This window comes from Schistocerca nitens, chromosome 8 (assembly GCF_023898315.1).
Source record: "Schistocerca nitens isolate TAMUIC-IGC-003100 chromosome 8, iqSchNite1.1, whole genome shotgun sequence".
NCBI classification, from domain to species: domain Eukaryota; kingdom Metazoa; phylum Arthropoda; class Insecta; order Orthoptera; family Acrididae; genus Schistocerca; species Schistocerca nitens.
In genome coordinates, this window is record NC_064621.1 from 509,511,078 (window position 1) to 509,583,166 (window position 72,089).

Below are 72,089 nucleotides of genomic sequence, written 5' to 3' on the forward strand. Positions count from 1 at the left end.
CTGCCACAGACAACATGACTGTACATCTCGACTGCCTAATCCAGAGTGACGAACAGGAAATTAAATAAAAATTGGAAAAACATCCTATGACAGACAACATGTCTGTTCCTCTCGATTGCCTAATCCAGAGTGACGAACAGCCCGAAACACTTCGCGCGCCATACCACAAAAGGCGTGACCCGAACGCTTCCGAAGTGCTTCGCCTGAAATTTCGTCAGTCTTTTGTTTTTGATTTAAATTGTTTTTAATAATTCTAAAATGACTGACTGATAGTCAGCAGTTGAGAGATATTTATATTAAAAAGTGGAGTCATTCCAATGAGTAGTTTAACTAATAATAATAATAACTATACTTTAACGTTTTGGCGCCCTTGCTTCGAACACAGCAGCCAATCACAGAGCAGTAACATTATGCAGGCGGTCTTTCTCACGGGAATGGTACCGAATCTAACATCTGTCACAGGTACCTCACACCATATTTCGTCATCTATATACCTCTTGCATCTCCACTGCTCTATGAACAGCTTCTTGGAGCCTATTATGATGGCTGACTAAGCCAGAAATATTACACTCTGCATTGGCTCTAATTTATCGAATTTTCTCCTCGTGCTCATTACGCGAGACGTGTGTGGGAGGAAGTAATATGTCGTCCGACTCTTTCCGAAAGTGCTCTTTCGAAATTTCAATAGTAAATCTCTCCGTGATGCACAACGCCTCTCTTGTAACGTCTGCCAATGGAGTTTGTTGAGCATCTCCGTAACGCTCTCGCACCGTCTAACCGATCCCGTGACGAAACGTGCCGTTCTTTCTTCGATCTTCTCTATCTCTTCTACCAGTCCCACCTGGTAGTGATCCCCAACAGATGAACAGTACTCAACAATCGGTCGAACAATCGCCTTATAAGCCACTTCCGTTTTGCATTTCCTTAAGATTCTTTCTATTTATCTGAGTCTGGCATCTGCTTTTCCCACTATTTGTTTTATGTGGTCATTTCACCTAAAGTCGCTCCGGATAGTCACTCTTAGATATTTTACTTTAGATACTGTTTCCAACAGTTTGTCATCAATAGTGTAGCTGTACAATAGTGGATTAATTTTCCTACGTATGCGCAATATGTTACATTTATTTACGTTTAGGGTCAACTGCCAGAGCCTGCACCATTCATCAACCCTCTGGAGGTCGTTCTCCAGATCGTTACTAGCTTCTGGCGTTGCTAATTTGTTACTGACGACAGCATAATCTGCGAACAGCCTTGAAGAGCATCCAACAATTCTACTATATCATTTATGGATATTGCACGCAATAACGGTCGTATCACACTTCCTTGGCGTACTCCGGAAATTGCATTTACATCTGTCGATTATGTTTAGTTAAGAGCGACGTGTTGAGTTCTATCCGCAAGGAAGTCTTGAATCCAGTCGGAAATCTGCTCCGAAACTCGAAAAGCTCGCATTTTTTTCACCAAGCGGCAGTGCGAGACGGTGTCAAATGCCTTCCTGAGGTCAAGGAACACATCAACCTGAGCACCATTCTCTACGGTGCTGTGGATCTCATGGAGGAACAGAGCGAGCTCAGTTTCACGGGATCTCTGTTTGCTGAACCCATGTTGATTTTTACAGGAGATTTTCATTCTGCCGGCGGGAGTGGCCGAGCAGTTCTAGGCGCTACAGTCTGGAACCGCGCGACCGCTACGGTCGCAGGTTCGAATCCTGCCTCGGACATGGATGTGTGTGCTGTCCTTCGGTTAGTTAGGTTTAAGTAGTTCTAAGTTCTAGGGGACTGATGACCTCAGATGTTAAGTCCCATAGTGCTCAGAGCCATTTGAACCATTTTCATTCTACAAAAAGTCATATTTCTTGAGCATAAAACATGTTCCGTAATTATGCAACAGACTGACGTCAACGATATAGGTCTGTAACTGTGTAAATCTGTCCTAAGGCCCTTCTTAAAAACTGGAAGGAACTGCGCTTTCCTCCAATCGTTAGTTACCCTTCGTTGCTCAAGAAATCAACGATAAATTGCTGCAAGTAGGGGAGCAAATTCTTTCCCATAATCTTTGTAGAATCTAATAGGTATCTCATCTGGTCCTTACGGCTTTCCAATATTAAGCGATTGTAGTTGTATTTCTACTCCGCGATCGGTAATCTCAATATCTCCTGTTCCTGTTTTTTTCACTTCCTGCCGATCTAACCCTATATTCCGCACGCCAACGTACGGTGTTTGACGGAAGGCACTACAATCGTTTTTCCCCTCCTCTGGTCCAATGTCGAATGATGCTTTGGATGAACGACAGCGGTTAAACTTCCGTATAAGCTCTAATGCCTCTGGTTTTTTCCTCGTGCTCACTTTGCGAGGCACACACTATCTGATCAAAAATATCGAGACAGCTATTAGTGGACATTTATATGGGGTGTGTCCACCCTTAGCCGTTATGACGCCTTCAGCTCTGCTGGGGACTCTTTCAGTGAGATGTGTTGTATCCCTTAGTCCTCAAGAGCCGGAAGCAGAGAAGCTAGTATTGTTGGGCACTGTAGTCTGGAGCGAAGACGATGTCTTAACTCACACCAAAAGCGTTCCACTACGTTCAAGACTGACCATCTGAGGAACGTTATTGCCCACAGATCATTCTCTCGTAAGTGCTTCATCGTCCCCATCTCCTCCTGTACCATACGCAGTACACAATACAGTGAAATATATTCATATCCTTCCGCATTTGGCGTTTCCTTAAGCGCAATAAGGGACCACACGCTTTCCACGAAAAACACGCTCATACCATAACACCATTTCTTCTTCTACTTAAGCCTTTGTCCCGCATCGGTGCAGGGTCGCTTATTACCTGATTACGGGTGGCTTGATGCACTTCCTGTCGCCACTGCGTCATCTCCCGGGACGGAATACGTGTACCCCAACTTTCCGCATGCAATATTATTCCTGTGAAAGTGAGCGAAAGTTTCCTAAATGTTTGCAAATAGTGTAACTGAGGGGGGACTTCAGTACGATCCAGGTATCCACCTAGTGGATGTGGGAAACCGTCTAGAAATCACATCTACCTTCGTCGTTAACCCGCTGGGCGAATTAGATCCGGCGTTGTCGTGTCTCCTTGTTCTGCAAACGGTGCTTTAACATCTCTCTCCATCCCTCTCTCTCTCTCTGTCTCTCTCTCTCTCTCTCTCTCTCTCTCTCTCTCTCTCTCTCTCTCTCTCTCCCCGTCCGAACTGGCCTTGGAAGGCCCAACGGTACCGACCGGTCGCCGTGTCATCCTCAGCCTACAGGCGTCCCTGGATGCGCATGTGGAGGGGCATGTGGTCAGCACACCGTTCTCCCGGCCGTATGTCAGTTTACGAGACCGGAGCCGCTACTTCTCAATCACGTAGCTCCTCAGTTTGCCTCACAACGGCTGAGTGCACCCCGCTTGTGAACAGGGCTCGGCAGACCGGATGGTCACCCATCCAAGTACTATCCTAGCCCGACAGCGCTTAACTTCGGAATCTGACGGGAACCGGTGTTACCACTGCGGCAAACCCGTGGTGCGCGCCTGAAATGCCATACCGTAACACCACCCCCTCCTTATTTGCCTTTTAGCGCTACCCATGATGGCTACTAATGTTCTCCAGGCAAACCCTTTCATCGGATTGCCATAGGGTACAACGTGATTCTTCACTCCAAATCACTGATATCCAGTCATCCGCTGTCCAGTGGCGTCGCTCTTTGCCCCACCTTAAGCGTCGCTTAGCATTAACTACAGAAATATGTGGCTTAGGAGGAACTGCTCGGCCACTGTAATCCATTGTTTTTAACTCTCTGACTCTCTACTGCTGGTAGCGCTCTGGCACTCAAGAGTGATTCCTTTCGCTGGTTTCGTGCGATTTCTTAGAACCACTCTCCGCAATGCTCGATCATGCCTGTTCGTCACTACATGAGGGTTGCTCGGTTTTGGTTTGTTGCTTCACGTTTCCACTTAAAAAATCACATCACCAGCAGTCGACTTCGGGTGCTTTAGAAGAGCTGATACGTCCTTGATGAAACTGTTACTCAAGTGACATCCTATGCCTACTCCCCTAGCCGTGCAGAGTGGCTGCGCGGTCACAGGCGCAACGTCACGAATCGCGCGGCTCCTTCCGCCGGAGGTTCGAGTCCTCCCTCGGGCATGGGTGTGTGTGTCGTTCTTAGCATAAGTTAGTTTACGTAGTGTGTAAGCCTATGGGCCGATGACCTCAGCAGTTTGGTCCCTTAGGAATTTACACACATTTGAACATTTGAACTACCCATCTCACGAAGACACTGGGCTCTCTTGACCGACGCATTCAGCTGTTAACTGCTTCTCCGCTCTCAACACAATACTGTTCGCTTCATTTTATACTGGGAGGGTGGGGGGTGAGCGTGTCTGCTCCTTGTGAACAACCAGATGAAAACAATCTATTCAGCCTGTTGTTGCTAACCGATCAACTCAGTCAGTTGTAGTTTTACGTATCGGTGGAATTATTGATTCATTCCTTAGAATGAAATCGTCTCTGCGAGCAATCGAATGAAAACAGTCATCGCATTATGACGTATTGAGTTCTGAGAGGAAACATTCGATCGTTTCGCCATTGTTAAATCATTTGTTGACAGCACTCTGTTACCGCCGGTCGTCAGTGTTATTGCTGGTCTGATATTTGCTTTTTATTGAGTGCCAATAAGTAGCTTCAAGTTCGTAATGAACTTTGCGTCTGGATCATACCGCAGAAACGCTGGATTCTTATGATAAATTCAATGCAATATACAGTATCTGCAAGAATGATTCATGTTATGAACCTACATTAATTAAACAAATTCAAAGAAAATCATCGAATTAAGATAAATGTTTTTTTGCGAAAGAATACTGCCAAAGAGTAGCAGTATATGCTTGAAAAGCAATTGATTAAGTCACCAGGCAATTAAAAAAACTGTATCCTATTTGCTTCCTATAACAAAAGAAATTTTTCAGTTAAACATAAATTTGTAATGTTGAACTAATCATTAATTTTAAAACCAACCAAAACTCCATATTAAGTACGAAAAATTCGTTTTAAATAAATAAATGCATAAATTTTGAAAATACTTCCGTTTTAGAAATACACTCCTGGAAATTGAAATAAGAACACCGTGAATTCATTGTCCCAGGAAGGGGAAACTTTATTGACACATTCCTGGGGTCAGATACATCACATGATCACACTGACACAACCACAGGCACATAGACACAGGCAACAGAGCATGCACAATGTCGGCACTAGTACAGTGTATATCCACCTTTCGCAGCAATGCAGGCTGCTATTCTCCCATGGAGACGATCGTAGAAATGCTGGATGTAGTCCTGTGGAACGGCTTGCCATGCCATTTCCACCTGGCGCCTCAGTTGGACCAGCGTTCGTGCTGGACGTGCAGACCGCGTGAGATGACGCTTCATCCAGTCACAAACATGCTCAATGGGGGACAGATCCGGAGATCTTGCTGACCAGGGTAGTTGACTTACACCTTCTAGAGCACGTTGGGTGGCACGGGATACATGCGGACGTGCATTGTCCTGTAGGAACAGCAAGTTCCCTTGCCGGTCTAGGAATGGTAGAACGATGGGTTCGATGACGGTTTGGATGTACCGTGCACTATTCAGTGTCCCCTCGACGATCACCAGTGGTGTACGGCCAGTGTAGGAGATCGCTCCCCACACCATGATGCCGGGTGTTGGCCCTGTGTGCCTCGGTCGTATGCAGTCCTGATTGTGGCGCTCACCTGCACGGCGCCAAACACGCATACGACCATCATTGGCACCAAGGCAGAAGCGACTCTCATCGCTGAAGACGACACGTCTCCATTCGTCCCTCCATTCACGCCTGTCGCGACACCACTGGAGGCGGGCTGCACGATGTTGGGGCGTGAGCGGAAGACGGCCTAACGGTGTGCGGGACCGTAGCCCAGCTTCATGGAGACGGTTGCGAATGGTCCTCTCCGATACCCCAGGAGCAACAGTGTCCCTAATTTGCTGGGAAGTGGCGGTGCGGTCCCCTACGGCACTGCGTAGGATCCTACGGTCTTGGCGTGCATCCGTGGGTCGCTGCGGTCCGGTCCCAGGTCGACGGGCACGTGCACCTTCCGCCGACCACTGGCGACAACATCGATGTACTGTGGAGACCTCACGCCCCACGTGTTGAGCAATTCGGCGGTACGTCCACCCGGCCTCCCGCATGCCCACTATACGCCCTCGCTCAAAGTCCGTCAACTGCACATACGGTTCACGTCCACGCTGTCGCGGCATGCTACCAGTGTTAAAGACTGCGATGGAGCTCCGTATGCCACGGCAAACTGGCTGACACTGACAGCGGCGGTGCACAAATGCTGCGCAGCTAGCGCCATTCGACGGCCAACACCGCGGTTCCTGGTGTGTCCGCTGTGCCGTGCATGTGATCATTGCTTGTACAGCCCTCTCGCAGTGTCCGGGGCAAGTATGGTGGGTCTGACACACCGGTGTCAATGTGTTCTTTTTTCCATTTCCAGGAGTGTATATTTCTTATACATCTCCTATTCAAATACGACGCGTTATTTGTCTCTTAACATGTTGGTTCTTGTATAACTGAAAAGGCTGAAAAAGTATGTAAATGAAATCAGTCAACTCTAGAGGCTGCATGGAAACATTCACGTAGCTGACACGGCTGGAGAGCCTGGCTTCATTCGGTTGTTTCAGTCGACTGAAAAAACCGTCTCAACTAAAAAACAATCTACTGTCGAGTGGGTTGTTAAAACCAGTGGGTTGACTCTTTACTAATCTATTGATCAGTTCTGCAGTACTTAAGCAGGCCAGATACTTTTTATCACATCGTGTATACTCAGCAAGCAAACTTGCTGTGTGTGGTGGTATGTACATTTGGTTTAATTCCGTGTATCTTAAGAACGACTGCCTATAAACTTCCGAATGAACTCTTAATTTTTCTAATTGTTTTCGTCGTGGTCTTTTTCGAGACACGTATGGGAGCAAGCAATATTTCACAAGCCCCGGTAGCCGCGCGCGTTAACGCGACCGCTTCGCGGACAGGGAGAGACAACAGCCCCAGATCAAGTATGCACGGCGAATTAAAGATAGAGGGAGTCGGAGTGCTGGACAACCTGGATGTGGTTTTTAGGCGATTTCCCACATCCCACTAGGTAAATACCGGGCTTGTTTCCATTCTCCCCCTCAGATACACGCTTCACACACATTCCAAACACTTTCTCTCACTTGTGCACAGAATGTTCTCTATACACGGACTTATTGGGGAACACTGCTTCTGTCCTGGGGGCAGTAGAGGTGAATAGAAGACTGACGACCTTAGCTCTTTGGTCTCCTTAAAGGCTTAACCAACACAGTACAGTAATATGTTCCCAAATTCTTCTTCGAGCGTACGCTCGCGGAATTTCACCAGTAAACATCTCCGTGATACAAAACGCTTCTCTTGTGAGACTACCAGTGGAGTTTGTTGAGCATCTCCGTAAAACTACGCGTTTACTAGACTCTCTCTCTCTCTCTCTCTCTCTCTCTCTCTCTCTCTCTCTCTCTCTCTCTCCCTCCCTCTGTCTATCTATCCGCTGTTAATCCTTCTTGATAAAGATCGCAGGCTCATGAAAAACCTGCAGAATCGGTAGAATAAGTGTGTTGCAAGCCACTCTTTCGTGAGTGTATTACACTCCCTTAAAATTTTCCAATGACTCTCGTGGCATCTTCTTTTCCTACGTTTATTTTACTTGCTCATTCCAGTTTAGGTCGCTCTAGGGAGGAACTGGGAAAGGAGGAGAAACAAACTGCATCAACATTGTTTCGTTTTCTACATAAAAAATTTGAGAATATCATAATTTTACTATTTTAAATTAACAATATACAGATTCTGTTTTAACGAAACTGAAAGCCGACTGCTCCACATTTCTTCTGAATGGAGGATGAAATTCATTCTACGCACGAAGTTACGTTACGGATTCTTGCAAAACTCCCAAGATCATGCTGATCGGTTACAACGCTCAGTTTTCAGGCGAATTAAGAACCACAATACCATACTTTTCCACTTAACTGCCTACCCTCTTAAGTTTTAGATCGCCGGTGGCTGTACGACACGCGCGGTGGACATGGATATCAGCAGTAACAACATTCTCTGCTTGAAAGTAGCGTCGCTTTGACGGTGTGATCCTCGTTTATGGAGCACTTGTCCTGACGGAAAAATGTGGGGTGAAGGCGGGTGCGATTACCTTTGAAGAGCCACTCTACATTATAGCGCTACCAATTATGAAAAAAAAAAAAACAGGAAATATTTACTGCCATGGGAGGTGCTCTGAAGAAGACAAAATACACAGCCATTTAAACTCCGTACCGAAGAATCAGATGTGCCTAATATGAGTACTTATACAACGCTAACAGTCCAATAACAAGTTCCACAAATGTATCTAAGAAAACAGCCTGGTATCATTTGCTGTGTGAAACGCTGTAATTTCTCCTTTCACTTAATAGCAACATGTCGATCGTCAAAGAATGTTCATCAAGTCACTGTCTCTAATATTTCCAAAAGAGGATCCAATTAACCTTAATCTTCGGCAGTGTGGGCAACCACTCTCCAGAAAGTGTAGCAAATGGCCGAAACGCGGTAGCTTTCTACTAATGCCCAAGGGCAGACAAGAACAGCAGAAGGGCTGGCTGCACTGCGATTACCTCAGTACAACGCGTTATATAGCCCGCGCACGCGAAAGCCAGCCGTGTTCCACGAGAAAGCCTTGTTCTCGTGAGAAACAGGAAACGGAACCATTCAGCTGTTCCAAATGCTGCGGTTTAATGTTGCGAAAAGCTGCTAAGGAAGAATTCGTTTTTCGTTAGTGAAATTTTCTGCTGTTCACTGGCCACGTTTAGACTGTTTAGCATTTTTTCTAGATTTATTTAGACGAAATGCTCTCTTGCACTTAATTTCATTTGGAGCTTTTGCCAACTGAGCTTTATGTATGAGTAGTATTAAGAACCACCCTAATAACGCAGTAGGTCTTTAATCGTTAGTGGGTGGATCTGAAAGTATTTGATGCGGTAAGAGACCAAAAAAAGAGGAAGGACAAGCATAATTTGTCGAACTGTTAGTAATCTCGGGGCTCCCTAGTTCGTAATCAGCAAAAGTCGGTCGTTGTCGGAAGACGACGAGGCACCAGTGTTTCGTGTCTGCCGGCCGGAGTGGTCGAGCGGTTCTAGGCGCTACAGTCTGGAACCGCACGACCGCTACGTCGCAGGTTCGAATCCTGCGTCGGGCATGGATGCGTGTGATGTCCTTAGGTTAGTTAGGTTTAAGTAGTTCTAGGTTCTAGGGGACTGATGACCTCAGCAGTTAAGTCCCGTAGTGCTCAGAGCCATTTTGTTTGGTGTCTGGCTGCCACCAACGTTACAGGCCTGACGGTAACATCGCTGTTTACGTTGTAATAGCCATTACAGTATGTAGTGAATGTCGTGTGGAGTTAACGGGTCTGCTTGCTTCAAAAAGTCTGAAGAAGCACTTCCAGGTTCATTGTGGCAGCTACCTACGACTCATCAGAGAAAGATTGTTAGAATATGGAGTCAGAGATGGAACGTAATTTACAATTTGTTAATTGAAAATTCATTTTCGAAACTTTTTTCATTTGTTCTTCATTTATGTCCCCTCCAGTTGGGATCGTGTTGACAACAGCTGTGTTATCGCTTTTTTGGGTTTACTTAACAAAAATGCAAGCAATATAACTAAAAATTTTATTCCTGTGAAACAGGGATGAATTCATAATATATATTGCCGATAATTCGTTATTTGTATTATATGGAGTTAATGATGGTGGGAGCTCCTTGTAATATAAGGTAAGGGGTTGACGGTTGTTTGATTGGAAAGAAAATAAGAAAGATATTGAAGGTGTATATGGGAAAGAATTAATGGGTAGGATGCAGGTATTCACAGGCTAGAAGGATTCCGACTTTGTGAGGAAACACGAACTGTGACCTTCATTTGGGCGGAATGAGCAGGATGTGTTATAGCTGATAGGAATGTACATTATAAGTTATAGCGAAATACTGTTGATATAAAATGTGTACAAAAACAAAAGGAAACAATAAGAGTCAAAAATTAAGAAAGTGACGTTTGGATTAAAAAGAGCGTAAAGCAAGAACGTAATCTTCCTCCTCTAATGTTCAAGCTGTACGTCGTAGAAGCAGGGACGGAAATAAAACAAATGTTCAGGAGTGGGTTAAAATACTTAGTAAAGGACCGTCAGTACTGATAATGTTGAATCGAATGACGTTTAATTAGTACAGAATATGGACTGAGAGTAAACCAAAGAAAGACAAAAGCAGTGACTGATAGAGGTGATACTAACGATAAGTTTGACAAAAAAACAGAGGACCGTGTAGTGCACGAAGTAAAGAAATTCTGTTATTGGATAATCGATGCAATTATTTATTACAGTTTTTAGCTCACATGATTTATTTCGAAATTACACTACTTCATCTTCAGAAGTGCTTGTGGCAGTCCAACTCAACCGAAAGCTTGAAGCGCATAAAGGGATTCAAAATGAAGCCCTATCGAAAATCAGCAGCATACCATATGACAGTTTTTGCGTGCACACAGTAAGAAGGCCAAACGCACCGTAACAGAAGTTTCATGCCTGCCCAAACATATTGGATGCGCAAGAACTGGCATGTGATCTTAAGAGGCAATAGTGAAAGTGTATCTCACACACCAGTGACAGGGGGTAAGTTGGTGGCGGGGGGAGGAGCAATAGGCTCTTAATTTTCAACTTTTATTGCATTTTAAACTGAAGGAAACGAAACGCGACAAGTAGAAATCGACAGATAACGTTTAACTCATGAGTTATGGCCAAGTGAAGGTTATACTAGTGGAAATGGGAGCTTTTCTTCCCTTCAGCTGTCTACTGCCAATTACAGTACTTCCCAGAATGTAAGTTACCAATAACTATTATTATTTGCTTCGTCAAACGGATCAGCTTAGAGTTGTTCTGATTCAATTAATTATTCTCTTTTTGCTTATAATTAACTTTTTTCTCGCTGAAACGAATTTTCAGATGCCTCGAATGATCTATTTTTAGGGTTCCATATCTCAACTGGTAAAGGCGGAACTTCATAGGATCACTTTGTTGTCTGTATGTCCGACTGTTAAAAATCCTTTTTCTCAGGAGCGAGTGGACTTATCAAGTCGAAATTTATGTCACATATTAGCGTCTGCGGTATCGTGGCGGTGTTAGAAATTAAGGATTCTAAGTCGAAGAAATGAAGAGATACGGCCATTTATTTTGATCCTCGCAAACTTGTTCATTAAAACCACGACCTAAAAATCGCTCAATTGGAAGAAGAAAAGTTTTACAGTACCGTAAATAAAAAGGAAAAAATCTGAAAATTGTTAATTTGTAATTATGTCACAAAAAATATTTCTTTTGTCATTTGTTATCCGGCTTCAAAGTTAAAATTAAAATATTTTCGAAAGTCTCGGAATTTCCGTGATATCTTTCCAGTATCAATGCAGACAACAGGCAAACAGCATTGACATTCTCGATTCATAGGATGTATGAAGCTTCTAGATAAATTCAGAAATTGTTGTGAGACAGTAGTTAATGACGACCTGTGCATGCCTTTTTGATAGATACTGAGTACATCAACATACATTCCGGTAGCGTTCCTATATCTCGCATATCGCTCTTTGTCATTTGATTTCTGTAACCTTTTAAATTTTTTAGTGCCGCTTGAAAATGTTTCATAATTTAATCACATCGCGCAGTTTGGAGAGATTGGCTAAATGCCCAGCGATGTGTTTCCGAGGATAATTTAGAAAGATTTGCTGCCCTTCTCAGAGAGCAGATAGCAGGTGTCGAGTTATCGTTCAAATTTTTCTCGTCAATCTCAGTTTGGTACAGCTCCCTGCATTCGGCAAGGAATGTTTCGAAGAAGCTCAGAATGAATCTTTAGCGCATTAGTGGACAGTTCGCGGTAAAAAACCTCAGTGTCTGATCACTACTGTAGAAGGGCTGGGAATAGGACGTGCGTCATTGACTTAACACTAGGATTACCAAATCGTATTCATGAAATTCAAGAGACGGCGCGAAGCGACGTAGAGGTAAGACGCTTGACACATATTTAAGAGGACAGCAGTTCAAATCCCCGGTTCGGCCATGCGGCTTTAGGTTTTCCTTGGATCCCCTAAATCTACTATATGTCTCGCCAATTCAGAGGAAATTGATCATGTAGCGCACTCATTAACAATCGCCCGCCAGCGATAAAGCCAGAATGAAATCTCCTTCACATTCCTCATACCTCATAAATGGTTTGAGATATCAAGATCTGTGCGTTTCAGAAAAATATAAATGCAGACATCACACTTCTGTCTTTGTACCGAAGACGTGGATTTGCATAAGCTATTGATCTCATTTGTTCTCGGTTTGTCACTTAATAAACCACTGTTTCAGTATTCTCTCGCAATTGCAGTTGCACAATATGTTACGGAGGTGACATCATGTGAACTCCAATGTGTCTTGACAAAAGAAGCAAATTTTAACATGGTAACCAGAGAAATGTAGGTTTTACTCAAAATTCGCCACTCATGATCCTTTTCTGAAAGTTGTAAATGGTTAGCAAATGAGGCGAAAATAAATGGCTGCTTTCATCGCGTTTTTACCGGAATGCTTTTTAGATACTAACCGAAGCAGAGGTGACAGTAGATCTTTTTGGATGGTCGCCATGTAAGTGTGGGCATGGAGGGGCTCCACTTAATATTTGCAGGAAATGGTGAGTAGGCTTCAGTTGACAACGGCACTTCCCCTGCAGCGCCGGCATTTCCCCTGCAATAGGTTGACCGCCTGCCCGCAACCACCACCAATACCGACCTCCCCACCCCCCCCCCCCCCCTTGCAGCTGCCAGCCACTTTATTCTGCGCCCACTAACCAACTAATAAGTGACAACATTTATTCAATGTACATCGTTTATTAGTAAACACAGTTTACAGCAACAACAATCGACCATGTATTTTCACTGTCGCCATCTTAATTTTCGCGGGACTTCACAAAAACAAAGAACAACTGCCTGTGGCATCTCTTAAAAGTTCATTTATACTCATGCCTTTCCCCAGCAAGCTAAGAGTTGGGAGGACATAAAACCAAAGTCTCAGTGGAGAGTACCACAGCCAACCGGTTGCAAATAATTTAATACAGTGACCAAGGTTTCGACACCTCTAAAGGTATCTTCCATAGAACTAAATTTTTAACAACTATATAAAATACATAGAAAAATAAGTTTGAACAGCAACATTAACAAAACCGAAGCGCAAATACATGTTTTGTAGAAGAATTAAGTTACCTACTGCCAAGCACTATTTTAAAACATAATGTTTTTAACATAAAATCGATAGTCATTTCTATATTAAATTAGCCAGAATGTATAAAAATGTGGTAGCACCAATATTTGAGTCAATTATTCCTTCCACAACTCATTCAGCCATCTTAATGAAGAAAATAAATGTGTTTTTCACGAACTATAGAATGGGGGTGAAACGATGTGAGAAATATCTCATCTTAAACCAATTGTTAATCTGATTCCAAAACTGGTCTTAGATTTTCCGAGACATCCAAATGTTTGGATCCAGGTGTACACTATGTGATCAAAAGTATCCGAACCTCCCCCCCCCCCCCACCCAAAAAAAAAACATACGTTTTTCATATTAGATGCATTTTGCTGCCACCTACTGCCAGGTACATCGTCAGAGAGCAGAACAAGGCGCTCTGCGGAACTCACTCACTTCGAACGTGGTCAGGTGATTGGATGTCACTTGGGCCATACGTCTGTACGCGAGATTTCCACACACCTAAACATCCCTAGGTCCACTGTTCCCGATGTGATAGTGAAATGGAAACGTGAAGGGATACTTACAGCACAAAAGCCTACAGGCCGACCTCGTCTGTCGACTCAAAGAGACCGCCGACAGTTGAAGAGGGTCGAAATGTGTAATACACAGACAGTTATCCAGATCATCACACAGGAATCACAAACTGCATCAGGATCCACTGCAAGTACTATGACAATTAGGCGGGAGGTGGGAAAACCTGGATTTTATAGTCGAGCGGCTGCTTATAAGCCACACATCACGCTGGTAAATGCCAAACGACACTTCGCGTGGTGTAAGGAGCGTAAACATTGGCCGATTAAACACTGTAAAAACGTTGTGTGGAGTGATGAATCACGGTACACAATGTGGCGATCCGATGGCAGTGTGTGGGTATGGCGAATGCCCGGTGAACGTAGTGCCAACAGTAAAATTTGGAGGCGGTGGTGTTATGGTGTGGTCGTGTTTTTCATGGAGGGGTTTACACACATTGCTGTTTTGCGTGGCAACATCACAGCACAGGCCTACATTGACGTTTTAAGCAAGCACCTTCTTGCTTCCCACTGTTGAAGAGCAATTTCGGGAAGGCGATTGCATCTTTCAACACGATAAAGCACCTGTTCATAACGCACGGACTGTGGCGGAGTGGTTACACGACAATAACATCCTTGTAATGGACTAGCCTGCACAGAGTCCTGACGTGAATCCCATAGAACACCTTTGGGATGTTTTGGAACGCCGTCTCCGTGCCGGGCCTCACCTACCGACATCGATACCTCTCCTCAGTGCAGCACTCCGCGAAGAATGGGCCGCCATTCCTCAAGAAACCTTCCAGCACCTGAGTGAACGTATGCCTGCGAGAGTAGAAGCTGTCATCAAGGCTAAGGGTGGGCCAACACCATATTGAATTCCAGGATTACCGATGGAGGGCGCCACGAAATTGTAAGTCATTTTCAACCAGGTGTCCGGATACTTTTGATCACATAGTGTATGTGTAAGATATTGTCTTTTATCCTCTAACACTAGTTTAGTGAACTTTATTTTTGAAAACAATCTGTAATTGACTTTTGATGTTGCATAACAGGTTTCTCTTCCAATAAATGAAACAATTTCGTAGTTAGACAAAAGGGTAGGTCCTCCACGAAACCTAACATCTTATCGTGATTTTTAGTTGTTATAGAGCTTCAGTTCATGGTAGCAAAATATGGGGAAATAAATTTATCTTGTTTCAATATTCAAAATATGGATTTCTTACATGAACCTGAAAAAACGATTTCAGAAGGATTGTATGTTATCTGCGAAATCAGCAATGTTGTGTAGTTGTTACACATGTCTTGCATAAAATAAAATAAAAGTAGAATTTACATAACGCCAATTTAGATTAGGATTAAACGTCTGTTGCACGGTGTTGCGATATTCTTTGCTTCGATACCCGATAATCAGTTACTTAAATTATACCTCAACGTAAATCATTGGTTTATGAAAGTGATTTATCCAGGTGTTCGCTGATGCAATAATCTCAAAAGAACAATCAAAAAGGGACGATCGTGTAATGATAATATATTTATAATAAGACAAATCATTGAATAACGTCGGGAATCTCGCTAAGGAACGCATTTAGCATTTACTGATTTTGAGAAAGCCTTTGATAAGTCAAAAAGACCCCTTTTGTGGAAAACTTTGGAAATAGAATATTTGTCCAAAACATATTATTAGTACTACAAAAAGTCTATGTGTAAATAAAGAAAGTTCACGTTCGAAAATGTCAGCTCAAATGTTAATATATCAAGGTATTCGACAAGGGTGCTGTCTATCGCCCACTTTATTTAATTTTCTATATTGACGACTTAGTTATGAAGTGAAAAGATGAAGTACACTTAGGAATTAAAATAGAATCTAGCGTATCACTAAATACTCTGTTATATGCTGATGACCAGATAATTATACAGGAAACAGAAGATAATTTACAAAGCCTAGCATATAGATTGAACCAAAATGCAACTTATTACGAGGGTAATCCCAAAAGTAAGGTCTCCTATATTTTTTTCAGCACGTGGACATGTTTATTTCTACAGTGGTTTACATCAGTTTACAGCTTAAACGTTTACCTATTTTTCGACATAATCACCATTTCTGTCGATGCATTTTTATAGACGCTGTGGCAGTTTTTATATGGCCATGTCATACCAGCTCGCCGCCATGCTGTTGAGAAAGTTATGAACCTCTTCTTTAACATCGTCGGAGCTGAATCGCTTTCCGGCCAATTTTCTTTTAGCCAGTCCAGAAAGTTGTCCTGTTCGGCTGCAAGGCGATGAAGAAATGAGCGGGAAGCATCAACCCACTGCACATGTGGTCTTCAGTCACCATGCGTGGCACCCATCTTGCGCACACCTTCCGGTAGTTCAATGTTTCCGTTAAAATTCTGTGATCGGTGCTTCGGAAAACCTCAGGAACCAACGTGCAGAGATCACACAGGGTGATTCGACGATCTTCACGCATGCTATGCTCAACCTTCAGCACTGTCTCCTCAGAAACTGACGGTCTCCCGCTCCTTTGTTCGTCGTGAATTTTGGTCCGACCAGCTGCAAACTCTCTACACCACTTACGAACATTGTTGACACCCATGCACGAGTCATCATACACTTCCGTCAATTGGCGACGGATTTCAATCGGCGCAGTGCCCTTTGCGTTCAATAACCGAATAACTACGCGCAATTTGCACTTGGCTTTAACATCCAACGGAAGCTCCATTCTCAACGACTGCCAAGCCAAGACTGAGCGCCTGAGCGCGGCGTGCGCATGTTTACACACAGCACGTGAAGCACTCTTCATAACAGTGTGACCAATTGCCACACAAACGAAGTTCTGTATAAAAAATAGGAGACCTTACTTTTGGGATTTACCCTCGTACAGCTATTTCAACAATAAGTCAAAGATAATGGCTTTCAAAGGAGAGAATGCAGCCAGATCGAAAATAATAATAAATGAGAAAATTTTAGAACAAGTATCCCACTTTAGTTATCTAGGATGTGATATTAGTTTTAACCTTGGCAAAGACATTGAGAAAAGGCTAATAAAAAACAAGCAGTCTGCGGAACAGTTGAAAGAAATTTGGGACGAGAACCAAGAAAAGAAACACAAATGGAACTACATAAACTTTGGCTGTACCTACTCTTGCATATACTTGAATTATGGATAGTAAAAAGAAAAGAAAAGTCACCATACAAGCAGCACAGATGAAATTGATGAGATATGTAACAGGCTGTAATGAAATTACTAGAATAAGAAATGAAGCAATAGGAAGAGATTTAAAAAATCTTTTCATTTAATGAGAAGATAGAAGAGAACAGAATGAAATGGAAGGATAGAATGACATAAAATACACTACTGGCCATTAAAATTGCTACACCAAGAAGAAATTCAGATGATAAACGGGTATTCATTGGACAAATATATTATACTAGAACTGACACGTGATTACATTTTCACGCCATTTGGGTGCATAGATCCTCAGACATCAGTACCCAGAACAACCACCTCTGGCCGTAATAACGGCCTTGATACGCCTGGGCATTGAGTCAAACAGAGCTTGGATGGCGTGTAGAGGTACAGCTGCCCATGCAGCTTCAACACGATACCACAGTTCATCAAGAGTAGTGACTGGCATATTGTGACGAGCCAGCTGATCGTCCACCATTGACCAGACGTTTTCAATTGGTGAGAGATCTGGAGACTGTGCTGGCCAGGGCAGCAGTCGAACATTTTCTGTATCCAGAAAGGCCCGTACAGGACCTGCAACATGCGGTCGTGCATTATCCTGCTGGAATGTAGGATTTCACAGGGATCGAATGAAGGGTAGAGCCACGGGTCGTAACACATCTGAAATGTAACGCCCACTGTTGAAAGTGCCGTCATTGCCAACAAGAGGTGACCGAGACGTGTAACCAATGGCACCCTATACCATCACACCGGGTGATACGCCTGTATGGCGATGACGAATACACGCTTCCAATGTGCGTTCATCGCGATGTCGCCAAACACGGATGCGACCATCACGATGCTGTAAACAGAACCTGGATTCATCCGAAAAAATGACGTTTTGCCATTCGTGCACCCAGGTTCGTCGTTGAGTACACCATCGCAGGCGCTCCTGTCTGTGATGCAGCGTCAAGGGTAACCGCAGCCATGGTCTCCAATCTGAAAGTCCATGCTGTTGCAAACGTCGTCCAACTGTTCGTGCAGATGGTTGTTGTCTTGCAAACGTCCCCATCTGTTGACTCAGGGATCGAGACGTGGCTGCACGATCCGTTACAGCCATGCGGATAAGATGCCTCTCATCTCGACTGCTAGTGATACGAGGCCGTTGGAATCCAGCACGGCGTTCCGTATTACCCTCCTGAACCCAGGGATTCCATATTCTGCTAACAGTCATTGGATCTCGACCAACGCGAGCAGCAATGTCGCGATACGATAAACCGCGATCGCGATAGGCTACAATCCGACCTTTATCAAAGTCGGAAACTTGATGGTACGCATTTCTCCTCCTTACACGAGCCATCACAACAACGTTTCACCAGGCAACGCCGGTCACCTGCAGTTTGTGTATGAGAAATCAGTTGGAAACTTTCCTCATGTCAGCACGCTGTAGGTGTCGCCACCGGCGCCAACCTTGTGTGAATGCTCTGAAAAGCTAATCATTTGCAATTCACAGCATCTTCTTCCTGTCGGTTAAATTTTGCGTCTGTAGCACGTGATCTTCGTGGTGTAGCAATTTTAATGGCCAGTAGTGTAGATTGCCAAAAATCATAATGAAATATCGGTCGACTGGGAAGAGACAACTAGGTAAAGAGACGGATGGATGGATGATAGAAACCGGACAGGTGATTACAACATCTAATCCTTGGAATGAGATAAAGTTTCCGTAGTAAAGGTGGGAGGAACAAACCTTGATGAACTTGACGATTATTGGTTAAAAGCACCTGCACGAGGGCCTCTGGTCTCTAGGGTCGGCAAACACCACAGTGAGGTTGTACCTGGCGTCAGATGTGTCTGGGAGGCGTGACGGCAGGACGATTGCGGACCACGCCCCGCTATTCCACTCCAGGCAGTATGAGGGGCGCCTCTGGTCTCTAGGGTCGGCAAACACCACAGTGAGGTTGTACCTGGCGTCAGATGTGTCTGGGAGGCGTGACGGCAGGACGATTGCGGACCACGCCCCGCTACTCCACTCCAGGCAGTATGAGGGGCGCCTCTGGTCTCTAGGGTCGGCAAACACCACAGTGAGGTTGTACCTGGCGTCAGATGTGTCTGGGAGGCGTGACGGCAGGACGATTGCGGACCACGCCCCGCTATTCCACTCCAGGCAGTATGAGGGGCGCCTCTGGTCTCTAGGGTCGGCAAACACCACAGTGAGGTTGTACCTGGCGTCAGATGTGTCTGGGAGGCGTGACGGCAGGACGATTGCGGACCACGCCCCGCTACTCCACTCCAGGCAGTATGAGGGGCGCCTCTGGTCTCTAGGGTCGGCAAACACCACAGTGAGGTTGTACCTGGCGTCAGATGTGTCTGGGAGGCGTGACGGCAGGACGATTGCGGACCACGCCCCGCTACTCCACTCCAGGCAGTATGAGGGGCGCCGATGGTCTCTAGGGTCGGCAAACACCACAGTGAGGTTGTACCTGGCGTCAGATGTGTCTGGGAGGCGTGACGGCAGGACGATTGCGGACCACGCCCCGCTACTCCACTCCAGGCAGTATGAGGGGCGCTACGCAACCGACACGGAGCTACCTCTGGCGAACAGCAGCGGCGCTGAGGACAGGTAATGCCGGTGTCTGATTACGCTCACATCGGCAGGACGGACGGACAAGCGACCACCTGCGGGTGCGCGGCCCAGGTGTGGGGCGCGGCGCGTGGCGTGATTTACGCGCGGGCTCACCTGCTCTTCCGCCTCAAGCGACTTCCGCCGGCTGACCGCTAAATCTGGCGCCGGTAGCCGCTGGCCGCCGCCCGGAATACCCGCGCCCACCGCCCTGCCCTGCGATTAGTAGCCCCGCGTTTCTGTTTTAAATAAATCTCCATAGCTCCAGCGCGCTGTTATTTATTCTTAATCTTCCGTGCGCGCTTTCGGACTTCCTGTGCCGGGGCGCGCACATGTTGGCCGCCGAGGCCGCTCTCAGGCCCCTGACCCCAATTATACGCCTCGTGTTTTCCGCACCACGACTCGGGACTGTGAAAGTGACACTGCCGGTCCGCGGCTTCTCAGATTCTGTATAGCAGCCGACCGGGTTGCAGATCCTACGTTCAGTCCTTCTCATTTATTCGTTCCAACACCTGTGTCATTACACATTCCTCCTCTACACGCTATCAACTTTGGTCAACTATGGACCGTTTGGAATTTAAGACTTTCTTACCAATATCTTCTCTTTCTGACGTTACGACCTATCTTAGAGAATAGATTAAGAAAAGGCAATCCTACGTTTCTAGCATTTGTAGACTTAGACCAAGGTTTTGACAATGTTGATTGGAATACTCTCTTTCATATTCTGAAGGTGGCAGGGGTAAAATACAGGGAGCGAAAGGCTATTTACAATTTGTACAGAAACCAGATGGCAGTTATACGACTTGAGGGACATGAAAGGGAAGCAGTGGTTGGGAAGGGAGTGAGACAGGGTTGTAGCCTGTCCCCGATGTTATTAAATCTGTATATTGAGCAAGCAGTAATGGAAACAAAAGAAAAATTCGGAATAGGTATTAAAATCCGTGGACAAGGAATGAAAACATTGAGGTTCGCCGATGACATTGTAATTCTGTCAGAAACAGCAAAGGACTGGAAGAGCAGCTGAACGGAATGGACAGTGTCTTGAAAGGAGGGTATAAGATGAACATCAACATAAACAAAACGAGGATAATGGAATGTAGTCGAATTAAATCGGGTGATGCTGCGGGAATTAGATCAGGAAATGAGACGCTTAAAGTAGTAAAGGAGTTTGCTATTTTGGGAGCAAAATAACTCACGATGGTCGTAGTAGAGAGGATATAAAATGTAGACTGGCAATGGCAAGGAAAGCGTTGCTGAAGAAGAGAAATTTGTTAACATCGAGCATAGATTTAAGTGTCAGAAGTCATTTCTGAAAGTATTTGTATGGAGTGTAGCCATGTATGAAAGTGAAACGTGGACGATAAATAGTTTAGAGCAGAAGAGAATAGAAGCTTTCGAAATGTGGTGCTACAGAAGAATGCTGAAGATTAGATGGGTAGATCACATAACTAATGAGGAGGTATTGAACAGAATTGGGGAGAAGAGAAATTTGTGGCACAACTTGACTAGAAGAAGGGATCGGTTTATTAGGACATATTCTGAGGCATCAAGGGATCACCAATTTAGTATTGGAGGGCAGCGTGGAGTGTAAAAATCGTAAAGGGAGACCAAGAAATGAATACACTAAACAGATTCAGAAGGATGTAGGTAGCAGTAGGTACTGGGACATGAAGAAACTTGCACAGGGTAGAGTAGCATGGAGAGCTGCATAAAACCAGTCTCAGGACTGAAGACCACGACAACAACAGCATCTTCTCTTTTTCACATAGCTTCTTCATTCTTTCACTGTTTATCTTGCTCTGCTGCTCCGTCAGTAAAAGCTTACAAGGGATGGACAAAAATATGGAGCCACTAGACACACAACACATTACCATGCCTAGTACGCTGTAGGAAAACTATCGGTATTCAGACCAGTTTCCAGTCGTCTAGGGAAAGGTATCCAGTGTTGTACATATATGGCAGGGTTTTCAACGGAATTTTATTCCATTCTTTCTGCAAAATAGTGGCAAGTTCAGGTAACGACCGTGGAGGTGGATAGCGACCGCGCACCCTCCTTGCAAACTAGACCACAAAGCCCCAATAACATTGAGCTCTGGTGATTTTGGTGGCCAGGAGAGTTGCAGCAGTTCATATTCATACTAAAAAACAAGTCCTGGACCATGCGAACTGTCATCTTGGAAAACAACACTACCGTTAGGGAACAAACATTGTACCATGGGGTGGTCCTCATCAACCAAAATGGTCACAAAATTCTGGACAGTAATAATGTCTTACAGAATAAACCATGGGGCCTCTGGAATACTACAATATGGCTGCCAAAATCCTCATCGAACCCCCGCCATGTTTCATTCTTGCGACGTAAACGTATCCAGAAGTTGTAAACAGTGTGAAAATGACTTTACTAATGACGTTACTAATATGTGACAACAGCGACCCGTTCATTGATTTTATAATCCGACGCCAATGACTTTACTAATGGCTTTCTTATATGTGAAAATAGCGACCATTTCATGGATTTTATTGTCTGACGCCAATAATTTTGTAACGCCTAAGATGATGTGGACAATGATTTTATGAACTTAATGATAGCCTGTGTGCCGAAACTCGTTGTGAAATAAAGGAATTTTGTCAGCAGCTCTAGGCAGTAATCATGACGTCCTTCAGACATTTACGAGCTATTTTCTGAAAATACACTGACTTTCTTCCATTGTTCCATCTTCTGGTTTTACGGCTTCGTCACCACGTTTTCCTGTTAGAGGCAACTGCATGACATACGTGTAGTTTTGGTACTCCTTCTCGTCCTGCAACTCCCTGCTTTTGGAGCTCACTCACTGTTGTTTTAGTCCTGACAAGGAAGTTGTACATACAGGGTGTTACAAAAAGGTACGGCTAAACTTTCAGGAAACATTCCTCACACACAAATATAGAAAAGATGTTATGTGGACATGTGTCCGGAAACGCTTAATTTCCATGTTAGAGCTCGTTTTAGTTTCGTCAGTATGTACTGTATGTCCTCGATTCACCGCCAGTTGGCCCAATTGAAGGAAGGTAATGTTGACTTCGGTGCCTTTGTTGACATGCGACAGATTTTCTGTGAACGTTTGGTCCGGCATTATTGGTGATGTCTTCATTGGGCCCCATGTTCTTCCACCTACGCTCAATGGAGCACGTTATCATGATTTCATACGGGATACTCTACCTGTGCTGCTAGAACATGTGCCTTTACAAGTACGACACAACATGTGGTTCATGCACGATGGAGTTCCTGCACATTTCAGTCGAAGTGTTCGTACGCTTCTCAACAACAGATTCGGTGACCGATGGATTGGTGGAGGCGGACCAATTCCATGGCCTCCACGCTCTCCTGACCTCAACCCTCTTGACTTTCATTTATGGGGGCATTTGAAAGCTCTTGTCTAAGCAACCCCGGCACCAAATGTAGAGACTCTTCGTGCTCGTATTGTGGACGGCTGTGATACAATACGCCATTCTCCAGGGGTGGATCAGCGCATCAGGGATTCCATGTGACGGAGGGTGGATGCATGTATCCTCGCTAACCGAGGACATTTTGAACATTTCCTGTAACAACGTGTTTGAAGTCACACTGGTACGTTCTGTTGCTGTGTGTTTCCATTCCATGATTAATGTGATTTGAAGAGAAGTAATAAAATGAGCTCTAACATGGAAAGTAAGCGTTTCCGGACACATGTCCACATAACATATTTTCTTTCTTTGTGTATGAGGAATGTTTCCTGAAAGTTTGGCCGTACCTTTTTGTAACACCCTGTATATGGCAGCACAACAGGCCGCATCACCAGGCTGCCGTACAAATTTGCAGTTATATAGTGTGCGATAACTACGAGAGTGCTCCTGCTATCATACGAAATTGCACCGCAGATCACAACTAGGACCGATGACCGACGCAATCTGGTCCCTTTAATCCCCCAAACCAACCAACCAGACCACAAGTCCTGGTGTAGGTCCAGTGTGTCCAGTACGCAGACAAGTTGGTTCAGGCGGTCAGTTGGCCTCCTAACCAACACTCGGTCATCACTGGCACCGAGGCACGACCAGATCACAAGGCACAACAGACCTCCACCCTGGCTCCAGTGAGCTCTCGCTTGACACCACTGAAGTCGCGAATGCCGGAGGTACTGGGTCATTGGAATGCACGCTACAGTGTGCCTGGCTCGGAGCTGTCCTTGAAGTAACAGATTTGTAACAGTTCCTTGTGTCACTGTCGTGCCAACTGTTGCTCACAAGGGAACCTCCACATCGCACCCCCCTCAGATTTAGTTATAATTTGGCACAGTGGATAGGCCTTGAAAAACTGAACACAGATCAATCGAGAAAACAGGAAGAAGTTGTGTGGAACTATGAAAAAATAAGCAAAATATACAAACTGAGTAGTCCATGGGCAACATAGGCAACATAAAGGATGATGTGGGCAGGGGAGTGCCGTGGTCCCGTGGTTAGCGTGAGCAGCTGCGGAACGAGAGGTCCTTGGTTCAAGTCTTCCCTCCACATAAAAGTTTAATTTTTTTATTTTCAGACAATCATCAGAGTTCAGGCACTCACACATAATCAATTTAGCTCTCCAAAATTCCAGGACATGTTCAGATTTCCTTGGACATATGCAGTATTTGACGGTCTACACACGGAAAAATTTGAAAACGTTAAAAACATATGTTTTGACAGAGCACGGAGAAAACTCTGCGACTGTGAAACTGTTGCATTCATTTGTTGCAGTTTATGTGACAAACTCTTATGTTTTCATCACTTTTTTGGGAGTGATTATCACATCCACAAGAAAACCTAACTCGGACAAGGTAGAAGAATCTTTTTACCCATTCGCCAAGTGTGCAAGTTAGGTGGGTCGACAACATATTCCTGTCATGTGACGCACATGCCGTCACCAGTGTCGTATAGAATATATCAGACGTGTTTTCCTGGATCAAATGTTTTCGTTTCCCATTGGAGAGGCACGTCCTTTCGTCTACTAATCGCACGGTTTGTGGTACGGTCGCAAAACACAGACACTAAACTTATTACAGTGAACAGAGACGTCAATGAACGAACGGACAGATCATAACTTTGCAAAAATAAACTAAGTAAACTTTTCGCTTCAGGGTAGACTTGAACCAAGGACCTCTCGCTCCGCAGCTGCTCACGCTAACCACGGGACCACGGCGCTCCTGTGCCCACATCAGCCTTGATTTTGCCTATAGACTACACAGTTTGTATATTTTGCTTATTTTTTCATAGTTCCACACAACTTCTTCCTGTTTTCTCGACTGATCTGTGTTTAGTTTTTCAAGGCCTATCCACTGTTCAAAATTATAACTAAATCTGAGGGGGGTGCGATGGGGAGGTTCCCTTGTCAGATTGCTGAAGCAGATACCGTACGGTGCGCTTGAACTATACGCCGAACACGATGGTTCAAATGGCTCTGAGCACTATGGGACTTAACTTCTGAGGTCATCAGTCCCCTAGAACTTAGAACTACTTAAACCTAATTAACCTAAGGACATCACACACATCCATGCCCGAGGCAGGATTCGAACCTGCGATCGTAGCGGTCGCGCGGTTCCAGACTGTAGCGCGTAGAACCGCTCGGCCACCCCGGCCGGCCTAACACGATGGTCTGTAGCCACTTTTGCAGCTGTTGTCCTCTTATTTTTCAACACAGTCTTCCTCAATGACCGTCTCTCACGATCGCTCAACGCACATTTTCGTCCGCGTTGTGACTTAGCAGATGATGTTTTCCGCTTACCCTGTACGCGCTATAAATCTTCGACACGGTGCCTCTTAAAACACCAAACACTTCGGCTATCTTGATTATGGAAACAGCCATTATACGATCCACGAACAATTTATTCACGTTTGAACTCGCGTAACTCCGACATAATTCCCTTACAACTACATAGAACACTTTTATGACCACAAGTGACACTAGCAACGTATTGAGGACATTGCACAGGTGCTGCCCGTGGTCGAATACAACAACCCAACCTCCAGGCTTGCCTGGCATCTGCATTTATGTTCAAGCATCATTTCTCGCTGTGGGTCCATAATTTTGTCCAACCCCTGTAATTCTACTTCTAGATACTTTCCCCTGGAATGTCTTTATGGTTTCATTGCAGCGCCAGTAGTCATATCGCTTATATTATGTCTGGTGTACCACAAATCTCTTACAAACAATTTCCAATAACGGATCACAATCCTATACAGCAGATAATAATAATTTATGTCTGTGGTGACCATCTTTCGGCCGGATGGACAACTCAAACGCACCCGCTTTCAGGACTCGGGGAGCCGTGGTAGTCCCGGATCGAATGCGCCTCGCTGATTAATGTCGTACTCTGTTGAACCGGTCATTCTGAATACAATTTTTAGGCAGTCTTCCACTTCCAAGTAAGTAAATACCTGGCTGGCATACACTTCACCTCTCAGATACTCACTATGCAAACACTTCGAAAAACGTTATTACACTGTACATGAGATCTACACTAGACGCAGACAGATGGGGTAAACACATTTCTTCCGGAGGGGGGGGGGGGGGGGGGGGAGGAGGGAGGAGGTGGGAGACTGGTGGCGTAAGGGTCAGGAAATGAATCTGGCCCCTGAATGACACTAACACTGGCAAATGTGATATACGACAATGCCGATTTCGAAGGAGAGTGCGAAAAGGCAACAGGAAAACAAGAAGACGAAGATTACCTTCTTCAAGACCTGAATACAAACTCTTTGCTACCACGTCCAGCCTCGTCTTGACATCGAAAAACTTCAGTGAAGCACAGCTCGTTTTATATTATCGCGGAATAGGACAGACAGTGTCACAGATATAATGAACGATTTTGGGTGGCAATAATTAAAATAAAAGCGTTTTTCGTTACTGTGAGATAATTTCACGAAATTTCAATCACCAACTTTCTCCTCCGAACGTTAAAATATTTTATTGCCTTCCATCTACATACGGGCCAACGCCCATTGTAATAAAATAAGAGAAATGAGACGTCACACGGGAGGACTTAGGAGCTCATTCTTCTAACATCCTATTCCAGATAGAAACGATCGAGAATAGTTTGAAAGCAGTTCTATGAACTCTCTGCCAAATACTTTATTGTGCATTGTAGAGTAATAACGCACTTGTAGATGTAAGTGTACCTGACCTGATATGATAGAAAACAGTTTGTATTCAGGTCTTGAAGATGATCATCATAGACCGAAATTAATTACCTATTGTGAAATATTGCTGTCGGTGACTGGAATAAAGACACAAACGCTTTCCTGGATCACCGTGAATTTTGCTGAGACTATGCAGCAACGCATGACAGTTCTCTTATATGTATGGCCTGACCTGTTCTCCCCATTTCGAAGTCGTTCTCAATACGGTTAGATGTGAGAAAGGGCCTGATACTTCTAATTTTGCAAGTCTGCATAGAGCAATGAATAAATTAAACAGCCAATGTACTGGAAAAACCTTCTTGTTTCCGTCCATTCTCAAAAGATCTTCATAGAATTTGGGCACCTGAGTCATGAGATTATGCCATTTTCCTCTTCTACTCGTACTTCAGCTCGACGTTTCTGATGACGATAACAGATAACTGATTATAACTTCCCAAGCACACTCAACATACAGTGACACCGAAAAGGTGGTTCAGTGAATCAGACATCGGACTCGTAATCTGAAGACAGTATCCTACCAACTAGGTTTAGGTTTCCCATGATTTCCCCAACTCTAAATGGTTCAAATGGCTCTGAGCACTATGGGACTCAACATCTTAGGTCATAAGTCCCCTAGAACTTAGAACTACTTAAACCTAACTATCCTAAGGACATCACACACACCCATGCCCGAGGCAGGATTCGAACCTGCGACCGTAGCAGTCGCGCGGTTCCGGACTGCGCGCCTAGAACCGCGAGACCACCGCGGCCGGCTTCCCCAACTCTCTTAAGGCATATTCACGAATGGTCTCATTGAAAGGACACAGCCGATTTTTTCCCTGTTTGCTCCAGTTCACATCGTCGAAGGGAGGTAAAAATCTTAATTTTTCCTTTTTTTTAAATACAGCCGATATGGTCTGCGGTCGACGAAACAGAGAGTATGCAGCTGTATAAGATCTAGAAGTCCGTAAGTTATATAACCAGAAACTTCCTTCGTTCTGAACTCTTAACCATTGTTGATAGTTAGCAATGAGGAAGAAGAAGAAAAAGAGGCAGTATTGTCTTCCTGTTACTGAGCGAGGTTTTCGGGACGTTTTCCTCGGTTGTCAGCCGAATGGCAGAATTGGAAATCTCCTCCCAAATATTCCCAATTTAGAAACATTTTTTCCCCATTCTCAGTGTGCTGGAGTAAATAACCGAAAAGCACGAAGTTCTACAACAACCCACCCAGCCCCCATGAACGTAGAATGCAAGATTTACGACATAAATTTTTAAAATAATTTGTGTTGATATTCTAGTCATTTCATCTAAGCTGAGGCGAGGTATTTGGAGCACTGACATTTCAACGTATAATACAACCGTTTGTCTTCGTATGACATAGGTACCAGAATTGTCAACCTAGTTGATGAGCCTACACAAGGAGCAGAGTTGAACCAAACTACCTTTAACTAACTAATACTTAATAATTATTGTTTAATAATTATTATTCTCTGCATTAAAATATTTCAATAAAATAATTACAACATAAAGGAGGAGCCAGTTCTGGACAGTACAGCCACTATGGCGAGTAAAGCTAGCAAAAGGTGTCTAATGGTGATTTTCATACAAGGAATTCCTATAAGAAAAAAATCCGGTGCATAATAGCTAAATTAAGGGCTGTCAACGACATGATTGTATTTTGTAGTTGGGTGTTTTATTGGTTATTCTTCCGAAGGAACTACAATTGTAAATAAAGCAAAAAAAAATCAAGCGTACATCCCCAAGAACTTAAACTCTCGGATCAGTATCAGTTACCGTTCGCTTGTCAGATAGGTAGCTAGCAACAATGAATGAAAAACATGCAGCATGAAATATGTACAATTTTATTTATTTTCCTTAGAGGAGGAAGGAAGTATAGCTTTAATGTCCTGTCAAAGACTGAGTCATTGGAGACAGAGTAAAAGTCGGATTGGCGATTTAAGAAAATAATGGAACATGTAAATCTGAGTGGCTAGGGGGATTTGAACGCCAGTCCTTCCAAATGAAAGTCTAGTGTCCTAACCATTGCTCCACGTCTCTCGTTATTTCTTCTTCTTAAAAACCGACGTCTGTTGTAGAACAGGTAGAGCGTATCGTACATCTACTAATTTCCCCTAGGTTTATATTCGCAAATGGTGCTTCGGAAGAACAACAGATGGTACGTAACAGATGTAAGCCGTAATTATTACAGTGTTACGTTTATGATCACTGAATCCATACACATTATAAACATGGACTTGTGTATATGTCCTTGTTCCACATTTTCTCTTAAACCACTGGACCGATTTCAACCTAACTTGGTACACATTTCCTTTATTGTCACGCAACAATTGCTTTGGGTGTAAGAACCACCTACCTATATTGTTCAGGAGAATTTAAGTCATAAACAGTGAGATGTGTCAAAAACTGTGGCATAATGCATGAGCTTTAAATTTATTACTTCTTTGCTACTAACTCTATTCGTGACATATTTCGCTGAATGTACGTACAAAAATATATGATTGTACGACACAGTTCAAGAGGTATAACGTGATAAGCACTGCGATATGTGTAAAAACGCATACGTCTATTCTGTACTACTAAAGCACAGCTGCAATCGAGGGAACCTGGCAATGATACCTGGCAATGCCTTTGACAGCTTTCAATTGTGAAGTGGAAATGGCTGTACACTAAAACAATAGCCGTATACAGAGCCATTGTGCATTATGCAAATTTCTTTGTACCACTGTTTGATAATTTCAGGGGTGTTTTCACGAATACATGTAAATGAGTTTTTCTCCGTATTTCACTGCAAACACAGTCTATTTTTCGTTTTCGTTTCGAAAGAAAATGACAAAATAAATACCTGGGCAATAATTGGTTTGTCAAGTATTAAGACATATTCAAGGTGAATTAATACTACACTGCCTAACAAAAAAAGGGGGAGGACCCGGAAGGAGAGAGAGCAGGAAACAAAACGGAACTTCTCGGTTTGAGAGGGCAGGTGGCGTTATTTCAGTGATCACAGTATCGAGTCAAACTTACTGTTCCCCAACTCGGTCGTCCATCTTCCAAAACGGCGGCCCAGGTCAAGGTGTACGATTGCGTTTCGCGTCCGGGCTCTTCGGTCTGGGCTTGACTTTTTCCCTCTCCAACCTCTTTTCCGGGCCCATATACATATACGCCCGTGGTGTGTGCCCCTCCCATGCCTTCGGCTGGATTTGGCACAGGGCCCGAAGGCCTCAGTCCCTTCATAGGCCCTCCGCCGCCGCTTTCTTTCCACCATTGCCGCGTTTCACGGCTCTGACATGGCCTATACCGACGGTTCGATGGTTGCTGGTCGAGTTGGTTATACTTTTACTCTTGGGGATTGCTCTGAACAACGCTCATTGCCGACTGGCTGCAGTGTTTTCACTGCAGAGCTGCTCGCCATCTCTCGTGCCCTAGAGTATATCCACTCCTGCTCAGGTGAGTCCTTCGCTATCTGTTGTGACTACCTGCGTGGTTAACGAGCTATCGACCAGTGTTTCCCTCGCTCTCGTCTTGTGATGGCTATCCAGGAGTCCATCCATACTCTTTCCCGTTGCGGCCGCTCCGTCGTCTTTGTGTGGACCCCGGGCCAGCCGGAGTGGCCGAGCGGTTCTAGGCGCTACAGTCTGGAAGCGCGCGACCGGTACGGTCGCTGGTTCGAATCCTGCCTCGGGAATGGATGTTTGTGATGCCCTTAGGTTATTTAGTTTTAACTAGTTCTAAGATCTAGGTGACTGATGACCTCAGTAGTTAAGTCCCATAGTCCTCACAGTCATTTGAACCACTTTGTGGACCCCGGGTCATGTCGGCAACCCGATAATGAACGTGTTGACACGCTGGCCAATCAGACTGTCGGTGTACCGGCCTTGGGGATTGGCCCTTCGGAGTGTGATCTCCAATCAGTTTTGCGGCAGAAGGTCCTTGGCACCTGGGGTGATAAATGGCGCATCCTGCCTTCACCCAACAAACTACGGGTCATCAAGGAGACTACAGGTGTGTGGCGCTCCTTCTTGCGAGCCTTCCGCAAGGACTCAGTTCTGATTCCCGGCGGGGTCAGGGATTTTCTCTGCCTCGTGATGACTGGGTGTTGTGTGATGTCCTTAGGTTAGTTAGGTTTAAGTAGTTCTAAGTTCTAGGGGACTGATGACCATAGATGTTAAGTCCCATAGTGCTCAGAGCCATTTGAACCAATCAGTTGTTCTCTGCCGGCTACGCATTGGCCACACCTGGATGACGCACGGTCATCTCTTGCGCCGCGAGGACCCACCTCTCTGTCGCTGTGGATCAGTGTTGACAGTGGTCCACATCTTGTTGGCCTGCCCGCTTTCAACTGCGCTCAGGCAGACGTCTGCGCTGCCTGATACGCTCACTGCACTTTTAATGGATGACGCTGAAATGGCAGACCTAGTTTTGAGTTTTATTCGTGCAGGGGGCTTCTATCGCTCGATCTAAGGGTTTGTCTTTCTTTTTTTTTGTGTTGGGTCTGATCTTTGGCCTACGGTTTTAGATTGAGGTTTTTAGTGTGTCTCTTGGTGGTTGGCTTTTCCTTTTTTGTTTCCATGGTCGGCCAACCACTGTCACACTCTGTATGCTTTTAACTCCTTTTGTCTGGTCTTTGTCTGTGTCTTTCTTGTTCTGTGTCGTCCCTTGTTATCTCCGTTGCTTGTTTTTTGTCCCTTGTGGGTGCTTCATGGTCGTGGAAAAAGGGACCGATGATCTTTGCAGTTTGGGCCCTTCAACCCCCACAAACCAACCAACCAACCAACCAACCGTTAAACTTAGAAAGAACTTGGCAGTATGAGCCCTTTTATCACTGTGTCGTTGCACTACCTCTGGTATTGATACGTGTGCTGATTCGGTTAGGTAATCATGGTACACAACTGTTTTAAGTGGTCCCTGATATCCTGGATACTGGTGCTGTGACAGCTGGTTCTACACGCATTCTGTCGGGAACAGGTCTTGGACTCTCGTCAGCCCTATGAATGCCTCAGTGTTACACAGACATGTGCCATGTGCGGACGAGCACTCCCAACCAACGGAGCGGGATGACTCAGAATGGTGCAGGGGATCCATTACTTTTTCTCGGATAGCAGCTGCAGATGTGATGGGGTTAGTTGTGCTTGGTGCACCATGATAGCGTTGGATGAGGAGTAACAAATAAGAGCGCTTGAAGTCTATGATATCAAATTATATAGGACTTTTTGACAGTTTATTGATGTTACAGTCCGTTATGTTGAGTGTGACTTCCAGGTCTTTGCACTAAGAACCTGAAGAATTGTCATTGCTTACTGCCCAGTCACAGTTTTCGGCGAAATTGGTGCTCAGCTTCTTCAGAAATTCTTTCGACAACCAATCTTTAGGGTGCTTGCATTGTCCATCCAACCCTGCTCGATATGTCACTACACGCGGCACCTCCATGAGATAGTATTTTATAGCTTCTGACTGTATCAATGTGCCTCTTAGACATTCTATATAACAAATCACATACAATCTAACACATTGTTGGAAGAGAGACGGTGATTCAAAACTGCGTTCGAGCGTACCCCAGTCAGTACGTTGACAGTGTGTGTTGCGCGATTCTACTTCGCTGCTGTAGCTGCGCGCGGTACGGGTTGTAACCAAAATGACGATCTGCTGCTCCGAAACGCTGTTTACTTCATTTGTGTTCGAGATTTCTGCAGTACGAAAGCACTGAAAAGTTGAAAAATGCAACCAATTGGCACGGAAACTGCCGCTGAAGTTCTGTAGAGATGTGCTTGCCAGGCACTCAAACACATTACATCAAAGTTTTTGGTTTTTGCCGATAGGAAGGTGTTGGCTGTTCTACCTTCCCATACCTCTAATTTGGCATCTTGTTAAATACACCACTGTCCTGCGTCGTAAAAAATAGCAATAAAATGTAATGGTTAACAAGATACGACTTCCTGAATCCTGCACTTTGCCATTGTGTAACCACTTGCTTACATCACAATGGGGCGGTGAGTTATGACAACTGATAGTCGTTATTACGCGTGATTAGGCATTCGATGGTTCATTAGGCGCCGGGCGGTTGCATTACCCGACGCCGGAACGTCAGCAAATTGCGATAGTGCGATGTGTTTTACGGGATGTGCAAATGCGGCGCTATCCCTCCGTCTTGCAATCCGCGTCTAATGGCAGCAGCGTGATTAGACCTGTCAAAACGACGGCAGGAGCATTATCGCACAGAGGCGGAACCTGCCGCAGCGCTGCGCACGATACAAAGGTCGTCACGACCAGATTCCGTCCCATCACATTCAAGAAAAGCTGCTTCTGCGTGAGAAGAGCACTTATCTGTATGCACTGGAGTGACAATTGTCATAGGATAGCGATATCCACATATACAGATGGCGGTAGTATCGGGTACACAAGGTATACAAGTGCAGAGCATTCGCGGAGCTGTCATTTGTGCTCTGGTGATTTATGTGAACGGGTTTCCGTCGTGATAAATACTGCACGGCGGAAATTAACGGACTTCGAACATGAAGTGGTAGTTGCAGCCAGACACAGAGGACATTGAAACTTCCTGGCAGATTAAAACTGTGTGCCCGACCGAGACTCGAACTCGGTACACAGTTTTAATCTGCCAGGAAGTTTCATATCAGCGCACACTCCGCTGCAGAGTAAAAATCTCATTCTGGAAACAGAGGACATTCTTCCGGTTATTATGCCCCTGTCCAGTCTTTATCCCATAATACGCACATCTGGCGTTTTCTGTCTGGTTTAGCCGGCCGCGGTGGTCTCGCGGTTCTAGGCGCGCAGTCCGGAACCGCACGACTGCTACGGTCGCAGGTTCGAATCCTGCCTCGGGCATGGATTTGTGTGATGTCCTTAGGTTAGTTAGGTTTAAGTAGTTCTAAGTTCTAGGGGACTGACGACCACAGCTGTTAAGTCCCATAGTGCTCAGAGCCATTTGAACCTGTCTGGTTTATCCTAATATCATCCTCTACTGAGGAGCATTTCTTCCTCTTTTCTGGTCAGTACCTTTCTCCATTTCTATTTTCATACGTTTTTTTACCTTTAATTGTGTCCTTATACTGTGACAAGTTTCATCGAAATCAGTGAGACTGGACGAGCAGTTTGCTACGGCTGTGATCTTACTCTTCGCCAGAAGGAATAATACGGCGCAGCTCCTGCAAAGCTGAACGGAAACCGAAATATCCAAAAGTTTTGAGGAGTGAGAGGAACGCATGCAGACGAATGTACACTGAAATATATCCCACTGTCAAAGCGATTATGGCCAACGGCACATACTTGATAGCTATACAAAATCAATAGCATCCTTTTGTGTGAGACTTCCTCCACGAATTTTTTCGGCGGGGTCGAAAGGCGCCTTCGGTAATCTCCTCGTGCACTGGTACTGAATTCATCGATTTTGATGAAACGGCGTTTGCACCTAAAGCAAGGTTAGGAAACACGAACTAATACGATACAGCAAATGTTGCCTTAGTTTCGTGTCTCGTTCCTTGCTGCCAGTCTACATAATATCTTATGTATTCTCTAGTTGTAACGCACAATGCATTCCCAGAGTACGTCTGCAACCTGCAGTGGCCTTACTTTACATTCGTTTATAGATTTGGCTAAAAGCAGAACGTGAAGTAAGCAGGATGACGTGCTTCAACCTTTGATATCTTCAGAATAGAGTTACTAACATTTAAATTGATATTAGATGTTAATAAAATCCTCCTTTCCTGAAATATTTTTTTGCTACTGCCCGTCTGCATTTTATATCATCTCTATTTCGCCCGTCAGCAGTTATTTTACAGCCAAAGTAGCAAAATTCAACTCCTACTTTAGTTTCTCATTTCCTAATCAAATCTCCTCAGCATCGTCTGATGAAAGTCCACTACTTTCCATTACCCTTGCTTTGCTTTTGATAATGTTCATCTTATATCCTGTCCATACACTGTCCATTCTGTTCATCTCGTCTTCCAAGTCCTTTGCTGTTCTGACATAATTACAATGTTATCGGAAAACCTTGAACTTATTTTATTTTATTTTTTCTCGTTGAACTTTAATTTCTTTTTCAAATTTCCTCTTACTTTGCTTTCCTCTATGAACAGATCGAATAACAGCGGGAATAGGCCAAAACATTGTCTCATTCGCTTCTCAACTACTGCTTTCCTTTCACGTCCATCGAGTCTTATAACTGCAATCTGGCTCCTACACAAGTTGTACATAACATTTCGCTTTCTGTATTTTATCCGTACTACCTGAAAAGTTTTGAAGGGTGTAGTCTAATCAAAATTGTCTCAATATTTTTCTGAATCTAAAATTGTTACAAACGTACACTATGTGATCAAAAGTATCCTAACACCCCCCCCCCCCCAAAACATACGTTTCTCATATTAGGTGTACAATGGGGCGCTCCGCGGAACTCACGGACTTCGAATGTGGTCAGGTGATTGGGTGTCACTTGGGTCATACGTCTGCACGCGAGATTTCCAAACTCCTAAACATCCCTAGGTCCACTGTTTCCGATGTGATAGTGAAGTGGAAACGTGAAGGGACACGTACAGCACAAAAGCGTACAGGCCGAACTCGCCTGTTGACTGAAAGAGACCGCCGACTGTTGAAGAGGTTCGTACTGTGTAATAGACAGACATCTATCCAGGCCATCACACAGGAATTCCAAACTTCATCAGGATCCACTGCAAGTACTATGACAGTTAGGCGGGAGGTGAGAAAACTTGGATTTCATGGTCGAGAGCGGCTGCTCATAAGCCACACACACGCCGGAAAATACCATGCGACACCTCGCATGGTGTAAAGAGTGTAAGCATTGGACGGCTGAACCGTGGAAAACAATTGTCTGGAGTGACGTATCACGGTACACAATGTGACGATCCGATGGCAGTGTGTGGGTATAGCGAGTGCCCGGTGAACGTCATCTGCCAGCGTGTGTAGTACCCACGTAAAATTCGGAGGCGGTGGTGTTATGGTGTGGTAATGTTTCTCATGGAGGGGCTTGTACCCCTTGTTTTTTTGTGTGCCACTATCATAGCACACGCCTACATTGATGTTTTAAGCACCTTCTTGCTTCCCACTGATGAATAGCAATTCGGGGATGGCGACTGAATCTTTCAACACATCGAACACCTGTTCATAATACACGGGCTGTGGTGGAGTGGTTACACGACAATAACATCCCTGTAATGGACTGACCTGCACGGAGTCCTGATTTGAATCCTATAGAACACCTTTGGGATGTTTTGGAACGCCCACTTCGTTCCAGGCCTCACCGAACGACATTGATACCCCTCCTCAGTGCAGCACTCCGTGAAAAATGGGCTGCCATTCCCCAAGAGACCTTCCAGAAACTGACTGAACGTCTGCCTGTGAGATTGGAAGCTGTCATCAATGCTAAGATTGGGCCGACACCATACTCAATTCCAGCATTGCCGATGGAGAGCGTCATGAACTTGTAAGTCTTCTTCAGCCATGTGTGCGGATACTTTTTATCAGGTAATGCAGGTTTTTCCTTCTTCAACCCTTTTAGTTCAAAATGGTTCAGATGGCTCTGAGCACTATGCAACTTAACTTCTGAGGTCATCAGTCGCCTATAACTTAGAACTAATTAATCGTAACGAATCTAAGGACATCACATACATCCATGCCCGAGGCAGGATTCGAACTTGCGAACATTTCTACAGAACCAAAACTATTCTTCGCCGAAGTCAGCTTCCCATTATTCTATAAATAATTCGTGTCAGTGTTTTGCAGCTGTGACTTACTAAATTAATAATCCGTTAGCATCCACTCCTAACAACATTTGTCTTCTTTGGGATTGTAATTACTGCATTCATCCTGAGGGCTGACAAATGCTCTACACTTTACAAAATAACATTTAAAAGAGAGTCCCACTGTGCTCCATTTCGTTCTCTGAACCGGTTTTAGCGTGGTTTCATGTCGTGAAAAGTGTGAAGTTAAGCCAGACAGATAACGCCAAACACTAAATTCTATCCGGTAACAAAACTGATTTTAGTCCATCTACCTTGTAAGGACAGGCTGCAACGTAATTTTTCTGTGACAGTGGTTGGTGATGCTCCAGGGGGCGGAAACAGCTAATCGCAAATGAAACGTTTATGTAAAATAAAGACATCTTTCAAGTGGTTTATGATATATCAAAAATCTAAAGGAGACCTATATCCAGAGTTGCATGTCGAAACGGAGAGATTCATCGGGCGAATCCTCAGAAATGTTAGTCTATCCAAACCCTTGTTCCACCAGTAATTGAACTCTACTTGTCAGTCCGTGATCCATACCAGATAGGGTTGACGGAGGAAATAGAGAATATCCATAGAAGAGCAGCCTGTTTGTCCACAGGTTAATTTAGTGGCCGTAAAAGCGTCGCGGAGACGCTCATGAGACACTAGTGGTAGACGCTTCAAGAGAGGCGTTGTGACATATGGTTAAAATTCGGAGATAATAAGTTCCTAGAATAGTCACTCGATGTACTGCTTCCTCTTGCGCAAATTCCGCGAAAAGACCGTGAAAGTAAAATCAGCGACATTCAAGCCCGCACAGAGCCTTAGCAACGATCACTCTTCCAGCACATCAAACGCAACGGGAACAGCGAAGGGAGGCGTGATACCGATACACAAAGTACCCTTCACCACACATTGTATAGTGGATTGCGGAGAGTAGCTGGAGATGGAGATGGAGGCAAAGGAAGTAGATAAAGCCAGAAAAAATAGGCGACTGTTTTTAACAAGCTAAAATTTCAGTGTTAAAAACAATCAGACAGGAAGTTTTTCATCTAAGTTTTGATCGCTTCCTGTATTTATCACATTTGAAAAACAAATCGTGCATTTTTGCTTCCCATATGTGGTTCCTCTTATTTTGGATAACACTTATTTGCTATTTTTAACGTCATATTTGAACGCTGCCATTAAGATTAATAAGTTGCTTTCTTAGGATGTGATACGGATCACTGTAGGTACGAGTACGAAGTGTTGGAACGCAGACAGCGAGGCTGGTAATGCCATATGGTACGCTAGTGGGATGGGGGACCGAGCAAGTATCGAGAGCGTTGCTCACTTAATAATCTTGAACGACGGGGACCTCAGGACATTTAGGTCCGAAACTACGACCTTTAATATATCAAATGTTAATTTTTGGAATCCACTTTTATCATAATAAATGCTTGGGTCTAAGTCTGAGATTCATCAGAGCTTCTATCAGTATACTACTCAGTTAATTAATGGTAATATGAAACAAATGATGGTATGCTACTAACAATTCAGGAATATTTCCGATGATGCACCAAGTTTGTCAGAGATTTCTGTTTTGCGCCAAGGAATTCATTCGGCGTTAGGTTGTATTCTACGACCGTTAGTCGTGTCAACCACGCTCCTTATTTTCCGTATTGTGTCAACTTAACTGTATCGGTCTGAGTGCTGCTAAATTATTTTACGATGTTTCTCAGTAAATGCACCGTAATGTCATCCTCGAGTATTATTTAAAGTAGATTAGCTACGCACACATCCAGGCAGAGCCATGTAGTTGAGACAGTTTGCAGCTTCCAAATACACCGACGGAAACACATCACAACACCAAAAAAGAACTAATGTAGAGTAATGAAATTCCAGCAATATATGTTTGTTGGTAACATATGTAGGTGATTAACATTGCAAGATAAAAGGTTAACGTAAGCGCGAAATAAGCCACTGCAAATGTGAAATGCTGGTGCATCAATAACCGCTGTAACAGCCAGAATGCTGAATAAGCATGCATTCGTGCAAACATTTTGTTGTACAGGTGTCGGATTTCAGTTTTGTGGGATGGAGTTCCACGCCTGTTGCACTTGGTCGGTCAATGCAGGGACGGCTAATGCTGACTGTGGATTACGCTGGAACTGTCGCCTGATGATGTCCCATGTGTGCTCGACTGGACACGGATCTGGTGATCGAGCAGGTCAATAAAACATTTCGATACTCTGTAGAGCAATTTGGGTCACAACAGCAGTATGTGGGTGAGACTTATCCTATTGGAAAACACCTTCAGGAAAGTTGTACATGTATGGCAGCACAAGAGGTCGAATCACCAGATTGGCGTACAGATTTGCAGTCATGGTGTATGGGATAATAACGAGAGTGCTCCTGCTGTCGTATGAATTAGCACCGCAGACCACAACTCCTGGTGTAGGTCCAGTGTGTCTAGCACGAAGACAAGTTGGTTCAGGTCCTCATTTGGCCTCCTAACCAACACTCGCTCATCACTGGCACCGAGGCAGGACACACTGTCATCAGAAAACGCAACAAATCTTCACCCTGGCCTCCAGTGAGCTCTCGCTTGACACCACTGAAGTCGCAATGCCGGTGGTTTTGGATCATTGGAATGCACGCTACAGGGCGTCTGGCTCGAAGCAGACTTGTAACAGTTCGTTGTGTCACAGTGGTGCCAACTGTTGCTCAGATCGCTGCTGCACATGCAGTACGATACGGCAAAACCATACGCCGAACACGACGGTCTTCCTTCTAGTTAGTGCCACGTGGCCGGCCGGAGCCCAATCTTCTTGCAACCGTACATTCTCGTGACCAGCTCTGCCAGCAATAATGTGTTTTGTCTATATACTATCGTACTTGCCGAGTCTTTACGCAATATCGCAGAAGCATCATCGAGCTTCTCGTAGGCCTATCACACGACCTCATTTAAACTCGGTGAGATGTTGACAATGGCGCCTTTGTCACCTTAAAGGTATTCTTGACAAACAACAACTGACCTCGCCCAACCTCAGAGTTAACTAACGCTCACGACCGTTACAGCGAATATTTATAGCAAACGTGGTTCAAAAATGGTTCAAATGGCTCTGAGCACTATGGGACTCAACTGCTGTGGTCATAAGTCCCCTAGAACTTAGAACTACTTAAACCTAACTAACCTAAGGACAGCACACAACACCCAGCCATCACGAGGCAGAGAAAATCCCTGACCCCACCGGGAATCGAACCCGGGAACCCGGGCGTGGGAAGCGAGAACACTCCCGCACGACCACGAGATGCGGGCTATAGCAAACGTGATCTGCATCCTCATAGTGGAGGGAGTGACTTGAAAGCTGAAGAGACATCATTTTTGAGATGTAGAAACACGCCTCCCAACTTTCGTATATGTCGCACAATTCTTTCTTGATGTTGCGACATTTTTTTATTTTTATTTATTTATTTTGCGACAGTGAATTTCAATATTCTACGACATATGTTGTGAGGGACTACATCAGCGACAACACTGCACGGAACAGTTAGGGAAAGTTCTAATCACCGATTCACAAAATTAACCCAAGGACTGCTTGTCTTTAATTTTGCACCGTTAGGCGGAAAGGATCAACCAGTACGTCGCTTATATCAGCTTCTACAAACCTTTAGCTAGAATGAAAATGTGCTATGAAGGTTTAGTGCGCGAGAGGATTTTGCACCAGTTTGTTTGTGTTTTAACGACTGCGGGTGGTCATCGTAATCCGCGACTCGTTACACGCGCCAGCACGTCTCAGAATGGGAATCCAGCGCTATAAACGCAGCCGTCGAGCAGGTGAACGACCTCGGGAGACCCGCCGAGGCGCGCCCGCTAGCTCACCCCGCGGCCTCCCAATTAGCTTAATTGATGCGCGGAGACCGGCTTCTTTACGCATCTCGCGCGACAACAAACAACCCTGCCGCGCCGCTGCCCCCAATACCTGCGCAAAACTAACACTCGGAATGCCGCAAACGGCGCAATTAAACGTCTCGGAACAAGGAAACGCCGCGGTCTGGCGGATTTCCCAATTCGGCGGCGAGGAATTGAGATGGTAATTAACGCCGAGACCGGGCGGGGAAGACGAAAAAAGAGTGGAGGAGTCGAGTCGACGCGAGGGCGAAAGGAGGCGCTGCGGAATGGCGGGAATAAACTGCGGGCGACAGCGTGATAACGGTGCTGGGGCACCTGGCCGGCCGGCGCTGAGGTCCGCGCAACCGGCCGTGCGTGCCCCGCGTCCCGGCCTGCCTGCTCCTTATATGTCGGCTGCGGCGCCGCCGCTGACCGCCGCCACAGCCACCTTCTGGGCGGTTCGCCGAGAGCCCAGCGGCAGGGAGGCCGCCGTCCGGCCCCCATCTTCTAGACGAGAACTCCCTTCCTCCTGGTTGTCGGCGAGGCTTACCTCTGGGGGCTGTCCCTTCAGTTGGTCGACGTCCACTTCCAACAATGACGAAAAAAAATCGCAACTCGAAGAAGGACCAAAACCCCGTTTTCCTCAGTGCCCAAACGTGCTTCGGCACCACTGTGCCATCATCAGTGGGTTTTCGTTTTTATTTATTCTGCAATGTGAACATTTCTGTTACATGATTATAAAACTACGTGCATTTTTAGTTCAAGCAACAGATCGTTTCTTTTTGTAAATACCTTTACATTTGGTGAGCATGAATTTTCTGGACCACTTTGTGTAAATTATTACAGGCAGCTTGTCATCTGCAACCAAACGATGTTGATAAGAAAGTTTTTTTTTGCTCAGAGTTAAGCTATCTTCTAGAGTGTAATTTAGTTTTTCGCGATGTTTTCGTGCCTATTTTCGGTTTTAATTACGTCTTCGTGTGGCAAGCACTTCCATTCTCCGCATCTTGCTGACATGTTGCCAGAATGAGATGTTCACTCTGCAGCGGAATGTGCGCTGATATGAAACTTCCTGGTAGACTAAAACTGTGTGCCGGACCAAGACTCGAACTCGGGATCTTTGCCTTTCGCGGGCAAGTGCTCTACCATCTGAACTACCCAAGCACGACTCACGCCCCGTCCTCACAGCTTTACTTCTGCCAGTACCTCGCCTCCTACCTTCCAGAGTCCTTCTTTCAGGAGTGCTAGTCCTGCGAGGTTCGCAGGAGAGCTTCTGTAAAGTCTGGAAAGTAGGAGACGAGGTACTGGCAGAAGTAAAGCTGTGAGTACAGGGCGTGAGTCGTGCTTGGGTAGCTCAGTTGGTAGAGCACTTGCCCGCGAAAGGCAAAGGTCCCGAGTTCGAATCTCAGTCCGGCACACAGTTTTAATCTACCAGGAAGTTTCATGCTGAGATGTTGTGATGCATACGTAGCTATAACAAGTATTTTCTGCAAATAACATCTCAGCATGATGCAGAGAATGGAAGTGCTTGCCACACGAAAACGTAAGTAAATACGAATACAGGCGCGAAAACATCGCGAAAAACTAAATTACACTCTAGAAGATAGGTTAACTCTGAGCAAAAAAAAAACTTTCTCATCAACATCGTTTGGTTGCAGAAGACAAGCTACCTGTAGTAATTAACACAAAAGTAGTCCAGTAAATTCATGCTCACCAAATGTAAAGGTATTTACAAAAAGAAACTGAAACGTCCCCTTTTGAAAAATTATGCAGGACTGTGCTTATCCTGACATACGATATTTTTGGCGCAACGCAATCTGACTTTCAAAAATCCCTACAAAAGAATGGCCCTGACTAACATTAACCTATACGTTTCACAAATCACTTACCTCACAAAAATCTTCGTTACTCGAACTACTGCAATACAGCGAGCGTCACTACTGCCAGCTAAATAAAAGATTCAAACTACTAAAGGCACTAACTGCTGATAGGCACAGTTAGCAAAAGAAAGATTTTGATAGAGAACAAACAATGTATTTACCTTAATAGTGTTCAAAAGTCATTATATATATAGCAGTTCATGGCATCCATTCTTACAAATTTACAGTCTCTGTCCAGATCATCCGCTCTCAAAAATCTGCCATTTCACTTCCCCACATCCACCACTGCTGGCGGCTCACCTCCAACTGCGCAACGCTACGCGCTGTTAACATCCAGCTGCCCAACACTACAATGGCAGACAACAGTGCAAACTAGCCACAGACTGCACACAGCACAGCCAGTGATTTTCATACAGAGCGCTACGTGGCGTTGCCAATAAGAAAACCTAAACAGCCTACCTACATAGCCCCCATGCTCACCACAAAAATTTTACAAATTGTTCTGGGCCGTGGCCAATACAGATTTGAAGAAATTTTTCATAATTACAATAACAAAGATATCAAATGCACACACTTATTGATACACTGTTGGTCAAAAGCAAAGATTTTCTCACAGTCCATAAAGACAGTCCTGATCATTCATCACAGTAAAATTGCAGTTTTTTTTTTTTTTTTCAAAGTCTGAGCAGTAAAAGAGAATGCACACGGAACTAGTGGATTTCCATGCAGTCTTGAAGAAGTAGTGTTGTCCTTCCAACGGAAAGACAGAGCTGACTCTTGACATGCAGACAGGTAATGGGCCACAACAGAGCAAACCCACAACAGAGGCAGTCGAAGTTGAAGAATATTGGTAGGTAGGTCATCACAAAGCAGACCCACTGTAGTCCTGGTAGAGATTATGGTATTGGTGGGCCACCAGAGGTGCAGACCCACTGCAGTCCTTGTAGAAATAATGGTATTGGTGGGCCATCAAAGATGCAGACCCACTGTAGTCCTGGTAGAGACGGCCAGCAGCCATCTGTTGCGACTGTGCATGTGCACAATCACCATCGAAGAGTCTTGCGGAGAATATAGCAAGTCCATAAACCACCACTTGTGCACTCACAAAAACTTTTTTTGAAATGTCCTTAGAACCAGCAATGCTGTTAATCAGTCTCTTGCTGAATTATTAACACACATCCAAACACTGTCAGTCCCTACTTCTCACATATTGTCCATATACTATGACCAACAAAAACGTGTGCAGTGAAATGTAACTTACAAGTTAATAATTTGATGAACTGGTGTCAATTACAATTTTATAACATAAGAATACAATAACAAAGGTACAAAATACCTAATTAAAGAACATAACAGTAAAGATAACATTTGTAGTAACACAGACTTTACAAAAGAATAGAAATAAACATGCACATCAGTGTTTCAAAAATTATGACATAAGTACATACATAAAGATCAGAATAACTTTTGAAACATAAACTTCACATACGAGCAACAAAACAGAACAGATAAATAATGTCTAAACATCTTTACAAAGTAAATAACATAGTATTGGAAAAATTCTACAACATAACTCTCATCAGCTAAACACATAAAGACAGGAAAAACACAAATACACAAGCGTACACAAACACATAGCAGTATAACACAAGAGGAAAGGGCAGGATTTCTTTTCAGTGTAATATTTGGTACTGCAGTCCAACCCAAAACTTCATTCCATAGATTGTCCCTCTTATTTCAACATTTGCTCCAGCCAAAAAAATCCTATCCAAGCATGCTTTCTGTATTCTGTTCACATCCTCTTTCAAAAATAGTTTTTTTCACTGTATACTATTTTTTTGACCAAACCATTTTCTTATAGCTACTCAATGCATTTCTTCCAATTCATCATAGTTCGTTTCTTATATAGTCTACCCCCTCTTAAGCTAACTTAAATCTACTGAGCTCAGATGCTAAACTAAGGGACGAGGCAATGCAGCGGCACAAAACAATTAATACAAACAGCAATGAAAAAAAAAATGGAAATTGTCAAAGCAAGCAGCAAAAAAAATATAAATTAGCAAAGCAATTGCAATATTACAACTAATATAAGGCAATGTGCAGCAAACAAGAAAAATAAATCAGTAGTAAAACTGGCTTAACAGAGTAATACAAAGTGAAATTCAGTAGCACTATGCCTGGCAAACAGCAGCAGCAAATGCAATAACTTATACCTAAATATGACAAAGCTCAAGCAGAAAGAATATTACAGTAAACATGGACATGTCTAATACCTATGTCACATCTTAACATTAGAGTGATGCATCATCTTGACTTACTCTAGCAGATAAGTTACCAAACTCTTAAAAAATTATTTTTGCAATTCCTGTGAAGGGAAATGTCTATTTGTGCTCTCTTTTCTACGAAAGTACATCATAAAATTATTCTTTACTGGGTCTGTAGACAGAAAATAGTGATATTAGTACATGTATTAACTTTTATTTTAACCAATGCTGCTGCAGCTAGAAACTTGACATTAAACAAAATGAGCAAATATATATATAAAGCAACATATGAAACGTCATTCACTAGGCAAGTGGCGTCTCCAAAGGCAAAAAAATTCTCTCAACTAGAAAGACAATAGATGTAAAATGTTTCTCATCATTTCATTAGGCATTTTAGTAAATATCATAAATTAAGAGCACCACAATATAATCATATGTTTTCAAGTTTGAGCATGTCGTATTTGCGATGCTTTCTACAAAGGAATGTCAATAGCGAGGATAATGGCCTCTTTTTTTCCCACCTGTGCCTCTGAAAGGCACACACTAATGACTTTTTTCCAGGCGACTGTCGTGCAGCTGGGTGCCCATGACGCATTACGTGAAAGTCACTTAACTTTCTTACTGAAATATTTACGACACCAGTTGGCACTACAGTGACAGTCTCATATAAAATTTCACAGGTCGAGAATTTGCGTTACAAATGTGTAGAAACAAAATCCTTTAAATATAATAGTGTCCAAAAAATTTTCGTCGGCATTGTGATACATTCAGGCATTTACACACATTTCATAACTCTTTAAAAGTACGATTCTTGGATGCCATCATCCTTTTTCACAAGTCAGAGTCCCTAACCACTACTCATTATTCCTTACCTTATTACACATATATATATTCGTCGACACTTCTTCAGTATTTCATCATAATAAATACATATCATAATAAACATTCCTCAACAGCATAATACACATCGTCGTCGTAATAATAACATCATGACACCTCAATCAAATCTCAAAAACGTCGTAGCTTCCTGCAATAATTTCAAAACCTAAAAAAATTCTCTGCTCATTTAAATAGTGTAATCTACCTCAAACATACTTTAAAAATCATGATCCCATATCAAATATATCATGCAAAGCTCTCATAGTATCACAATGGTTCCGAAAAAATATGAACAGTTTACTAAGTACAGACGAAATACAATTTCATAAGTGTGAAGTTATCCAACTGTGTAATTGTGTAAATATCTGTCAGTGACGTAGTAAAAAAAATGTTTGTTTCTCTGTTAAATAATCATGTAGCTGTGTAATTCTGTGTTGGAGAAATATGGTACCGATGTGTAAAGTTGTATAAGCAAATACCATATTAGCTAGGGCTCCTTGTGCTTTCCAGACACATGGTACACAAAGTAGGCGTGTACCCCCTGAGGATTAATGTAATTATACCCCCAGGTGTTACAGATTACAGCAATGGAATGAAATTTATCACAGAAAACATTCTTTGTATGTCAAAAAATTTAAAAAAATAAATGGTTTAAGTACAAAATTAATCACTCAAATGCGTGTCCTGTAGCGCTAAATTGTGCGTCTTGTTGTAACATAATCTCTGTCATTACTTAATGGTAAAAAATGTGCCAAGTGTCGTAATTATCGTTGTCCGTAAGCAAAGTTCTGTGGAAGTCAATGTACTTACCTCGTAATAAACGAAGCGAATTGCTATGCGTATAGATATCGTAGTTGTTACGCTTATTGCCGTGACGAAGTAAGTACTGTACTGTTACGTATTGTTGTGCTACAGAAAAGGCTGTCTCATTGTAGCTATACCACAGAAGTTACTACTAAAACATATTTTACTTTCCAGAAGAATTCAGAAAAACTGTGCAGATATAAAGCAGATACAGCACAAAAGCAACAATGTAAATTGTGTCACACATTAGTAGCATCGTGATATAATCGTGTAGCTGTCAAAGAAACCAAATGCTAATTCATCTTTAATCCCACAGAAAGTACTGCAAATAAAGAATGTCTTTTCAAGTAAACCAACATGTTGCATGAAAATCCCATTAGCAGTACTATTATATGTTCTAAGTATGTAAGCCTTATAGTCATACAACTAACAAGCAAGAATGTACACGCACAATAACACTGTGTCATCTGTTCACTATAACAATGCATTCGTAATTACTGTCCAAATATGTTCCCTAGGTTCTAGACTGGATAGTTAACTTTAAAACATAGCTGCATGTTAACAGTTCCTAAGTCTGACGAAGCGTACTAGCAACTTGAAGTGAACAATTTTATAGCAAAGACTAAGTTAAAAAATAGATTATCTTTCAATAAACGGTTTTACATGTGAAATGTGGTGCAATCCTTTACTCTTCCTAGTACGCAGTGTTTCAACTTCGACGCAATTATCGTGTGGTATACGTCGGTAAAGAATGCTCAAATTTTTCTCGAGGTTAGCGTCTATGTTATTTTTCTCTGAGCCAGCCGGCGCACGTCGCAGCCTGCGGTGCGGGTCATTGTCTGCTATCTCTTTGTTGGTGTGCATCGTTATTGGGATTAGGAGACCTAACTTCTACAAATTCACCTTGTCGAGAGGGCCCTGCTCTGTTTGAATCCCACCAGTTCTGATGCAGTTCAGGTCTGTCGTTACGATCATATCGTCTGTCGTCATGTCGGTAGATTCCATAGTTTCTTTCTTGTCGGTCACGTGGTGGAGAATTTCTCCCTGAATCGTAACTGTGCGCTGGACCGTTGCGTCTATTCTGTCTCCCTTGATAATAATTGTTTTGGTTCCCATATTGTCTGTTTCTCTGATTGTCTCTGTGATAGTCACTACCACGGAGAGGCGATCTTTCCCTGTAATTATTACTACTCTGCCAACGGTTGTCATACGGGTGGTGTCTGTTTTGGTCACGATTTGTGTTGTCAGAATAGCCTTGTCGTGTCCAGTTATTATTTCTTTCATCGCGGCATTGTGACGGATGTGACCTGTAATTGTTGTGTTCCTGTTTTCGCGTTCCGCGATTGTCAGTGTCAATTTCTAATTCTTGTAAGAGTCCCTGAAAAGCTTCAATGTCGTCTTTGCAACGTCCTGCCAAAATAATATGTCGTAAATGTTCAGGTAATTTGATTAAGCAAATGTGGATGAGTTCTGAGGGGCTGTATGGGTTTGACAGGTACTGATTCTTGTGCAACATGTCTTCAAAATATATCACAAGACTGGAGAATTCAGATTGTTCGAAATGTTTCATCATTATGATGCTGTGTTTTACTCGTCTTGTGTAGCTTGAGACCAATATGATGAGAGGAAGGCACGATAAAATTCTCCTTCACTGTGGCAATCGTGAATGACCGATCGCATTCTTACAGCTGGTTCATTCTCTAAATAGCCACTCATAAATTCTAATCTGTGCTCTAATGACCAGTTGGGAGGAAAACAATGAGAGAATTGATGGAGCCATGCTTGTAGATCAATGTCGTTGCCAGAATTCTTAAATGTTTTGAATTTACGTGTAGTAATGAACAGCTTATAGTCAAAATCATCGTGTCGGCGAGTAGCATATCGGTCATTGTTACGTGGTGTCGGCGGTTCCATCTCAAAATTCGGTGCACCTTGCCAATTTCTTTCATAATTTCCAAAATGCCCTGTGTTATTATTTTGTGGCTTTTTCGTATTTCTAAGTCCCTCTTCCCGTGTTGGAGCGCGAGTGTCCTCTGAAATATGTAATTTTTGTATTACTTGTGCCAACTGATCTTGTACTTCCCGGATTTCTCTTTTGTGTTGCGTATTAATTTTATTCTGATTTTGTTTGGACTCGCATTCGGGAGGACGACGGTTCAATCCCGTCTCCGGCCATCCTGATTTAGGTTTTCCGTGATTTCCCTAAATCGTTTCAGGCAAATGCCGGTAAGGCCGATTTCCTTCCCAATCCTTCCCTAACCCGAGCTTGCGCTCCGTCTCTAATGACCTCGTTGTCGACGGGACGTTAAACACTAACCACCACCACCACCACCATCTGAATTTGTTTGAATTTCTTAATTTGTTCATTCTCTTCTGTGTCAGTGATGGCTACAGGTCTTGTGTCATTCAGATCATCATCTACCTTTGTAGATAAGTTAGTGAACTGATCGGCTACTTTCTCTGATAATGAACTAATTTCCTCCATGTGTCTTTCTGAACCAATTTTCAGGGTATCTACTGTGTCCTTTAAGTTTTCCTGAGTTTTTGCAAGTTGCGTAACCGAATCAGTAGATGCAACTGAGTCAATTTCAGCTTGCAAGGTCTCATGATTTTCATGAACAATAGTTTGCAGTTCTTTTATGGCTGCTTCGTGATTCTGTAGTGCATTTTCATGCCGCGAAAAAATACGTTGAAAATGCTCACAAATTTGTGATTATACGTCATTACAGACTTTTTGACATTTCGATTCAATGTTATGTAACTCAGTAGTTAAATCTTCACGTGTTTGTTCAAATGTGGTGTCTAACTTTTGAAGATTCTGTTCCATTATGTCTAACTTTTGAAGCTTTTGCTGTGTTTGTCTCTGGTTTTGTTCCATTGTGTCTAACTGTTGCTGTGTTTGTCTCTGATTTTGTTCCATTGTGTCTAACTTTTAAAGCTTCTGCTGTGTTTGTCTGTGATTTTGTTCCATTTGTTGCATTAATTGCAATAATAATGTATTAGTGTCTGGAATCTGTTTCTCTATGCTTTTTGGCAGTGCATTTTCACCGGCAACATTCACATTTTGACAAGCAGAAAATGTGTCTTGACTCATTTGAGAAAACGGTGAGGACCCAAAATCTGAGTCTACAGTATTTGCAATATTGTGTACTGTCATTTCGGATTCCTGAGGCGACCTGCTGCCGACCGATCGATCGATAATGCTTCCCTGTTCACTAATTGTTTCACTGCCTACACCATTATCTGCAACCTGCTCCATTTCCCTATGCACAATTACCAAATTACTACTTTGAACATTAGTTGATTCATTACTCTGCGGCGCTAACACACTGCTTTCGTCTTCACTGTCATTTCTCAGTTTTCTTTGGAGCCTAGTATTACGTTCTTCACACGCCATAATTGTCACAATATTTCACACGATAACACAGAAAAGCACGATTTGAAGAGCAAAATAAGAAAACACATTAACATAGCAATGGAAATAATATCTACTTAATTGCAAGTGCAGCTGCGAAATACTTGGTGCAAATCTACGTGCATGTCACAACTGTTTTACTGTACAACAATGAAAAACTACAATTACAAAGGAAATTCTCTCTACGATTATGCACTAGCAATAAACAAAGGCTACATTAATTACACAAACTACAAGAAAAAATCAGAAGATTTCAGTGAGGTATCCTGGCAGGGTCGCCATATGAAACGTCCCCTTTTGAAAAATTATACAAGACTGTGCTTATCCTGACATACAATATTTTTAGTGCAACGCAATCTGACTTTCAAAAATCGCTGCAAAAGAATGGCCCTGACTACCATTAACCCATACGTTTCACAAATCACTTACCTCACAAAAATCTTCGTTACTCGAACTACTGCAATACAGCGAGCGCCACTACTGCCAGCTAAATAAAAGATTCAAACTACGGAAGGCACTAACTACCGATAGGCACAGTTAGTAAAAGAAAGATTTTGATAGAGAACAAACAATGTATTTACCTTGATAGTGTTCAAAAGTCATAATATATATAGCAGTTCATGACATCCATTCTTACAAATTTATTGTCTCTGTCCAGATCATCCGCTCTCAAAAATCTGCCATCTCACTTCCCCACATCCACCACTGCTGGCGGCTCACCTCCAACTGCGCAACGCTACGTGCTGTTAACATCCAGCTGCCCAACACTACAATGGCAGACAACAATGCAAACTAGCCACAGACTGCACACAGCACAGCCAGTGATTTTCATACAGAGCGCTACGTGGCGTTGCCAATAAGAAAACCTAAACAGCCTACATACAAAACGATCTGTTGTTTGAACTAAAAATGCACATAATTTTATAACCATGTAACAAAAATGTTCACATTGCAGAATAAATAGAAACGAAAACCATCTGATGATGGCACAGTGGTGCCGAACATGTTTGGGTACTGAGAGAAACGGTGTTTTGCGTAACTGGCGGACCTCAAATCCCAAAATTTTAACTGCAGACACGGCCAATACAAGGAGCTGCAAATCAAAAGATGGATACCAAGAAGGAGTTATGTAACATAAACGAAATTTGGTAAGCGTGTTTCTGCATCTGAAAGACGATATCTATTCAAATTTCGCGCCAGTCGCATACGAGCGCTGCTAGTAGCGCCACTATGAGGGTGCAAATCAGGTTTGCTTTCAATACACGCCGTGACTGTCATGAAGGTTAGTTAACTTTGAGATTACACGCAGTGAGTTGATGTTACTCAAGAATTCCTTCAAGGCGATAAAAAGGCCGTTATCGACAACACCTCGCTGAGTTTCAACGCGACCTTGCAATAGAGCTAGAAAATCTGGACGTTACTTCTGTCATACGGGAGAAAGACTTGGCGGGAATGTAGCCCACCGTACATGAGAGTTGGCATCAGTGGTGACTAGCATGTACGGACGCCAGATGACAGGGCTCCGTACGGCAACGTGACACTTCCGACAGGAAAGACCACCGTGTGCGGTGTAAGGTATCTGCAACTGCAGCAGCAATTTGAGCAGCGGTTGGCCACCACAGTGACTCAACGAACTGTTATAAATCGGTTACTTCAAGGTCAGCTCCGGCCCCGCGGGATTAGCCGAGCGGTCTAGGGCGTTGCAGTCATGGACTGGGCGGCTGGTCCCGGCGGAGGTTCGAGTCCTTCCTCGGGCATGGGTGTGTGTGTTTGTCCTTAGGATAATTTAGGTTAAGTAGTGTGTAAGCTTAGGGACTGATGACCTTAGCATTTAAGTCCCATAAAACTTCCTGGCAGATTAAAACTGTGTGCCCGACCGAGACTCGAACTCGGGACCTTTGCCTTTCGCGGGCAAGTGCTCTAGAGCTCTGGTAGAGCACTTGCCCGCGGAAGGCAAAGGTCCCGAGTTCGAGTCTCGGTCGGGCACACAGTTTTAATCTGCCAGGAAGTTTCATATCAGCGCACACTCCGCTGCAGAGTGAAAAAAAAAAAAAATACCGAGCGAGGTGGCGCAGTGGTTAGCACACTGGACTCGCATTCGGGAGGACGACGGTTCAATCCCGTCTCCGGCCATCCTGATTTAGGTTTTCCGTGATTTCCCTAAATCGCTTCAGGCAAATGCCGGGATGGTTCCTTTGAAAGGGCACGGCCGATTTTCTTCCCCATCCTTCCCTCACCCGAGCTTGCGCTCCGTCTCTAATGACCTCGTTGTCGACGGGACGTTAAACACTAATATCCTCCTCCTCCTCCAGAGTGAAAATCTCATTCTGGTAAGTCCCATAAGATTTCACACACATTTGAACATTTGAGAACAACTCCGGGTGAGACGCCCTGTAGCTTGCACTCCACTGACCCCAAACTACGCCGGCCGCTGTGGCCGAGCGGTTCTAGGCGCTTCAGTTCGAAACCGCGCTGCTGCTACGGTCGCAGGTTCGAATCCTGCCTCGGGCACGGATGTGTGTGATGTCCTTAGGTTAGTTAGGTTTAAGTAGTCCTAAATTCTAGGGGACTGTTAAGTCCCATAGTGCTTAGAGAATTTGAACCATTTGAAACCCAAACTATTGCCATTGGTGGCTTCAGTAATGTCAAGCAAGAGCTCATTGGACTTCAGGGTGGAGGTCTGTTGTGTTTTCTGATGAAAGATGGTTCGGTGCCAGCGACGGCCGTGTGTTGGTTAGGAGGCCTGTTGAGAGCCTGCGGCCAACTTGTCTGCCTGCTAGATACACTGTGTCTACACCTGTAGTTATGGTCTGGGGTTCAATTTCGTATGATAGCAGCAGCACTCTCGTGGTTATCCCACACACCATGACTGCAAAACTGTACGTCAGTCTGGTTTCCGACCTGTTGTGCTGCCATTTATGAACAGCAAAAAAAAAATGGTTCAAATGGCTCTGAGCACTATGGGACTCAACTGCTGTGGTCATCAGTCCCCTAGAACTTAAAACTACTTAAACCTAACTAACCTAAGGACATCACACACATCCATGCCCGAGGCAGGATTCGAACCTGCGACCGTAGCAGTCGCACGGTTCCGGACTGCACGCCTAGAACCGCGAGACCACCGCGGCCGGCTATGAACAGCATTCCATGTGGTGTTTTCCGGCAGGATAACGTTCGCCAACATAGCTGCTGTAACCCAACATGCTTTACAGAGTGTCAACATGTATCCTCAGCCTGCTCGATCAGCCGATCTGTCTCCAATCGAAGACATATGAGACATCATCGGACGACAACTCCTGCGTCATGCTCAAACAGCATTAACAGTCCCTGTATAAAAGACTGGTAATCAACAACTTAACGCCATCACGTCTCCTCTCCTTGCTGGCCAAATACTGGCGGTGAAAATTTCATCCACCACCAGCCAGTTGGCATACTGCCGATTCGAGCGCCACCGCATTGTCGTGTACTAGAAACCTCGGCTATGTAGGCATTTTCCTAAATAAGTAACTAAAGTTAATAAAGGCGATCAAGCGAAGTTGTCTACTTGAATACTAGATAGAATTCAGTATCACGACAGATTTATTTCTAAATTACTTGAATTAGGACAACATGTTGTCTGTTGTGATAGACTGTTGACAAAGCGGAGAAAAGAGTGGTGACTTCACTCTAATTCCGACTTTAAAAAATGGATAACGCGACCTGACTGATTAATATGAATGACAGTGATTGTAAACTGTACCGAGAACCAAAGTTCCAATATGTACTCAAATCGGACACCGACTGCTGCTGTGAGCATGCAATGAAGTAAGAGAAATTCACTCTAAAGATTCACAGTGCTGGTGCTGCGAGTTGCTCACCATACGCATGTAGAAATCTCGAGATGCAGCGCCCAGTGCGTGAGGCTAAACGGCAGACCTCTGTCTCCTCCTCTCGTTCTGATCCACCTTTACGCCCAGGCTCCGAGTCCAAAACTCAGTCCCTTCTACAAGACCGGATCGACTACTCTCCTCCACAGTTCACGATGGAATCCCCCTTTAGTTTCGACACATTACATCCAAGTCCGCCAAAAGCTCCAAGTAGTTTTTTCGCCAAAACGCTGGTAAAACACTACTGCGCCAATCGCATATCACTTAGTGTACCCGCCGGCCGTTGTGGCCGAGCGGTTCTAGGCGCTTCCGTCTGGAAACCGCGCGACCGCTACGGTCCCATGTTCGAATCCTGCCTCGGACGTGGATGTGTGTGATGTCCTTAGGTTGGTTAGGTTTCAGTAGTTCAAAGTTCTAGGGGACTGATGACCTCACATGTTAAGTCTCATAGTGCTAAGAGCCATTTGAACCATTTGAACTTAGTGCACCGTGTAGCCTGCCTCCATAAGGCGGGAGAAATTATTCCTCTGATCATGAAACGTCTCGAGTCATCTAACAAGTGTCCACTGTTATGTTTTCTGATGACAAGGTCCACTGTTATTTTGCACACGCAGGGAACGGCCCGGCTGGTGTGTCTATCTGACCTCAAAAAAATGCCACTGCTCTCTCGGTCACAAGTGTCGCCCCATATCGCCCATTCCGGCGAAACGTTTTTGCCAGCCTAGCTGATACCGATCTTACAGGAAGCTTCCCAGGAAATAACACGAGGACCTCTGCCGAATCGGCGGAATGCGGTTCGCCTCAGCTGGGAACAATTGCCACACCGTCAGTCCGTCGTAACTCAACAAAAGCAATCGCAAGAAGTTTTGCCTCTGGCCTCGGGGCAATACGCTGTGTTCCCCCTCAGGCAGTCTGCTTCCTACGGCCAAGTCCTCTGCAGCCACTTCTACTGAGCGGAGGCGCCGGCCCAGCTCTTCCATCACACACACTCTCTCTCCCTCTCTTTATTTGTGACCTGCTGTATTTTCGAAACTGGCGTCATTAAGCCGAAACAAATACTCGGCTCCTCCACCTCTAATTACTATATGCATCTAGCTATCATTAAATTCAGCATCACCACCGCTGTCATCCCTCTCTAATAGTCTCATTGGCCATGGAGTCTGTAATTGTTTTTTCAGTCGAATAAATGAAATGGAAGAAAGGTATGTCGAAAGTGATTGTCGTCTTTCAGTGTTATTTTGGCAGCATGTGTGGCTACATGGTAGCGTTGTGATACTGCATCCTGCTGCTTAGGTTGCGGAAATATCAGTTCTGTAACCTATACCTCTCGTAGAAGTCGGCACCTGACAGCCTAAACCTCTCACGAAGGTATTTCAGCTACCTTATGGAGTTCCACCGTCGAGAAATCCCGAAGGTGGACCAAAGCGGGTTTGGTAGCTCTACTTTGCACACCCTGAAGATATATGACATCTACAACCTTGCCACAGTGGATAGGATTGAGAAGCAGCGGCTCCAGTTCATGAATACTGACAATGCCCAAGGAAGTGGTGTGCCGACCCCACAGCCCTCTTTATATGTGCATCCGATGACGACTTTGTGCTGAAGCCGACACGATGGTTGGTCGGCGCCGTTGGCCCTTCCGAGGCCTGTTCGGACGGAATTTTTTAATTTTTAGAAAGCAGTCGATATGGTATCGGCTGCTTTTCCCCTGACAACAGATGCGTACTCCAGAATTGGGAGCAGTAGTATCTTCTATAGAACAAATCGTAACACGTCATTATCAAGCCACCCAGAAGTTCTTGCTCTGTTTAGATATTTTAATCGCTGCAACCAGTTGCCGGCAACCGGGGGAAGAAGATGGGCTGGATTTTGTTTAATCCTACACTGATATCGGTTGGAGCCGACCAGGCTGGTTTACAGAGAGAAAAATTTTCCCACGCTGGCTGTTGCAGAAACGTTTCTTAATGTCCTGTCAAGAGACAGTACCTGACGGAAGTGTTGTAAGCAGGGGCAGGAAACGGACGATGACAATGCCTACATTCTGCTGCTGATTCTGATTTCCCTAAAGGCCTGGATGTTCATTAATTTTGTGGAGCGTTTTTGTGCTCGCGATTGGGAGAAGACGGCCGGCAGCCCCCGTACGGTTGAAGTGAAAAGCGGTGAGACCACTGCAACAGAGTTTCCGTTTTAACGTTTTCATCATTTCGGAGTTTTAGAGTTAGTGATCCTCCGTGATCAACTACATTCCTTTCATGGTACTGAAAGCCTACAAAGCGTACGGAAGTTCATTTCCGTGCATGGGTGTCCAATGTTGCTTTGGCACTTTCCTACTTTTCCTAGCAAGTCTTGTGGTTTAGTGAGCGTCGACTTGTTCGTTAAAAACAGGCATCAGAGCAGACAGTGCAGCCATTAACTAGATGGAGACGGTGCTGGATGAAAGTGGTGGACTTGTCTAGGGTTAATTACTACCTGTAAACTTCGTTGGTTTCCGTGCAAATTTGTGTGACTTTGTCCGTATTGACTTTTAACTGTGTTCCTAATTTGTTGTTGCGATTAACGGCAGGAGTCGCTAATAACCAGTTGGAGGTGGTGGATGTATTCCTGCCAGGTGGTTGGAACGAGGAATCAGCTGAAAGCAGATAGCTGCAGGGCTTTAATTGTTGATTTTGTGGCTGTGACAAATGTAACCCTGTCACGCGGGTCATAGTGAGACTGGCGAGCATTATTTAAAGGTTCCGCATATGCAGCGGTGCAAAAAATAAATCCGAGTCCTCCAAGAAACGTTTCCCAATAAATCTGCATTGCAGTACTTCGCATAATTTGTCTGGCACGCTGCACATGGAGTCTGACCACGGCCGCTAGCGTGATTTCTCGTGGAGCCACGGACGCTTACAGGCGCGGACGACAGGGACGTTACGAACTCCATGGTCACGAAGGAGTGTGGCTGTCGGTCTTAGCAGCGGTCATATGGTTCAAATGGCTCTGAGCACTATGGGACTTAACTTCTAAGGTCATCAGTCCCCTAGAACTTAGAACTACTTAAACCTAACTAACCTAAGGACATTACACACATCCATGCCCGAGGCAGGATTCGAACCTGCGACCGTAGCGGTCGCGCGGTTCCAGACTGTAGCGCCTAGAACCGCTCGGCCACCCCGGCCGGTGCAGCGGTCATAGTTGGCGCGACCTCCCTAATTGCTTTCCCCCTCACTTCTTCGACATGTTGCCGCCATGTAAGTGGGCTATCGAAAGTGACACCCAGATACGAGACCATGGTTCCTCATTTCACAACTTCAGTCAATCTGTCTCTCTCCCACTTCTCCCGTCTTCGTTGCATTGGAGGCCTACCTCCATTTCGGTTCCCATAATTCTGGGCCTTCGTAAGCGGTCTAGAGTCTGTGCTGCTTAACTTTATGCTGCGCGTATATGGAGCGGTGTCGTCGGCGTAGAGTGAGGGTATGCGTAGACACGATGGAAAATGCTCTGTGTGCAGAGCGGATAGCAGGGGGCCGAGCCATGCCACCGGGAAGTCACAGGCGGTCTAGAGTCTGCGCTGCTTAAGCTCATGAAACGTTTATACAAGATGTAACAGAAATACGTTTAAAACATTTGGGAGACTGAAGAGGATGCAGTATTGAACTTTTCGATATCAGGAACCTATAGCCGGAAATGCGAAATTAAGTTTATACAACCACGACTGGGTTGCTGAAAATTGAAAATTGGCTCTCTACTTGTACGAAAAGGTACCAGGCGAGATTGTATGTGAACATTTAAGCTGGAAATCCAGGAGATCACCCTACAGGACCACACATCATACTAGATCGTTTGAGTAGTGGATGGTATTCGAACTTTCTGGACAATGCCTTGCCTTAACGTCTGGAGGACGTTTCCTTGCAACTGCACACTAGTTTTTTGTTTCAGAAAGATGATACTCGAGTGCAGTTTGCTGGTCGGGGCAGATGCTTCATGCAGAGAGTAATTGGAAGCAATGTCCACTCCCTTGGCCTGTGCACTGCGCTGACCTCACCGCTCTTGACTTTTTCCTATGGGGTTACGTAAAGTACCTTGTGTACTCAACACCAGTAGGAACAACATTTGAGCTTATCGACCGCATCTTTACAGCGTTTGATACGCTCACAGGGGAGCGCAAATTTTACAGAAATTCAGACAAAACATATTTCGTCGTTGGGTATTATGTAACGAAGTTGATGGACGTCTAATTGAGCATAGTAGAGCCACAGATTAGGTAAACAGAATTTGATTGTACTCTACTGTCAATAAACGTTGTTCCAGCTACAATATTCTGGTGTTTCATGTAGCCTACGGTATGCGTAGAAAGTGCATAGCGCTGTAGAAGCTTCATTTCACACTTACAGTTATAGGCACCTTATAAATTTCGTCCTCTACAATCTACCAAACTTTTAAAATGTCATTCTGTTACACCCTGTGTAACGCATTGTCGTCGGCGCACAGAGCGAGGTGCAAGCGTGGACACGGTGGGAAATCCAATGTGTACAGAATGGACAGCAGAGGACCGAGTACTCAAACTTGCGGAACCGGTGGGATCCGGCGGTCTGAGGATAGGCCATCTTGTCCCCTGCACGTGCCTTCTACGTAGGATTTCTAGAGATGTACTTGCGACACTGTCTGCCGTGCACAAAGGATTTCTACAAGAGATCCTTTTGCCACACAGAATCGAATGTACGAGTGTTGCCCAGAAAGTAATGCACCGCATTTGTTTTCTTCAAAAATTCTTTATAGAACATAATGAGAATTACACACATAAAAGAATGGTGTTTTATCTACGCACCATATTTTTTCACGTAATCTCCATCCCGTTCTATGGCCTTCCTGCAGCGCTAAACAAGGGCTGTATGCCCTGTCGGTGCCAATTTTTGTCCAGTTGGCGGAGCCAGTGCTTCACTGTGGGAATCAGCTCCTCATCGTCCTCCAAATGTCTTCCACGAATAGCATTCTTTAATAGCCCAAACAAGTGAATATCCGAGGGGGCTAGATCAGGTGTGTCAGACGTGGTCTCCCCGACCGCTGCAAATCGTGGAACTACTCCGCCGAACAGCCTTCTAATGACTTCACCTCCTCCTCCTCCCCCCCCTCCCCCCCCCCCCCGTGCCCAGTGACTAACTGTACTTCTGTCGACAGGAGATACTCCATAGACGACTTTGCTCAAGCGTTTATGATTAGTCCCCACAATTTCTTTCCGCGCAGTGAGAAATTTAATGATTGCACGTTGCTTGTAACGTACATCACCTACAGACGCCATTTAGAAACTGTCCTGCAGCTATGCTATCTGTCGGAAATGACTGAAACTTGGCGCGCTCACTCAGGAGAGACGTAACGTTTCGCATTCGTAGCATTATTTTCGGCCGAGGAAAAAAACGCAGTACATTAATTTCTGGGCAACCCTCGTAGGTGAAACATGCAGGAAAATCGCCCCTGTAGTATTCCCGTCGCTTCTTCGACAAGGTGGGTAGTGGCAGCTGGTGAGTAGCCGCTCGGCCGCAGACGGCAAACTCTGTAGCAGTCTCTCGTCAGCTGGCGGCGCATTTCGGCTCGCCTGAAACGCCTCGCGCGAGCGCTCAGCCGCGGCCTTCGCGTGTTTATTGAACATGCCACTCATGACGGAGAGAAAGTCGTAGGCATTGTTACAAGGCAGGCTGGGCAACTCGTCCTGAGCGCTGCAATTTTTCTGTGCCTTCTATAGGGAACAGATAGGGATTGCTGGCCTCAGAAGTATCTCAACATCACCCAGACTATTCTCAGAGATACGTGCCATATGTGAACGACGTCTTGGTGAAAAATGGCATCAGTGGTAAAGTAACACATGAGGACGCAGAATGTTTGTGAAGTAACGTTGTGCCATCTGAGTTCCTTCAGTCACTGCCAGCCGCGCCCGAGAGTCATACCAGATGACTCACCACACAACGACGACAGGAATAATGCCACTGAGCCTCTCCAAAACTTTAAAGGAATGAAATCTGTCCTCAGGTCGCCGCCGTACTCCCCGACAATCATCTGAGGCAGCGCAGAGCCGCCATTCATCGCTAAACACAATGCGGCGTCATTCATCGCCAAAGCGTGCTTCCAGGTCGCAGCACCACTGCAAGTGCAAGCGTTAGTGTTGTGTTAACGGCAGCCTACGCACGGGACGGTAATTCCCTAGTCCGGCAGCTGATATGTTCCAAGAAATGGTGCGGGACGACTCAGAACGTCGCAGGGAGCTCGTTACTTGTTCTCGGAGGGCAATCGCAGATGTGGAGGGATTACGACGTGCCTGGTGCACAGCAGGGCGATTCTCCCTCGTAGTGGTAGGCGTCATCGACAGGAACCTTGACGACCAGTATGCCTGCGCTCGCGTTCCCATGCAGTCCAACACTGGGCTACTGCCACATACGAATGCTTCACATATCTGGATATCGCACGATTGAACCAGCTGGCCAAATGGAGACCTACAGCGAGGCCCCTTTCAAACTGTCAGCTTCTGATAACGCTGTCTCATACGAGTACGGGCAACTGCATGTCCTCCACAGTGATTGCTCGACATCTGACACTGTTTACAGCCCTTATGTACCCTGTACTCCAAAAGAGGAGAAAAGCGTATTATAGGCATTTTTTAAGTGTTCGGCCAATAAAATGCAGTCTTTGATTCGCCTTCCCCACAACATTTTCTACATGTTCTTTCCAATTTTATTTGTTCGTAACTGTAATTCCTAGATATTTAGTTGAATTTACAGTCTTTAGATTTGACTGATTTGTCGTGCAACTGAAATTTAACAGGCTTTTTGTAGCACTAATTTGGATGACCTGACACTTTTAATTATTTACGATCAACTGCCATTTTCACACCATACAAATATCTTATCTAAATCGTTTTGCAATTGATTTTAATCTTGTGATGACTATACTAGATGATAAACTACAGCATCATCTGCAAACAACCTAAGATGGCTGCTCATATTAAATCGTTTATATAGATAAGGAACAACAGAGGGCCCATAACACTACCTTGGGGAACGCCAGAAATCACTTATGTTTCGATCGATGACCTTCCGTCAATTGTTACCTCTCTGACAGGAAATCACGAATCCATTGGCGTGCTACGTGGATCGTTTCCACTATCAAGTTTCCTGTCTCATAGAGAACTCAGTGCAAATCTAGTATTTCTGCTTAGAGTATACTACCCCTGCGGCTCCTACACCATGATCATCGTGGTTGTGACCCTCATCATTAAAGTCACCATCATCGCCGCTGGCATCTCACCAGTCGGAGCCACCGGCTGTTCCGGTTGCCTGCCGAGGACGCGCGGGGTGGTGTGGAAGTGATGTACTGCGTAATGAGAACGCGGGGCCGTGGGCTCCGCGTGAATTATAGGGTCGTTGCATCTTTACTCGACCATCTCCTTATGCGGCCTAACAAGAATGACTGGAACCCGTTTCAGACCTGTCCACGCCGCAAAAATCGGGGGAAGTAACGGTATTCAAACCCGCTTCCTCCGCATCTCAAGACTCACCAGCACTAGACTGCGGAGGTAGCTGGATGAGAGCCTTACACCCAACAGCTGGACACGTAGGTCGAGCATCAACTACCAATCTCTCATATTCGTTGAAAACTGCAGGCTCGAGACAAAATTTCTGATCAGTCTGAAAACCGAGTATTCAGAAGCTTTTTATACTTCGTAAGTTTGCTGCTAGGTTTTACAGATCGGAAGACCTTTGAAAGCAATTCCGAAATGCTCCTTGAAATGAACAATGTTTAGCCCCGTTAATTAACTAGTAACCCAAACTGACCTCAAAAGCTATAGAAAATGACCTAAACAGAGAAAGTTGAACTCACGGAACGATTTACAAATGACATAGCAAAAGGATACTAAATTTAAGTGAGTCAGAATAGTCGTAATAAACATCTGACTTTGTGCCAAAAGCGTGTAAGCAATTAGGCTTAAAATACCGTGGCGTGCAATGAGCATATGGACTCAAACTGTTACTATAGCACAAAAATGAGAGACATCAAATAACCACACTTCGTATCTAACGAAGAAACTACGACTCTGCCACTTGTGATGAAAGATCAAGCATGGGAAAGGGACGTATGTTCACAGTGTTTGGTTTTAGTGTTAAGATAAATCCTCGGAAGGATTCTAGAAAGTTATTGTCATTGTTGAAAGCAAGTAGCACACCCTGCATTCAGTGAGATTGTGCTGAGTGCTGAGGTGTCAATTCGTCAAGCACGAAAGTGGTGACAGGCAACGATAACTGATTTGAAAGATATTTGAATATAAATCCATATAATTGCCTGCAAAAGTAGTTAAAACACAGTATATGTGCAACAGTAGTGATGAGAAAACACGTGGTACACGTGCAACGGATTTAAAAGTTCTACCATAGACATGGGTTACCAGCAACAGATTCTGTACCTTACAACGAAATTTACTCGGCTCACAAAGACAATGTCTCCACATGGAAGCCACGCTTTAAAGTCATGAAACTTTCCACCTTGATTTATAGATGTTGCTCCAATGTGTGACACAACAACGTTGACATCACTACGGCCGCATCTCGAGTACTCAAAACGGCCTGCTCACAAGTGATTGATCGAATACACTTCTGTTGTTCACAGTTTTTAGTTTCAGGTGCCACCGTAGCCACTGCGCTGGTGTCGTTTATGCAGTGAGGTAACAAAAGCTATGGGATAATAACATGTACGTACACAGATGGTGATAGTACCGCGTGCACAGGCTATAAAAGGGCAGTGGATTGGCAGAGCTGTCGTTTGCATCAGGTGATTCGTGTGAAAAGGTTCCCCCACGTGAGTGTGGACGCACCACGGAAATTAACAGACTTTTAACGCGGAATGGTAGTTGGAGCTAGACGCATGAGAAATTCCACTTGGGAATCGTTGGGGAACCCAATATTCCAAGATCCACAGTATCAAGAGTGTGCCGAGAATACACGGTTGCTGCCATTACCTCTCACCACGGATAACGCAGTGGCCGACGGACATCACTTAACGACCGAGAACAGCGCCGTTTGCGTAGTTGTCAGTGCTAACAGAAAAGCAACCCTGCGAGAAATAACAGCAGAAATCAATGTAGGGCGTACGAAGAACGTATCTATCAGGACAGTGCGGTGATATTTGACCTTTCTGGGTTATCGCAGCAGAGGACCCACGCGAGTGCCTCTTTGATAACAGTTACAGCGCCTCTGCTGCGCTCGTGCCTTATCAGATGGACCCTAGACGACTGGTAAACCGTGGCCTGGTCAGATGAGTCCCGATTTCAGTTGGTAAGAGCTGATGGTAGGGTTAGAATGTGGCGCAGACACCACGACGACGACGCCAGGGAACCAAGTTGTCAACGGGGCACTGGGCAAGCCGGTGGTAGCTTCTTAATGGTGTGAGCTGTAGTTACATGGAGTGGACTGGGTCCTCTGGTCCAAATAAACCGATCATTGACTGTAAATGGTTATGCTTGTCTACTTGGAAACCATTTGCATCCAAATAACGATGGAATTTTTATGGATGACAATGCGCCATGTCACCGGGCCACAGTTGTTAGTGCTTGGTTTGAAGAATATTCTAGACAGTTGGAGCGACCGATTTGGACACTCAAATCGTCCGACATGAATCCCATCGAACATTTATGGCGCGTAATCAAGAGGTCAGCTGGTGCAATAAATCCTGAACTGGCAACACTTTTCGCAGTTATGGACGGCTATTGAGGCAACGTGGCTCAGTATTTCTGTAGGGGACCTCCAACGATATGTTGAGTCCACGCCACATCGAGCTGCTGCACTACGCCAGCAAAAAAATGAGGTCCGGCACAATATTCAGAGGTATCCCATGAGTTTTGTCATCTCAGTGTATGCTAGGAATAAAATGAGCTCGGAACATTGTGAACTGACAGTGCAGAACGCCTCATTTTCCCGACGTATAATTTCGTGCAGGCACTTGTAAGGACACCTGTATCGACATCTACTTTCCCCAGGCCACCTTGCGGTGTGTGGTGGAGGGTACCTCTATCGTCTCCCCCTCTTCTCTGTTCCAGTGGCAAGCGGGACATGGGAAGGATGATTGTCGCTAAATCTCCGTATGAGCTGCAATTTACCTTATTCTCTCGTGATTATTTCGCGAGACGTATCTGGGAGGAAGTAATATCTTGACAGACTTTCATTGGAACGTACACTCTCAGAATTTCCACATTTTACTATTCCAAGGCCACTAGGTTAGGTTAGGTTAGGTTAGGTTAGGTTAGGTTAGGTTAGGTTTAGTGGTGGCTGCCGCAGGAGTCTGTTGAGCATCTACATAATGCTGTCATGCGGGCTAAACGATGTCGTTATGAAACACACCATTCTTTGTTGGATTTTTCTTATCTCTTATACTAATTCAGTTTGGTAACTGGCCTACACTGAAGAGCAGTACTAGACAATTGGAAAAGCAATATTTTGTACGTTGAGATGGAAGGGTAAGCTGTGAAATAAAAATTCTGAAGCGTTAAGGACAATGCAGGAAGGTTTATATGAAACAGTCTGCAGTGGCCTAACATGCTTTTATCGACGGTGATTAGATTTATCAGTTTCAATGACATGCAGTTACAGCTCTCATTTATTTATAGAAGTGTCGAGAAATGCAATTCCTCACATGTCAATAACTTAAACGTTACCGTTATAGCAATTCTCTGCCGCAGGTTTACTTCAAAGATACGCTTCTGTACCTAGTAATCGGTTGTTACCGACATGGTTTGTCCTTGAAACAGCCTGTAGGGTGTTTAATGTGTTTAGGAAGAAGGAGTTGCGGTTTGGCGGGCCATTCAGGTCACAGCCCGCCTCGTGACGATCAAAGGGTAGCGTGTTTGAAGACACAATATTTCCGGAGAGTCTGGTGCAGCGGTTCGACGTTTGCGGCACGAGTGTGTGGCACGGTGTAGTTTGCTTATGTGTAAGGTTGAGAACATTTGCAATAAGAGCCTGTTAATCATTTACAGATATCGCGTAGCTCACGAATAAGGTTCCAAACATTCTCTACAATGTTTTGAAGAAGAGAAAAGTGTGTGCAAAGTTTGTTCTGCACATCTTGAATTCCGAAAAAAAAGCAACAATACACGGGCGCCTGTCGCGACTTGACTGAAATGCAAAATAAGGGCAGTTCTTTTCTTTTTTTAAAAAAAAAACATCGCGGGGAACTCCACTTGGCGGTATCAGTACGAACGCACCACCAAATGACAATATGCAGACATTCACATGAAGAGTCAAGTCAACGCTTTGACGACATAGCCCGCATCCAAGTCAATGTGACTCTCGAGTTGAACGACATCGTAAAGAAGGATATTGCTAAAGATTTCACTTCGTTGTCTGAACTGTACGTCGTACCTAGGTGGGGTGAGATTATGTCGAGCACGTGAAGCATTAAAACCACCAGCTTTTCTCTGTTTTTTAGTAGTCTAGCCACGAAACTTTTTGGATTGTCGGACAACAGGCACTAGAATTGTGGATCATAAAGACCAATGATGTGGATTGGTGGGTTAGTGCAAAAGGGGTGGACTAGTAATTTTAACGTCTGGTTTCAATCCCCAGTCCGACTTCCGATTTCTTCGACCACTTGCAGATTCTTTAATTTCTGTCAGCGATTTCTACGTGTGAAAAGTGCTGAGCTATGTCATGGTTCGTTGTCCACGTTAAACCGTAGATACCCCTGTAACTGCCTAGGAAACACTGTCCAAAGCTCTGAGAAAGGCGAGTGTGCACCACCTGCAGTAGGACCATGCTTAGTAAAGCTTTGTTGTATTCAAACCAGCTGTCGGGCTGCAGTTAGCTTTACGGTATCTTAAGGGCAGTACAGACCGGCAAATACAAAAAAGGACATCAGTACGTCAAACCACTTAACGGAATGTAAACACAATAAAGGCTAACAGACCCTCATTGTGCCAACATAATTTCCGTCCGCAGAGGTGTCCTCATCTCGCGTCAGCTGTACCTCATTAGCTTTTGACAATGCTCAATCATCGAACAACATCTGAACTTTTTTTATGTCAGTTTTGTTAGCAGCTGGTCTGGTAAGAATTTTTACCTGTTTCTTAACGCAAAAACTGATAAGAGCAATATACCTTAAAAGCAAAGATTATTACGCTGAAGTGACGAAAATTATAGGATAGTGATATGCACATCTACAGATGGTGGTAGTATTGCGTGCACGATGTATAAAAGAGCAGTGCATTCGCGGAGCTGTCATCTGTACACAGGTGATTCACACGAAAAGGTATCCGGCGTGATTATGATCGCATGACGGGAATTAACAGACTTTGAACTCGGAATGGTAGTTGGCTCTAGACGCATGGGACATTCCGTTTCGAAAACCTTAGGCAGTTCAGTATTCCGAGATTCACAGAATCAAGAGCGTGCCGAGAGTATAAATTTCAGGCATGACAACTCACCGCGGACAATGAAGTAGCCGATGACCTTCATTCAACGACTGAGAGCATAGGCGTTTGCGTAGAATTGTCTTGCTAATAGACAAGCAATATTACATGAAGTAACCGCGGAAATTAATATGGGACGTACGACGAATGTATCCGTTAGGACAGTGCGACGAAATTTTGCGTTACTGAGCTCTGCCGGCAGACGACCGACGAAAGTTCCTTTGCTAGCAGCACGACATCGCTTTCATCGCCTCTTCTGGGGTTGCATCCTAGGCCCTAGACGATTAGAAAACTGTGACCTGGTCAGATGAGTCCCGATTTCAGTTGGAAAGAGCTGATGGTAGGTTTAGAATGTGGCGCAGACACCACGACGCCATGGAGCCAAGTTGTCAACGAGGCACTGGGCGAGCTGGTGGTTGCTTCGTAATGGTGTGAGCTGTAGTTACATGGAGTGGACTGGGTCCTCTGGTCTAACTGAACCGATCATTGACTGGAAACTGTTGCTTTCGGCTACTTGGAGACGATTTGTAGTCATTCATGGACTTTATGTTCCCAAGAAACGGTGGAATTTTTATGGATGGTAATGCGCCATGTCATTGGGCCACAATTGTTCGCGATTGGTTTGAAAGACATTCTGGACAGTTCGAGCGAATGATTTGGCCACCCAAATCGCCCGACATGAATCCCATAGGGCATTTATGGAAGGTAATCGAGATGTCAGTTTATGGATAAAATTCTGCGCTGGCAACACCTCCGCAGCTGTGGATAGCTATAGAGGCGCCGTGGTTCAGTACTTGTTGAGTCCAAGCACGTCGAGTTGCTGCAAAAGGAGGGCCGACACGATATCAGGAGGTATCCCTTACCTTTGGTCATCACAGTACGGTGTTTCTTTAAGAAATTAGAAGAAACTTAATGCTTTTCGGCCCAAGACATAACACAAACGCCGCGCGGGATTAGCCGAGCGGTCCAGGGCGCTGCAGTAATTGGACTGTGCGGCTGATCCCGGCGGAGGTTCGATTCCTCCCTCGGGCATTGGTGTGTGTTTGTCCTTAGGATAATTTAGGTTACGTAGTGTGTAAGCTTAGGGACTGATGACCTTAGCAGTTAAGTCCCATAAGATTAAAAAAAAAAAACACAAACGGTTCACGCGGTTGCCTCCGTCGGAGGTTCGAGTCCTCCCTCAGGCATGAGGGCATGTGTGTGTGTGTGTGTGTGTGTGTGTGTGTGTGTGTGTGTGTGTTGTCTTTAGCGTAAGTTAGTTTAAGTTAGATTATGTACTGCGTAGGCCTAGGGACCGATGACGTCAGCAGCTTGGTCCCGTACAACTTAATGCAAATTTCCAATTTACTCTCTAAATGTGATCAAAAACCATCAAACGGGCCATTATCATTTTCTCTATTTTCAAAAACCCTGTGGGCGGCGAGATGGCGCAGGGGTTAGGGCTCTGGCCTGAAATTCGAGATGAGCGTCGTTTAAATACTCGTCCGACGAACTAGATTTGGCTTGTCCTTGTTTTCCTTTGACCTATTAAGGCTGAATCCGGAATATTTCTTTTTAAGAGGACTCGCCAGTTTTCACTCCCCGCTCTTGCTCCATAAATCTCTAATCACCTCAATGTCGCCAGTAGGTTAAGCACTAATCTTCATTTTCTCTTCAGAGTCCATCGATTCATTAGGACCAATGAAGCAAAGAGAAAACGTATCTGTCCTTGTGAGTATGCACAGACAGTTATTAAAAGGTGAATATTTTATTTAAAGTGAAACGCGATACACTTCAGTGTCTTTCTCGAACACAGAAACTTTGGGGGGATGAATAACTTTTACGCAGTTACGTAGAAAACTGAATGTAACCTTTGAAACACAATTCGATTGATAGCACTTTCATTTAAGAGGTTCTACCCTTCAGTCTTAAATATGATGGTACGTAGTTAGTGCTACCTACCGTCTCAAAGAATTTTAATTTTCACATGAATATTCCACTGAACATGAGTCATGGAAGATTGCTCAAGTGAAATCTACTGCCCGTATCGTCAGGAGAGCCCGAGGGTAGTGTAAGAAGACCGCTCTCACTGTCTGCATAAATAAATGACCTGACGCACAGGGTGAGCATCAGTCTGCGCCTTTTTGCTAACGGCGCTGCTGTGCTCGTCACACTGTCGCCGTTGAGCGGCTGTAGGAAGACACAAGACGACTTGGACAGAATTTCTATTTGGTGTGGAAATTAAAACGCGTTTCTTTCAATGGTTTGTTCGTTATTTCTCTTGCGCATAACCTTACAAATGTTTCCACAAAGTTTCATTGTCATAAGATCACTCGTGTTTTTAATGGGGCTCCTCTCAAACAGCGAAAGTTTAATTACAGCCACCACAAGTCCAAAACTCTCGTGCCTGCACCAGCACTCGACCTCCAGATCTGCCCCAGTGGCGAGGCTTGATGTCCAGCATCCTTTCGCCTACCCGTGTTCCCACCGTCGTTCAACCATTTTTAATAAATGCTCACGATAGCAGAGAACAGTTTCATCATATCCGAGATTTTCGCTCCCAGGCGTAGGGCCATAACAGGCTGTCCTTCGTCAACGTGGCTTATGCCGGTGGACTTCCCCATTTACGGCCCGTAGCGTCGCTAGAATGTTGCTGCATTCGTCCCTGCTCCTACTATACAGGGTGGTCAGAAACAGCCTGAAACGCACGTAAGGGTGTTGCGAGGCACGTTGTGCTGAGAAATAATTTTTAAGCAAAAATTTCGATACACTGTACCCTTTCCGAGTTAATTAGCATTGGAGTTAGCCAATCAGGTCGTTGCTCGCAGATTCGAGCGGCGCTCCAAAAACAATTGCGACAGTTGTTCTCATAGCGTATATGATAGCGCACGAGACTGCTCAGCCTTTGGTTCGATCCTTACTACCGTCCCACGTCCAATTACTGTATCGCTCTCTTGCTCGGTTTTAGGAAACCAAACGAAGATCGCGTTTCACGACACCATCTCTGCTGGGCCGCTTGAATGTGTGCGCGCAACGACCTGATTAGCTAATTTCAATGCCAATTAACTCGGAGACAGAGCAACGTGCAGAATTTCTTTTTCTTAACAATTATTTCTGAGCACAACCTTTCCTCCAGCACCCTTACAAAGGTTCAGACTGTTTCTGACCACCCTGCACACTTCCTTTACTGCACCACGTGTCCACAATAGCAACAGGCGACATTGAATCTTGGAATTGGCACTGGTCAAGATTTTTCGACTAATCAGTGTATACCGTGCACAAACGACTCACATTTACTTGGCATAACCGACAAATATTTTCACCGCAATCAAAGGAATAGAGCGTACTGTGACTGACGATCAGATTTCACAAGTTGATAGAAAATATCAGTCTAGTAAAAGTTGCGAAATCAATGTCTGAGAAAGGTTCTTAGGATTGAGACGAGCGATAGAGATGGGGAGCGCCAGATGACGTGCTGCTTCTGTGGAAGAATGTTTCCGAACCACAACTGCATATGTGTAGTGCTTATTTTTGTAGAGCTGTTGGTAATTAGTCTGTAGAAACCGATGTAGCCACTAAGAAATTTTATCGTGGTCTTGTGTCAGCGTTCTCGCGTCCCGCCCACGCGGTCCCGGGTTCGATTCCCGGCGGGGTCAGGGATTTTTCCTGCCTCGAGATGACTGGATGTTGTTGTGTCGTCTCCATCATCATCATTCATCCCCATTTCGGTCGGAGGAAGGCAACGGCAAACCACCTCCACTAGGATCTTGCCTAGTACAGCGGTGCGGATCTCTCGCATCGTCCCCTACGCTCCTCGGAGTATGGGACATCATCATCATCATCATCAACAACCTTAAAAAGTCTAGTGTAAAGTAATGTGTTCACAGACGCGCTCAGCCAAGAAAATGACAAATATAATATTGTTACACTGTCCAGTCACATCAGTGTGACCGCCTGTCAAGAGCCTGAATAGCCACCTTTTGCAGTGCGGACCTGCGAGACGTGGAGAAAGAGAGCCAACAACGTTCTGGAAGGTACCGACAGAAATGTGGAGCCACGCCGACTCCACAGCCCTGGCCAACTGGCAAAGGTTTCTCCATGGCGCGAACAGTTCCATCGAAGTTGCGCTACATATTCTTGATTCGCTGTAAATCAGAGGGGTTTGATGGACAGGGGACTACAGTAACTCATATTTGTGGTCTCCAGACCACGCACGTACACTGCGAGCCGTGTGATACGTTGTGTTGCCCTGTTGGTGGGTGGCATCTTGCCGAGAATGAACAAACTGGATGTGGGGGTGGGCATGGTTCTAAAATAGATCCATACTTGTATTGATCCGTTGTACCTTCCAGAATGACGAGACCACTCAGGGAATGCCCTCTGGCATGGCCCCTTTCGACGATTCTTGCAGACATTCCCCGCCGTACACGTCAACGGCTACCGGTCCAGTGGAGAATTCATCTGCAAAGGCCACCTCTCGCCACTCAGTGGACGTCCAGCCGCGGTACTGGCGTGCAAATTCCAGCCGGTGAACAGCAGTGCATGGCTGCACGAACCAGGCCCTCGCTGCTAAGGTCCATATGCAACAACGTCGATAGGCCCTTGGTTCATTAGGGACATCAGTTGATCAGCAGTCGCACGTCCAACCGCCCATACGTATCTCCGCAGCCGTTGTTCACCCCTGTGATCTACGGCCCGTGGTGCACCGCGGCTGCCTCGGTGTTGATTTTGACACAATTTCGCCATGCACCGTACACATGCACAGAGGCACACGAACTTGTCCATTTCGGAAATACTTCCATCCTTCGCCAGAAGGACAATGATTACGCCCTTGAAGGCTTCAGATAAATTGTTTAGTTTCCGCATTACGAAAAATGGTTCAAATGGCTCTGAGCACTATGGGACTCAACTGCTGAGGTCATTAGTCCCCTAGAACTTAGAACTAGTTAAACCTAACTAACCTAAGGACATCACAAACATCCATGCCCGAGGCAGGATTCGAACCTGCGACCGTAGCGGTCTTGCCGTTCCAGACTGCAGCGCCTTTAACCGCACGGCCACTTCGGCCGGCCCCGCATTACGACAACGACTGCACTGTTCTCCACGTACCTTGCCAAGCTTTATACACGGTGTTACAAAATGGTACGGCCAAACTTTCAGGAAACATTCCTCACACACAAAGAAAGAAAATATGTTATGTGGACATGTGTCCGGAAACGCTTACTTTCCATGTTAGAGCTCATTTTATTACTTCTCTTCAAATCACGTATCATGGAATGGAAACACACAGCAACAGAACGTACCAGCGTGACTGCAAACACTTTGTTACAGGAAATGTTCAAAATGTCCCCCGTTAGCGAGGATAAATGCATCCACCCTCCGTCGCATGTAATCCCTGATGCGCTGATGCAGCCCTGGAGAATGGCGTATTGTATCACAGCCGTCCACAATACGAGCACGAAGAGTCTCTACATTTGGTACCGGGGTTGTGTAGACAAGAGCTTTCAAACGCCCCCATAAATGAAAGTCAAAAGGCTTGAGGTCAGGAGAGCGTGAAGGCCATGGAATTGGTCCGCCTCTACCAAACCATCGGTCACCGAATCTGTTGTCGAGAAGCGTACGAACACCACGACTGAAATGTGCAGGAGCTCCATCGTGCATGAACCACATGTTGTGTCGTACTTGTAAAGGCACATGTTCTAGCAGCACAGGTAGAGTATCCCGTATGAAATCATCATAACGTGCTCCATTGAGCGTAGGTGGAAGAACATGGGCCCCAATCAAGACATAACCAACAATGCCTGCCCAAACTTTCACAGAAAATCTGTGTTGATGACGTGATTGCACAATTGCGTGCGGATTCTCGTCAGCCCACACATGTTGATTGTGAAAATTTACAATTTGATCACGTTGGAATGAAGCCTCATCCGTAAAGAGAACATTTGCACTGAAATGAGGATTGACACATTGTTGGATGAACCATTCGCAGAAGTGTACCCGTGGAGGCCAATCAGCTGCTGATAGTGCCTCCACACGCTGTACACGGTACGGAAACAACTGGTTCTCCCGTAGCACTATCCATACAGTGACTTGGTAAACGTTACC